Raw genomic sequence first — 67,228 nt, 5'->3', positions numbered from 1 at the left:
GCCCTGCACAGGAAGGACATGGAGCTGTTGGAGTGGGGCCAGAGGAGGCCATAAAGATGCTGGGAGGGCTGGAGCCCCTCTGCTGTGAGGACAGGCTGAGAGAGTTGGGGGGCTGCAGCCTGGAGAAGAGAAGGCTCTGGGGAGACCTTAGAGCCCCTTCCAGTCCCTAAAGGGGGGGGCTCCAGGAAAGCTGGGGAGGGACTCTTGATCAGGGAGGGGAGCCATAGGAGGAGGGGGAAGGGTTTGACACTGAAAGAGGGGAGATTGAGATGAGATCTGGGGAAGAACTTCTTTGCTGTGAGGGTGGTGAGAGCCTGGCCCAGGTTGCCCAGAGAAGCTGTGGCTGCCCCATCCCTGGAGGGGTTCAAGGCCAGGTTGGACGGGGCTTGGAGCAACCTGGTCTGGCGGGAGGTGTCCCTGCCCAGGGCAGGGGGTGGCACTGGGTGGGCTTTAAGGTCCCTTCCAACCATAATGATTCTTTTCTATGAGACCCCTGCTGCTGAGAGCGCCAGGCTGGAGAAGACGCGCTGGAGAGGAGCTGAACGCCTGGAGCCTGCCAGGCTCCACCTGGGCCACGGTACGACTGCGGGGCTTCTCGGCGTGTCTTGCTTTCGCCCTGACCTGCCTCAGCGGGGGGTGGCGAGCGGCAAGGGCAGACCTTTCCCGGGGACGGAAAACACGTGTGGGTGTCTGCCTGACGGCGCGGATCCAGCACGACTGGCATCCGAAACATCCCGGGGGACTCTCCGAGGCCGATGGCGAGTCAGGCCCACAGGAGCACCACGATGCGGGGGTCCACGGCTCATAGGGAGGCTCCTGCTTGGGAAAGCAGCACATGGGATAGTTGAAGAGCGTGTTTTCCGCCCGCTGCCTTCCCAGCGCTGGAATGAGCAGCCAGGTCTGTGCCTGGGGTCCCCGGGGTCCCCAGAGCAGATACTTGCCCGGGAAGAGCAGCGAGGCTGCCTCCATCAGCAAGGTCTGCTGTTTCTCCATGTGCCTAGCTCTGGCAGGGAAAATACAATAATTATCATCTTCCTCCAGAGCCTAAACCAAGGAACACGTCCAGCTGGGGGAAAAGCACTGAAATTGGGGGTGGGGGTGGGGGAGGACACTTGTCACTTGGGGACAACTCCATGGCGAGGGAAAAAAAAACACCAAACAAACTCTGTGTTTGACCCCAAAGAGCGTGAAGCGTCCTGGTGCTGGCGATGTCACAGAGGCTGGAGCCATCAGCCGAAAGCCCCGGGGGGAAAGCGGCCTGGGAAAGGGGCTACCCGCAGCCGTCTGGCACGGGCCGAGTGCGGCGGAGCCAAGCCCCGGCGCTGCACGCGGGAGCCGGCGCGCTTGGCAGCCGCCCTGAGAAACTGCCTGAACATCGCCCTGATAAATCACTTCTGCGCTTGCTTTGAAGATGGGAACCAAAACAAGGGAGAAGCGATTTTCCCCCGGCCTTGCCAATCCTGCCCGCAGAGGGATGATGCTGACCCACTCAAAGGTCAAAGCTCAAAGGGTTGTGTGGTCGATGGTTCAATGTCCAACTGGCAGCCAGTGACGAGTGGAGTTCCTCAGGGGTCGGTACTGGGACCAGTGCTGTTCAGCATCTTTGTTGGAGACATGGACAGTGGCATACAGTGCATCCTCAGCAAGTTTGCCAACGACACCAAGCTCAGTTGCTTGGTCGACACGCTGGAGGGAAGGGATGCCATCCAGAGGGACGTGGACAGGCTGGAGAGATCGGCTTGTGCAAAGCGCATGAAGTTCAACCAGGCCAAGTGCAGGGTCCTGCTCCTGGGACGTGGCAATCCCAGGCACAAATACAGGTTGGGCAGAGAATGGCTGGAGAGCAGCCCTGAGGAGAAGGACTCGGGGGTGTTGGTGGATGAGAAGCTCAACATGAGCCGGCAATGTGCACTGGCAGCCCAGAAAGCCAACCCCATCCTGGGCTGCATCAAGTGTGGCCTGCAGGTCGTGGTAGGTGATTCTACCCTTCTGCTCTGTGCTTGTGAGACCCCACCTGGAATACTGTGTCCAGCTTTGGAGCCCTCAGCACAGGAAGGACATGGACCTGTTGGAACGGGTCCAGGGGAGGGCCATGAAGATGATCAGAGGGCTGGAGCACCTCCCCTATGAAGACAGGCTGAGAGAGCTGGGGTTGTTCAGCCTGGAGAAGAGAAGGCTCCGGGGAGACCTCATAGCAGCCTTCCAATATCTGAAGGGAGCCTACAGGAGAGCCGGAGAGGGACTCTTTGTCAGGAAGTGTAGTGACAGGACAAGGGGTAATGGTTTTAAATTGGAAGAGGGGAGATTTAGATTAGATATTAGGAGGAAATTCTTTCCTGTGAGGGTGGTGAGACACTGGAACAGGTTGCTCGGGGAAGCTGTGGCTGCCCCATCCCTGGAGGGGTTCAAGGCCAGGCTGGATGGGGCTTTGAGCAACCTGCTCTAGTGGAGGTGTCCCTGCCCATGGCAGGGGGTTTGGAACTCGATGATCTTTAAGGTCCCTTCCAACTCTAACCATTCTATGATTCTATGACCCTTGCACCCACCAGGCCCCGCTCTCCCAGGCTTGAGGACGCATGGAGCGGGGAAACATCCTGTGCCGACATTAATCCGGCTCTGGCAAACCATCCGGCTTTGCTTGTCCCCCATCCTACCCCCAGGTATGTCCCCCATTCCTCCCCACGGGGACTCGGCGCGCAATGACCACTCTCCAGCGAGGCGTGTTTGGCTCCAGCGGGTTTTATCTCTAGAGGAGGAGATCAGCGCCGCGAACGGTACAGGGTTTTGGGGGGGTCACAGAGCAGCGGTGAGATGACAGGCACGGCCCCGACAGCGGCACCTGGGGCCGCACGGTGACGGTCACAGCCAAGCGTCATGCAAGGCGGCCAGGGAAGAGGGAGCTTGCCAGAACCCATGCTCTGCGCTGAGCCCTTGAGACACCCCACTGGGCAAACGCCACAGGAGGATGGGGTTTTACTGGGGCTCACGGGGCAGCCGAAAGCCCCCCTGGACCCTACCCGCTCCGTGACGGCACTGCATCCTCCTCAGCTCCCCTCCTGCACGCAGGGCAGGCGACTAAAAGCAGCAGTTGGCTCAGGCGGTCAAGCCGCTAATTAAGAAATCGGGATACCCCATCATTAAATAATAGAAATAAACCATTAAGGGAAGATTAAGGGGGCTCTAGCAACACCTCATGGCTGCATCTGCACGGGGACCAGACCCTGGACAAGCGATTCGGGGCAGGATTGTGCAGTTTTGGGAGCCGGGACCAGGCTCTGCCTGCTTTAAGGGGTCGGTGGCAAAGCTGGGGGGTTACTGAGAACAGGGGGGACCCGGTGCTCCCCGAGCAGCAGGTGGGGATGGAGACGACGCAGAGGAGGGGGCTACGGCTCAGGCTGGTGGGACTAGAAGCCCTTCTCGATGCTGAGGGTGCGGCGGGTGACGTGCTCCATCGTCCCCGAGATGTACTCGGTCAGGCTGATCTGGTAGTTGGCGAGCATCTTCAGCATCAGCCGCAGGTTCAGCCACCACTGCTCCTGGGGCAGCCTGTGCCTGCAAAGTTGGGGACGTGGCTCTCAAGTGACCCGGGAAGGTCCCCTGGGACCTGGTGAACCGTTGGGGCATGGGGATGGGGGCTTACTCGAAATCGGTGACTTTCTTGAGCTCCGTCACGGGGCTGAAGGCCACCACCTTCTTCCTGAGCCCGATCACGCAGGCAGAGTCGCCCGAGTTGGCAAACACACGCCCTGGGAGGGGGACACAGCTGACCATGGCCACCCTGCTGCCCAGTGCCATGCCCAGGGGCTGCCCAGTGCCACCTCCCACCCCACAGGACCCCATGCCTCATCTCACCCTTGCGGTAGACCTCCTGCAGCTTCTCCGACATCCACAGCACTGCCTTCACTCCCAGCTTGGTCCCGTAGTTGCGGTCAAAGGGGGTCGGGGCTCCCCCCTGGGGACAAAGAAATGGCGATGTCAAGCTCGCCTGGCTCTTGGGGACAGCAGTGGCCCATGTTGTCCTATCCATACCTGCTGGAGGTGGCCCAGGACATTAATCCTGCAGTCAAAGATGCCTTTGCCCTCAGAGGAGTAGAGGTTGTAGAGGAACTCGGTGGTGTAGTGCTCGTGGCACTTCTCGTTGCTGGGGGAGCAGAAGGAAGGGGTTGGGGAGCTGCACCTTAAGCTGATGTCCCCAGGAGGTCCCTCCGTGCTCCCCTGAACACCTTTTTTTTGCTGTTTTGTTCTCCCTGGGGATGGGGTGGGGAGGGCAGCGGAGGCACCCAGCGCAGGACTGTCCCCCTGGCCGAGTGTGACATCCTCGGGCAGGACGTCGTGCACCCACCGTGCCCAACCTCACTGTGCCCAGGGACCCTCTCCGGCTGTGGGAAGGGCTCAGCGCTGGCCTCGCTCCCTGCCACCGGGCTGGGTTTTCCAGCGAGTGTCCCCAGGGATCCCCGACTCACCGCAGCACCAGCCCTCTCTGGATATCCGTCTTCATTTTGTCGGTCAAGTGCTCCACATTGGCCTGCAAAACGAACACCAGGATGCCAGCGGCGTCGCATGTCCTCTGCAGCCATCCCAGGTCCTCTCATATGGACTCCAGAGCCACTAACGTCACCCGGTGGCTTCATGGGGCTTGGCTGGAGCCCTCTCTATCCTGGTTTTCCATCTTATTTTACCCAAGCCAGAAAGCAGCGCCCTGCCTCACTCACCTTCAGGTCGTGGATGGTGAAGGGATCTTCGTAGACGTAGGCGGCATCGGCGCCCACCGCGATGCCGGTGACGGTCGACAGGTACCCGCAGTAGCCCCCCATCGTCTCCACGATGAAGACGCGGCGCTTGGTGCCCGAGGCCGACTGCTTGATGCGGTCACAGCTCTGTGCCGGGAAAAAGTGTGTGTGTGTGGGGGCTCACACCAGGAAACCCCATCTTTGCTGCCCGGGATGGGACGCTGGTTCATCCCAAAACACCATGGGACCTGCTGGAGCGGGATGGCCCCATGGGCTTCCCTCCTGCCCTGTCCCTCACCTCCATGGCCGCGTTGACGGCCGTGTCCGAGCCCAGGCTGAAGTCGGTCCCGGGCACGTTGTTGCTGATGGTGGCGGGGATGACGCACATGATGATGCAGAGCTCCTCATACTGCCCACGGGCCTCCACCAGCTGCAGCACCCCCTCGTATGCCTGCAAACAACCGAGGGCTGGGGAGACGGATCTGCACCCCAAAAGGGGTGGCCCAGGGTGCCCACAGCCCACCCCAGCCCCCACCAAACCAGGGCTGAGGGTTCCCCCCGCACCTCGAACCCCCCGATGACCAGCAGCCCCTGGATGTTGAATTTCCGCACGTTCTCCACGATCTTTTCCATGCAGGTCTTGGGCAGCGTCCTGCGGTGGGGAAAGGGAGGAGAGACCGCGGGGTGAGGACAGGTGGGTCCCTGCAATCCCTGGGGACAGCGGTGTCCCCTCCCCTATGTCCCCTGTGCCTCCCGGGGCTGCACTTACCTCTTGGTGCCCAGCATGGACCCTCCGCGTCCCAGCCAGCCCGCCACGTCGTGCCAGCCCACCTCACGGATCTGCAAGCAGCAGTTTTAGGGTGGGGGAGCACCCCAGCACCCCCCTCCGAGCCCAAACCCCCCCCCCCCGGGAAACCCGCTGTCCCCCAGGCTCGCCGTCCCCCTTACCTGCCCCTTGGACAAGCCCTCGAAGCCGTCGCTCACCACGTAGACGGTGTGTCCCTGGCAGATGGCGATCCGCACGGCCGACCTGACGGCCGCGTTCATGCCGGCGGCCGGAGCACCCACGTTCAGGATGGCCATGCTGAAGGGGCTCTGCGGGGACGGGGACAGGGATGGCACGTCGCTACCTGTCCCCAAGGCGGGGAAGGTGTCCCCCACCACTCCCCATCCCTCCTCACCTTCTCCTGCGCCGGCTTCTGGTGCGCCAACAGCTTGTAGATGTTCCAGTTGTTCTCAAAGCTCCTGCAAGGACAGGACGCCGTGGCCCCGAGGCGCGCCTGGACCTCAGGGTGCAAGGGGGGACACCCTCCCCAGCTGGTTCCACCCCGGGGAGAAGCCCCCACCCCAGCACGTCCTTTCGGCCACCCCGTAAGGACATCTCCCCCCATACCAGTCCCCCCGCTCCTCACCTTCCACGGAGCTGGATGGCTTCCTCAAACCTCTTCTCATCCATGGCCTTCTGCACATCCTTTGTCTTGGGGAGGGGGGAGACGCAGCACCGTCACACCCCGGCTTTGTGGGGAGGGGAGCGGGACCCCCACCCAGCGGGTGCCCCCCAGTACTCACCACCTGGACGCACTCCATGAGGGGCAGCCGCACCGACTGGTTCCCCGAGAGGCTCACCACGCAGGCGGGGGTGTCCGGCGTGGCCTCCAGCAGCGCCATCACCGCCTCCATCCCCATCTTGCTGCTCTGCAAAAGGCAAAGGGGCAACCCCCCCCCCCCCCGCAGCTGCTGGCCACCCGTGCCACCCGGGTGGGACATTTCCCCGGCAGCGGAAACCGTGCGGCTGGTTTTATTTAACCCCCCCCAAAAAATTTGCAGGAAATGAGGGGAAACGGGCGCATGGCTCTGCCTGGGGAACCCGTTCGAGCCTCACCCCTCATCTGCCATGGGCAGAGGGAAGGCAGGAGGGGGGGTTCCCCAGCTGCCTGCTCCCTTCTGCGGGGTGACCCCCCCCCAGCTCTGTGTGTCCCCTCCCAAGACCCACCAGCACTCGGTCGAAGGCTGAGGGTGTCCCTCCACGCTGCACGTGGCCCAGGACGGTGACCCGCGTGTCGAAGCCCAAGCGCTGCACCACCAGCTGCGGAGAGGAGAGGAGAGAGGAGAGGGAGAGGGAGAGGGAGAGGGAGAGGAGAGGAGAGGAGAGGAGAGGAGAGGAGAGGAGAGGAGAGGAGAGGAGAGGAGAGGAGAGGAGAGGAGAGGAGAGGGAGAGGGAGAGGGAGAGGAGAGGAGAGGAGAGGAGAGGAGAGGAGAGGAGAGGAGAGGAGAGGAGAGGAGAGGAGAGGAGAGGAGAGGAGAGGAGAGGAGAGGAGAGGAGAGGGAGAGGAGAGGAGAGGGAGAGGGAGAGGGAGAGGGAGAGGGAGAGGAGAGGAGAGGAGAGGAGAGGAGAGGAGAGGAGAGGAGAGGAGAGGAGAGGAGAGGAGAGGAGAGGAGAGGAGAGGAGAGGAGAGGAGAGGAGAGGGAGAGGGAGAGGGAGAGGGAGAGGGAGAGGGAGAGGAGGGGAGGGGAGAGAGGAGAGGGAGAGGGAGAGGGAGAGGAGAGGAGAGGAGAGGAGAGGAGAGGAGAGGAGAGGAGAGGAGAGGAGAGGAGAGGAGAGGAGAGGAGAGGAGAGGAGAGGAGAGGAGAGGAGAGGAGAGGAGAGGAGAGGAGAGGAGAGGAGAGGAGAGGAGAGGAGAGGAGAGGAGAGGAGAGGAGAGGAGAGGAGAGGAGAGGAGAGGAGAGGAGAGGGAGAGAGGAGGGGAGGAGGTCAGGCCAGGGACCCGCCGTGTCACCGCGGGTGCTGGCGCGGGGGCCGGAGCGGGCGCTTACGTCCTTCACATAGTTGGAGGAGATGGGTTTGCCGCTGCGGTCGATGGCGCCCTCGGCGATGATGATGATGTTGAGCCGCGACCCTCTGCTGCGCGTCTGGGGCGAGAGGAGGAAAACGGCTCAGCCAAAGCTCACCGGCGGCCGAGCCCGAGCATCCTTTGTCCCCACCGGCCGTAGCCTGGTGGGGGGGGACACTCAGGTTCTGGGCGTCTGAGCCCCTGGCACAGGAGGGCTGGATTTGCGCTCGGCTGAGTGGCCCGTTTCACAGGGACAATGGCAGGAGCTCCCGAAGCTTCGCAAGGGCCGGGAGCCAGCCATGGGGCTCAGCCCGCGTCCCTGCGGGGACTCTCTGGGGACAAAAGGGGGACGGGACCATAGGAAACATTCCCCCCCGCCCCGGCTCACCTCCCCGAGCCTCTCGCACATGAGGTCCTCCCAGCCGTCCTCTGGAGGGGATTCGGGGATGAAGAGCCAGTCGGCGCCCGAGGCCAAGCCGGACACCAGCGCAAGGTACCTGGGGGGACACGGCGGTGGCAGTGCCGGCACCGGGACCGGCCCCGAAACGTGGTTTCCCCACCCGTGGGGGCTTACCCGCAGTGGCGGCCCATCACCTCCAGCACGAACGTCCGCTGGTGGCTGCAAGGAGACGGGTGGGAGGAGAAGGAGGGTGGGTGGGCTGCCTGGGGTGGCCCAGCCCCCGGCCCCTGGCCCCTGCTCACCTCTGCGCCGTGGTGGTGATGGCGTCGATCACCTCCATGATGCGGTGCAGGGCCGAGTCGGTGCCGATGGTCATGTCGGTGCCGCAGAAGTCGTTGTCGATGGAGCCCACCAGCCCCACGATGTTCAGGCGGCTGTTCACCCGTGCCACCTCCTCGCTGATCTGCCCTGCGGGGGGGGACACGGCCAGGCCACCGGTTATTTTAGGGTGCTCCCGTCCCCCTCCCGGCATCAGGCAGCGGAGGAGCCCAGCCCTCCTTGGGGGTCACGGCGATGGGGTGGAAGCTCTGGACCTCAACCTCTGGTGAATGCTTTCAGCTCTACCCACCCAGGGGTTTTGGGAGGGGGGGGGGTTCACCCACCGTCTCGGACCAGTTCCTCCAGCAGCCCACCCCACTCGGAACGGAAGATGTCGGCCCCCGTCAGGCTGCCGTCCCCACCGATGACGCAGAGGTTGGTGATGCCGTGCTCCACCAGGTTACGGGCGGCCCGCAGCCGGCCCGCCCGGGTGGTGAAGGCTTTGCAGCGGGCGCTGCCGATCACCGTCCCACCCTGGAGAGACGAAGTGGTGGGAGACACACACACACACACACACACAGAGCTCGTCACGCAGATCTGGGGGCGTGGGGTGGGATTTGGAGGTCCCACGGCCCCACCAATGATCCTCACCAGCTGGATGATGTTGGAGACGCTGAGCCAGTTGGCTTGCTTGATGTTGTCCCCCCCTTCCACCAGCCCCTCGTAGCCCTGCGGAGAAGTGGGGGGACGGAGGTGAGGGGTGTCCCGGCATGGGGGGGGGTGTTGGTTGCCCCCTACCCATTGCGGGGAGCCAGGGGGTACCCCAACCTCGTAGATGAGGAAGACCTTGGCTCCCACGTATATCCCCATGCGGGTGACAGCGCGGACGGCAGCGTTCATCCCTGGAAAGGTGAGACATGAACCGGGGTGGCCCCAAGGGACCCCACACCCCATAGGGGACCAGATCCTATAGGTGACCTCGAGGTGTCCCCTCCCGTGCAGGGAGGGGGGGCAGGCAGGCAGAGACCGGGGAAACTCAGTGCATGGGTGGGAGCTGCAGATGAGCAACCACCGGAGAGCGATAGGTGTCAGAAACAGCTGCTCATCCCCGGGCGGGGAGGGGGGCCACACCGTGGGGGGGTTCCACCGTGGGGCCCGTGACCTCCCGTGGAGGGTGCTCCGGGGGGAACGGGGATACGGCGGGTGGGACGCAGCGACCCTCCCCCGGTGGAGGGGATACGGGATGGGGGGATGTCCCCCCCCCCCTCGCCGCTCCCGGGGGAGGAGCGCGGGCCGCCTCCGCGCCGCGCGCCCCGAGGCCCCGCGGACTCTGTCCCCGCCGCGCCCGCGGGGCCGGGCGGACACGGACACGCGGGGCGGGACCGGGGTGTCCCCCCCACTCCAGATCCCCCCCCTTTCCTCCCGCCCGGCCCCACCTTGCGCGTCCCCGCCGCTGGTGAGGACGGCGATGGCCATGCCGGCCCCCGCCATCCGCAGCCGCTCCAGCTCCGCCGCCGCCATCGCTGCGCTCCCGGCACCGGCGCCGCCGGACACGCCCCCGCGGGGACACGCCCCCTCCCCGCCCACCACGGCCACGCCCCCTCCCGCCAGGCCACGCCCCTCCCTGCGGCCGTGGCGCGCCGGACCGCGACATATCGCGACATACGGCGTCATGCAGTGCCGGACCGCCCCATACCGCCCCATACCGCCCTATACTGTCCCATACCATCCCATACTGCCCCACACCGCCCTATACCGTCCCATACCATCCCATACCGCCCTATACCACCCCATATTGCCCCATACCATCCCATACCATCCTGTACTGCCCCATACCACCCCATATTGCCCCATACTCTCCCATACCGCCCCATACCATCCTATACTGCCCCACACCACCCCATATTGCCCCATACCGTCCTATACCGCCCCATATTGCCCCATACCATCCCATACTCTCCCATACCGTCCTATACTGTCCCCTACTGCCCCATACCATCCCATATTGCACCATACCACCCCATACCATCCCATACCGTTCCATGCCATGCCATACCGCCCCATACCACACTATACCATCCCATACCGAACCATACTGTGCCATACCGTGCCATACCGTGCCATACCGTGCAATACCGTGCCATATCGTGCCATACCATGTCATACTGTGCCATACTGTCCCCTATGTCCCCTACCACCCCATACCGAGCTATAGCATGCCATACCATCCCATACTATGCCGTACCATGCCATACTGCACCATACTGTCCCACCCTGTGCCATATCATGCCATGCCATCCCATACCACACCGTACCATACCATCCCTTATTGCGCCATACTGTGCCATTCCTTGCCATATCATGCCACACAGTGCCATACTGCACTATACCATCCCATACCATGCCATACTGCGCCATACTGCACCATACTGTCCCACCCTCTGCCATATCATGCCATGCCACACCATCCCATACCATGCCATACTGTGCCATACCATCCCATATCGTGCCATACTGTACCATACCATCCCTTATTGTGCCATACCTTGCCATATCATGCCATACAGTGCCATGCTGTGCCATACCATGCCATACCATCCCATACTGTCCCATACTGCGCCATACTGTGCCATACTGTGCCATACTGTGTTGTGGCAGGCGGTGTAGTGCCAGTGTATGCTGCCAGGGGATGAGCTGGATATTTTAATATAAATTTTATATTTTCTTCAATTTTAATCTCTGATTATTTTAGGTAGAATTAAAAAAAATGAACATACGGAGCAAGGCCAGCCAGGGGTTTCTCGGTCCCGCCTGCAGCGTCCCCCCCCCGCCACCCAGTCTATCGTGGGGGCTGCGGGAATGCCGCATCCTGAGGGTCACATCCTTCTGGGGATGGGAGTCCCGTCACTCCAGTGCTTGCTGGGGCCACTGGTGCTGGATGTCCAGGAGAAGTGTGGTCCTGCGAGGCTGCTCCCCCCATCCCTCCCTTTTCCTCCTGGAGCAGTCCCCCACCGCTGTGTCCCCGCTGGCCTCACCCGGGGGAGCAGGGACGGGGCCCCTGCCCAGCCAAGGGATGGGGAAACTGAGGCAGGCGCTGGCTTCTTCCCTCCCGGCTGGAGCGGTGCCATGCAGTCCCACGGTGCCATGCAGTCCCACAGTGCCCCGGGCTGAGCTGCACCCCCGGCGTGTCCGGCAGGGAAGGGGTGCGAGTGGCAGGGCTAAGGAAATGGGAGAGACCTGGCTGCACTCCCGCTCTCCTCCTCCTGCAGCCCCACCTCCCCGCTCCCACTTAACTCCCCGCCAGGCCAGCCGTGGGGCCACCATTCCTGTCCCCATCCCCGTCCCCACGCTTAACTCCCCGCCAGGCCAGCCGTGGGGCCACCATTCCTGTCCCCATCCCCGTCCCCACGCTTAACTCCCCGCCAGGCCAGCCGTGGGGCCGCAGTTCCCGTCCCCATCCCTGTCCTGATGATGCTCCGGCTGCTGCTGCTCTGCGGAGCCCTGGGCTGTGGGGCAGACCAGGCGGGTAAGGCGAGGACACGGTGGCGGTGGGGTCAGAGAGACTTGGGGTTGGCGTTGGGGACACCCACGGCTTTAGGGGAGGGGGACAGGGCGGTGGGTGATGTCCGGCATCTCTCGCAGCCCCGCTCACCTTCACCATGCTGCAACGGACCCGTGTCTCCAAAGGCAACTCCATCTTCTGGGGGAACGCCAGCCTGGACGGGCGGCTCAGCCATCTCCTGGAGGGGCATAATGTCACCCAGGTGCTGCCGCTGGAGCCCCCGGACGCCTGGGCCAAGCGGCAGCAGGATGTCACCACCTACCTGCTCCACTTCAGCGAGCTGGTGAAGCTCTTCAGCAAGGAGAGGCCCATCAACTGTGAGTGGTACCCCGGGGTGGGACACAGGGACGCACAGCCTGGTGGGGGGATTGGTCCCACTGGAGAAGGGGAGCCCCCCTGCTCTGCCTGGGCATGGGGACGGCTCGCTGGGGACAGCTGGGAAAAGGGACAGGGACACAGCCATGTGCAAAACCTCGCACTGGGCAAAAAGGAGCCCTTCTGCCGAGCTGGGAATTTCTTACCGGGAGCCAACCCTGGGAACAGGGTGACGCTCAACCTCCCACTGCCCCTCGGGAAAAGGGCTGGGGGCTGCAGCCTGGGGAGACGGTGAGGTGTAGGGACCCTGCCTGCACCCCCTGCCTGCACCCCCTGCCTGCATCCCTCCTGCACCTTGCCTGCATCCCTCCTGCACCTTGCCTGCATCCTGCCTGCATCCCACTTGCACCCTGACTGCATCCCGCCTGCATCCTGCCTGCACCCTGCCTGCTCCCCCTGCCTGCAGCCCCTGCCTGCACCCTGCCTGCACCCTGCCTGCACCCCACCTGCACCCCACAGCCTTCCCGGGAGGCGTGGGATGCTGACAGTGATGGTTTCGGGCTCCTCCTCACGTTGCTCCACAAGCCCCCGTTACCCGCAGTGTTCCCATGCAGGGTGTGCTTCACCTTCATTTTCTTTCTTACCCCCCCAAACCAGTTTTGCCCCAGCTCTGTGTTTCTCTACCCGACCCTTGGAGAGCACTTTCTGACCTCGGGGTCTCCGGTGTGAGCCCCACGCCTCCCCTCGCCCAGTGTCCCTGCGCTCCCTGTGCCGCATCCTTCCACGAGAGCGATGCCTATCTCGCTCTGTGCCGAAAAACCTCCTGCCCCTATAAAAACCGAAGCTGCGCCGGGCGCAGATAAGGAAGGGAAAAATCAGCGCAGCCGCCTGGCCACTGGAAAATACACCGCTGCAGTGAAACCCAACGAAAGCAAAGCTGTGGGTGGGTTGGGCAGAGCACAAACTCAACGCACAGCTCGATGCTGGTGACGGCAACGGGCTGCCGAGGGTGGGAGCGTGCTGAGCCTGACCCCCTCCCTCTGTCCCCGCAGACACCCAGAGCCTGTGCTGCCGCCTGGGCTGCCAGCTCTTCCCCAACGGCACGGCCCACAGCTTCTACGAGGTGACCCTCAACGGGACGGCTTTCCTCTCCTTCCACGTCCCCACCGCCACCTGGGAGCGGCGCTGGCCCCGCAGGGACGCGGTGGCCGCCTTTGCCGAGAGGGAGCTGATGAAGTACCCCGAGACAACCCAGGACCTCCAGTATTTCCTCAACACCACCTGCGTGGGCATCCTGCAGGCTCAGAGCACTGGGATGGGTCCGTGCTGGGACTGGGGAGGTGGGGGGGGACGGACATGGTGGCACGGTGGGGGTGACCCCGGTCATCACCTCTGTCCCTCTTGCCTCTTGCAGGGAAGCAGAGCAGCCGGTCGCACGCCCCACTGGTGCTGGGCCTGATCCTGGGGACCGTCAGCTTGCTGGGCATGGCCATGGGGATCTTCTTGTGCACGGGAGGGAGCTGCTAGCAGAGGTGGCAGCTGTCCCACGTCACCTGGTGGAGGCAGGGGACGGGACCCACCGCCACCCTGCGGAGGCAGGGACTGAACCTGAGCCCTGCAAGGGAGGTGTCTCCCCAGCGCCGCAGGCTTTGCTCCCAAAGGACACCACACCGGTGGCTTCCCTGCCCGGTCCCAGCTGGGTTGACCCCCCCAGCAGCGGCACCCCGCCTTGGGGACGGTCCCCACGCCAGGCTGGCACGGCGCACTGAGACTTAATGCTTGGCACAGATGGAAAAAAATGGGGAAGAGGGGTAGGGGTGGTGGTGGGGAAAGTGGCAGGAGAAACAGCCAAGAAGGCGTAAAAAGGAGGCACTGGAACCCTGTTCGATCCCTGTTGCAGTGGGGAGAAATGCCCAGGAGGGAGGGTGTCACACCTTTGTGGCACGTCTCGGAGATATCGCGTAATAAAACCACCCACCACTTCTCCCACCGGGCTCGGCTGTTCTCATTTCCCAGCAGCAGCGCCGACGTGGGGCTGTGGATCCATCATGGAGCTGTGGATCCATCACGGGGCTGCTGATCCGTTATGGGGCTGCAGATCCAGCGTAGGGCTGCAGATCCAGTGTGGGGCTGTGGATCCACCATGGGGCTGCAGATCCAGCGTAGGGCTGTGGATCCACCATGGGACTGTGGATCCATCATGGGGCTGCAGATCCAGTGTAGGGCTGTGGATCCACCATGGGGCTGCAGATCCAGTGTAGGGCTGTGGATCCATCATGAGGCTGTGGATCCGCCAGGAAGCTGTGGATCCGTCATGGGGCTGCAGATCCAGCATGGGGCTGCAGATCCAGCGTGGGGCTGTGGATCCACCATGGGGCTGCAGATCCGTCATGGGGACAGGCACCCACAGTTGCTGGTGCTGGGATTGCCAGCCCTGGGTCAGACCCTGGGCCATGCATTGAGTTTGCAAGGCCTCAGGAGAGAGGGTTTGCACCTCCTGAGCTCACCCGCGTTCGTGGCTGCTTTATTTTCCTTTTCTGCTGTCAAGAGCGTGGCGAAAAACCGCCCTTTGACCGTTTAGGCCTTGGTTATATTAATAATAAATTCTTGGCTGCTTTCCCTTTCACTCACAGCAAGACTTTGAGCCCAACACCTCCCCTTGTGCTCGGCTCTACTGCCCCCGGGGGCAGGAAGGGCTGGGGGCAAGCCAGGCGCTGGCTTGGGCCACCAAAAAGGGGACAGCAGAGGAGCGAGGAGCTTTCCTGGATGAACTTCCAGCTCCTTCCTTTCTAAATACCCCTCCCTGCGGCTCAAAGGGGGGGGGGGGAGATGGGAAAAGAGCTGCAGGACAGAAAGGGGATGAGAAGATGACATAGCGGTTGTCCGTAAGGAGGGATGGAGGAGGAGGTCTCCAAAGTCCACATCTCATCATCCTGGCCGCCGGCCACCCCCCCAGAGCAGCCCCCGCCTCCCCCAGGCTCCTGGGGCAGGGGCCGGGGTGCTCCCCACCCTTCAGGGGGCTCCTCTGTGAAGGGGAAATGGCAGCCAAGAGGCTGGAGGCTCCAAAACAAGGAGGCTGAGGCACGTGAACGTCATCGCTCGGCCTCTGAAGAAGCGCCCTTGGCAGGAGCTCTGCTGTGCGCCGAGCACTGCCTGTCCCCACCGCAGGCGTCAGGGGATGCCAGGCTGATGCTGGGGGTCAGAGGGTGGTGGGTTTGCTCCCCGCGAAGGGATAAAAACGCTCGTAGCCCTCTTCCAGCGAGGAGGAACTCGGCTGGAAGATGGTGTTTGGACTTGGGGCATCTCTTTCTCCTCCACGTTGGAGGCAGATGTTCCGCCACGGTCCCAAGATTCTCACACCAAATCCTTCACACACACACACACACACACACACCCGGGCGGAGCTGCAGCTCCTTGCTCCGGTTGGGAGGGCAGAGCATGGATCCCACAGGAGAGCGATGCCCCGAGACCGGGAAGGTGCCGGTGGACGGGGGCTGGCAGCGGGGGGAGACCCAGGGGAGGCTGGAGAAACCAGGGAGGTCTGGAACACAGGGCTTGTTTTGCTTTTTGTTTCTGAAATGCGTCATCTTTTGGACAGATAAGGAAGTCTCCGCTTTAAGAAGCTCTGGAAAAGCCTTTTCCCTGCCCCTGGGCCCCCCCCTGTGTCGGTCGCAGCAGGAGAAGGCTCCAGAAAGGGGACGACTTTGCTGCCAACCTCCAGAGACCCCCCCCAGCTCTCATGAGGGGACGCAGGGATCCCCCCCCCCCAAACCGTGGCATCCCCAGGAAACAGCCTCATCCCAAACCCTGCCCACGGGCAACGCACCCACAGATGCCACCCCTCTGTCCCAGGGCCACCTCCCTGGTGGTGACTGGCACCCGATGCGGGCACGGTGGCCAAGAGCCGAGGGGTTACGGCAATAGAACCCGCACCCTGCCCCAAAATTTCTCTTCCTCAGCCCCAAACCACCTCGTCGTGGGGCCACCACCACGTGTCCTGCAGCAGGACGCTGGGGACATGTGGCCCAGCTGCCCCAGTCTGGGGGTCCCTCCCTACCGCCGCCCCATCTCTCCAGCAGCTGAAAGCCACCTCCATGGCTGGTCCCTTCCCAAACCTGGCTGGTCTTCCGCCCTCGATCACGGCTTGGGACCGCATCTCCTGTCAACCCAGGGTTGGTTTTCATTTGCTCCTCACGTTTGTCTCTCTTTCTGCAAGAGGGTGAACGAACCCCACACATGGACCCTGGGGGCTTCAACCACCCCCCCAGAGCAGACCATCCCAAGCAGACTGTCCCTCTCACCTGCACCGACAGCTGCGGGAGGCTTTACTTTCCCTGCGTGGTCTCCACCACTCAGCCCTGCTCCCACCGCCTTGGAGAATCATAGAATCATCTAGGTTGGATGGGACCTTCAAGATCATCTAGTCCAACCACCAACCTAACTCTGACAAAGAAACCATCACTAAACCATGTCCCCCAGCACCATGTCAACCCGTCTTTTGAACACCTCCAGGGATGGTGCCTCAACCACTCCCCTGGGCGGCTTCTTCCAAGGGTTGATAACCCTTTCTGTGTAAAAATTCTTCCTAATATCCAATCTGAACCTCCCCTGGTGCAACTTGAGGCTGTTTCCTCTTGTCCCATCGCCTGTTCCTTGGGAGAAGAGACCGACCCCCCCAGCTACACCCTCCTTTCAGGGAGTTGTAGAGAGCGAGAAGGTCTCCCCTCAGCCTCCTTTTCTCCAGGCTGAGAAGGGTCTAGATAAGACGCCCCCGGCCTTGAAGGATGTTCCGGTGAGTAAGACGATGCCAATGTGTGAGGAAGAGCCTCTCCCCTTCTCCAGCTGCTCCCGCAGCATCCTTGGCCCCCTGCCCTGCCCATCCCAGGGGACAAGGGGCCGGATGGCTCCAGGAGCCACCCGAAAATGCAGCGAGGGGCTCCCGTGGGGATGGGGTGGGGATGTCCCAGCAGCTGGGAAAAACTTTGGACCGAGGGTATCAGGGCTTGTCACGAAAAGGGGTAGCACCAGGTTTAAGCCCCCGGGGACGGGAAGAAGGGATTATCTTTATAAACACCCCTTACGCACTCGGTGCCGGCGCTGGGGTCATCATCGCTCTCCTGCACTAAACAAGCTCCCTTCTTCCAAATTCCCCGGAGGTCACGCTGTCACAGCCCCAGATGTTCTGGCTTCTGGCATCGCCAGTTTGCAAACATCCTTTTTAACCTGGGGTGAGCGGATCCGCAGCCTCCGGGCAGCTCTCCCTGGGCAAGGGATGCTTTTTCGGGGGGGGGGGGGGGGGGGGCGCAACGTGGTTTTGGGGGCAGAGGGTGGTGGGGACCTGCTGCCTCTCAGCCAAGAAGGGGCAGGTCCCTGGAAATACCAAATGGCAGAGGAAAGGGCTGTGCTGGTGAGTCCTGGTAGGGCGTGTGGGTGCCCAGGCCCCATGGCTGCCCTCTTCCCTTTCCTCCCACCTCCCAGGTCAGCACTCCTGACCGAGCCAGAGGAAACGGGAGGAGAAAGCTGGCCCCTGGCCACCGTCAACAGGGCTACGTGGCATTTGGGATGAAGGGAGGCTTTCCGGGCAGCGGGATGCCACCAGTGCCACCGCACCTCCCACCCCGCCCCAGCCAGGCTGTCCCCTCCCAAGCATGACGCTCCACTGCGGTTCATCAGCCCCACGGGGGCTGCCACCTCCAAACCACCCCAGGGAGGAACCATCGCTTCCACCTCCCCTTCCCGGCCAGAGGCCACCAGGGTCTCCAGCCATTTAAAGAGATCTACTCAGGAACATTGCAAAGCTGTATCCCAGAGTAATCTTCTCCTGGTACCAGTCACTCCTCCCCTCCTAATCTCCACAGAAAAGTTTAGATATAGATAAGTACTTTAAAATAACAAGCTCTTTGGGGAAAAAAAAACCCAACCCTGAGCGTGCCTGGATTGCACTTGCAGAGAAGTTTCCATGGAGAAGAATCCGCTGTTTGGGAACACTTTGAGCCCCTGCCCAGGCTCGGGGAGGAAGGGATGCTCTGGGAGAGCAAGTGCCACAAACAGGACAGGGGTGACCCTCTGCGGGGCTGAAGCCACCAGGAAGAAGCCACCCCCTTGGGCCAGGCCATTCCCACGTACCTGAAGCTCCCATGCGCAGCCCCAAAACTGGCCAGTATCTGGTCTGGGGTGGCCAAACATGGCTCTGGCTGCAGGAAGCCCCGGAGGAGGGGACCAGGGCACGATGCTTTGGGGGAAAGCAGATCAGAAGCCCATTTTTCACCCCCATCATCCACCCGCCCTGGAGTCCTTGCCCTCATCCACGCCTCCACCTCTGCTGGGGTGGGAGGCATCCAGCCCAAAGGGTGGTCACACCGCGCTGCCAGATGCCCCGGAGGAACACCCACAGCTTCTGGAGGGGATCAAAACCATTCAGAGATAAACCAGGATCCCATTTTAGCTCAGGCAAGGACCACGCGGTGCTGGTTTAAACACCCCCCTTCTCAAAACAGCAAGAAATATATTCAAGGACAAGCATTTTGCTGGAAGGGAACAACACGCCCATCTCTAAACCCTCAACAATCCTTGACTCGTACAAGGATTTAGGGTAAAAGGGGACCAAGAAATTGGGAGGTGTTTTTTTTTTTTTTTATTTTATCCAATTTGGTTGCGTAGGAGGGGCTGGAAACGAAGACTGTGCAGGACAGGATTCCCAGCTCAGGGGCGGTCACCCTCAGGATGCTTCCCTGGTCCCAAACCAAGAAGAAGAGGTGATGTGAACACCTAAGCCTCCTAAGAAGCGCTTATATGGGATTAAAGAGTCCATGCAGGTTATAACTCCTTCACGCTCGGCGAAATGTCACTGAAATAGGGGACATGGGATCTCACAGCCACCAAAATGTTTCTACATCCCCCTGGAAGCTTTGCCTGGAGGTGGGAAAGGGCGAGAACCTCAGCTCACACCCACAGCAGGGGGAGGAAGACAGCAGGAAGCAGGGCTGCTTGCTATGATTTTGGTCTGTCTTTTCTGTTTTTCTTCTCACCCTGGTGAAAGCCGGGGCTTTGCAGCTATTGTAGCTGTTGTATGGGCCTCTCAGAGGAGCCCAGACCCACAATGAAAAGGAAAAACAAAAACCAAAAACCACAACCCAAACCACAGGAAGGAAAAGAATTAGCAGGGAAAGGAAAAAGCAGCAGCAGGAAGAAGCACTGGCGCCTGAAATAAATTCACCATCTGCTGCCGGGGGTGCAGGTAAAGGCTACACCACCTTCTCCCCCAGGGAAGTTGAGAATTTGGGGTGAAGTCCTGTTTTTTTGGCTTTACTTCTACAGGGGAGCACTGCCAGCATGGTCCTGCGCCAGTGGAAGAGGAAGGCAGAAAGGCAACCATGAAATGGGCCCTGGAGGGGCTGAGAGAACAGGAACCAGCCCCACGCACAGGGATATCGGAAGGAGTTTCTTTGAAATCTGAGGTTTCTTCGAAATCTAAGCTTGGGGGGGGGGGGAGGGGGGAGGAGAGCAGCTGGGGCAGAGCTTCCTACAGACACCTGGAAAGAGCAGGTCATCAAGTGGGCACACTGGAGGCCTCACCTGGGATTAACGCTTATGGCTTTTGAGGAAGATGAGCCTTGACACCAAGGGTCTGGCATCCCAGGTTTGTCTCACTCCCCTCTCTCAGCTGTTCCCGAAGTCCCCCCCTTGGCTCTGCCAAGGCAAACCTACAAAGGATCCAACAGGAAACCTTCCCGGCGCTGCTGCTTCCGCTGCGTCAGCTCCCGCTGGAGCTCAAGGCTTGGGTGGGACATTGCTAGACCAAGGGCAGCAGGACACAAGGTCTGGGCCAGAGCTGCTCTCCACCTCTCCGAGCTCAGATCCGAGCTACTTAAAAAAAAATCCACAATGAAGAAAACCAACAAAAACCAAACCCCCCAAAACTACCTTGAGTCTCCTGCAGCAATTATTTCCATGTAGAAACACCAGATTCCATCCATTTCCCCGGCAGGGGAGGAGGTAAAAGGCAGGAGCTGTAAAGATCCCACTTTATATCCCTCAAGAGCCCGGAGGGAAGGAACAGAACACCGTCCTACACGAACAACCGCCTCATTCCTCTCCCTGCCTACATCCTGTCACAGAGAAGCACGAGTCTGACACAGGCTCCTCTGAGACACTGTTCAGCTGCCGTTCCTGAAGAACACGTGGAGACGAGAGTCCCCGATGGGGATGCTTAAAGCAGGGCGGGGGGGGGGGTCTTCAAGAGAGACTGCAGCAGCACGGGAAACCCCCTGCCAGGTTACCAGGCCCTTGCTTCAAATAAAGCGGCTACAGAGCTTTTGCTGGTGTTTTCAGCTGTGGTTTCACCCTTTACAGCAGCTCACAGCTCGGATCGCTGAAGGGACCACTCCTTGTTCATCCCAAGGACTCGCAGCTGAGCCAGGGTGAGGGCTGCTGAAAGACATCACCAGGTAGTTTTTGCCATTCCAACTCAAACGTCTTTATTTCTGTGCTGTTCAGCGTCACCCGTCCTCACAGAGGACAGAGCGCAGGAGGTAAGTGAACTTTTCCAGACAAGCTGTTGGTTACATTCGGGGGCAACGAGGAAGAACCAAGGCCACGAGGAGCCATTCCCGTTTATTTTCCAAAAGTCCTCACCGTGGAAGTCTGAGGAGTCTTTGCTAAGCTGTTGTGACTTCAAATTGAAAACCAAATTTTTGGGACATGAGGACTACTTGGTAGTTAAGAGAGTCCACAGGAGCCTTAAGAGACTCTTTTTCTCCTGCTTTCCCAACCATTTATCCATTTATGGGGCCTAATGTAGCCCTTAGAGGCTCTCCTGCCAGTCCACTCCCAACAGTACCCGAACTCCTGCCCCAGAAACACGGACTCTGAAGCAACACCGCGCTCTGGACTCAGAGGGGAAGAGCAGGAAGGACTGGGATTTAAAAAAAAAAAAAAAAAAAAAAAGGAACAACCCCAAAACAACAGAAACTTGGAAGAGACTGACACAAAGGACATAAAAAGCAGGAGAAGCTATGAAAATATGTTGAGATGGTCGAGAAAAGTCACATCAAAATATATTTAAAAACCAGAAATTCCAATCTGGGTGGAATTTAAAACTCCTTCCCCCAATTTTTTTTTTTTTTTTTCTTTTTCCTGCTCAAGGAGTCTCTTTGTTGTTCCAGGACGCGGAACGTGATAGGCAGCACCAGGTATGTCCTGAAAAGGGTAGTATTTCCCCCCAACTCATCTGAGCACTTCCACAATTGACAAAGAAAAAAAATATTATATATACCTCAACAAATGCCCCACCCCTCCCTCTTTTCCATTCTCCAGCGGGCAGGAGAAAAGACTGCAAACAAATCTGACTTTTCCTTTTCGGTTAAGTCCCTTTTTTTTTTTCCCACACATCAATATCCCTGCAATCCATTGTACACCTTCTGCACCGATCCTTGTTTCAACAGCTGTTTGAGACCTGTAAGAGAAAGGAGAGCGCGTTACGGCACGGCATGAACGGGAGGAGGACTCTGCGTTTGGATGTTCCTGCTGCACTTACACATCTGGCTCACAGGTCCCGTGAGCCAGCCTTTCCACGCTGAGCCCGCGGATCTAAGTAATGCAAATACTAAGAGCGTCATTAAGAAAAGAAAAAGAAGGAAACATTCCCCCCCCCCAAACCCAGGGGGGCAACAGCTTTGCTCCTGCTATTTTTACTATTTCAAGGAGAAATAGTGCCCAGGTGCTTTCATGCGCTCTCGGGACCACACGAGGCCAGTGGATCCAGGGAGGAAAAAAGGATCTCTGCTACAAACTCACAGCCTAGAGCACCACCTTGAGATCCTCACAGGGATAAATCTGGCTCCCACAGCTGCTTTGCTATGGAAGTTGAGAATAGTTTTATCATCTTAAGTAAAACTGCCACAACAAACAGCTTTCTGAGTATTTCCAGAGTCTAATTCATCCAGCTCATGTCCCCAGGCTCCCTCTACAGCCCAAGAGGAATCTTAGAAGATCGGGAAGGCTGCATTTGAATCCTTCTGGACTAATGAGTAATTAGAAAGCAGAGGTTTTCACACCGGTATGTGGTGCCTGGGGACACTACTGTCCACTAGAAGTAGCCCCTGAAGTAAGTAAAAGTAAGCAAACTTGTCGTCTGTGGGCTTAAATATCCTACTGAAGGTTGAAAACCTGGAGTTTTTTTGAAGCCCACTGTTTCACAGAGGAGTCTAGGTGGCTACAAATACCATCCTCCCCACCCCTGAAAGCCCATTCATAAAATATTTCAAAGACCTGACTGCTCTGAGGTCCCGTCAGTACCAAATTCTTACCAGAGCAGAGGAAGAGAAGAGTGAGTCAGCCCTTAAAATCATAATAGCTCATCTACTGGGGTCAGCACGTTCAGGGAAAGGCTGGCAGGTCTTCCCTGCTACTTAAAGGGCAAGTCCGCGCACAGCAGAGGAAGCAGACTGGCAAGAATGGACGTGCCACACTGTTTTTCCAGAGATAATCAGAGGGGACTCCCTCTTTAAAGTCAGCCTGGTGACACGCTGCCAGGCCTCCTACTGCCCTCAGGGCACGGCAGCATCTCTGCTCTGACCAGCACCAGAAACCACTGAGCCGGAGCAGGGGCTGTCAGGACCCAAAATAGAGACCCAACCCATAGATAACTTTCAAATAATAATAATAAAAAAATCAAGCTAAACTGTCACAATACTGCTGTTGGAAGGGGGGCTGGATGCTTTACGTGTTTGTACAACAGGTCAGATTAGGCTGCCTAGAAAACACTGCAGTAGCTGTTAGCTTTAAGTGAGAGAGAGAGAGAGAGGATCAGTAATTAAAATCAGCCAATTTATTTCTATAGGGAAAAAAAACAACCCACCCAAGCTTTCAGGCATGCAACCCTTCTTCAGGACTAATCCAGCTAAAAGAGAGTATGTCTCCCTGCAAACCTGTTCCTGTTTGCCTGCCCTTCAATCACCCTGGCTACAAATACTCTCCTTTCAGAGCTGCCGATTTGATGTGTGAGGGTCACGGTAGCTCTTCTTAAAATACTGGGAAACTGTCCTGGAAGTGATAACTGGAACCAAGATGGTGCCCTGCCAAGCAATTCATGCCTCTTGCTTGCTTCCCAGAGAATCCTGAACTTTTTCTACGTTCAGAAACATCCCCAAGAGCAGGGCAAAGCGAGCCCCTCGACGGGAGCTGCTCATCATTAAGATGGAGTCATTCTCCAGGGCAGTGCGAGGCAAGTTCACTTCCCTTCCACAGCCAAAGGAGGCTCAGAGGCACTTCCTGGCTGATAGGCAAGAGGATATGCCTCCTGGATGTGTGGTTCTTCGAAAGGAAGGACACTGCTGGAGCAAGGTATGCTCCCGTAACCCTGACAAAAGCAGGATTAGCACCATTCTCGTACCTCGTTTCCTGCTAGCTAGCTCTAGGCAGCTGCCTGCTGGCCTAAAGGATACCCTCATTAGTGCACAGGATATTTCAACATGTATCTGATGTTCAATCAGGAATTCCAGCCAGGAATCCTGACATTTGGTGCTGCTGCACCTCAGGCATTTTTAAAATTTTTTTTTTTTTTTTTTTTTTTAATAGAGCCAACTTCGAGATTTTTCTGACACCACCAGCAGGTGAGAGGCTACAACACAACCCGGGCACTTTGCTGCCAGCCATCACTCTCTGAGCACTCGAGTTAAAGCATGGGATCCAAAACTCCAAAAAACCACAACAAACAAGCATCAGGAGAGATGAATGAGAGATGTGTCAAAGAGAAAGTCAGCTCTTATCAACAAGCAATAAATTTCCTGATGTCACACTGGCAGGAAAGCAAGCATATTATTTCTCTGACCCTAAAGCTTACACTGACCAGTGGTGCTCTTGGAGACACAGTATCTTCTGATTGCCCCAGGAGCTGGACATATGGTTATGAGATAAGAAATTAGGACCACTGCCAACAATAAGAAAAAAAGGGATGTTTTGAATTCTGAAGCCTACAGTCTTCCTTTGAATGTGTACGCTGAACTGCTGCCACACAACACGAAGAGACCTATTCCCTCAAAAAACTCCCTGAATCACTGGATGTTTGGAGATATCGTAGCACATAGAAAGGCATCTGACTGCCTACCCAGTCACCTTCCCCTGGGAAGTGTGGAATTGCTTTAGGAGGGAGGTGAAACACCCAAAGGCCCCGTGCCTGAACACACTCATGCCAGTACCATCACCTCTCTGTTCCCAGGATATCCGTAAACATGTGCAAGCAATTTTGATAAACACGCAGGCTTCTGTCGCTGCTCTTTGCCCAGTCTCTTCACAAACTGCCAAGAGCAACAGCTGGAAAAACCTCATGTCTGTTCGAGAGGTGTTGTCACCTTACAAAACTTCGAGAAGGGCAGCAGAGCCTGGAATGAGACTTCACTGCTCCATCGTGCTCGCAACAAACAGGAAAGCAAAGGGTCAAAACACAAACCAGCTTCACTCAAAATACAGCCCTCGCAGCCCAAACAGCTCCAGGAAGAGCCACAGAACATCAGTCAGGAGCTGAAGCTACCAGCTGGGCTCCAACTGGTAGCCAGCACAGTGTCACCGATGCAGCAGTAAGTGCTGCAGAGCTGAGAGGAGCCCACCCAGGGCTTGGCTTCCCTCTACTAACTTGAGGAGTCCAGGAAAGCTGCGCGTTTGCCCCATTCTACCAGGACAGCTGCCAGAATCCACTAAAAGGGCACCTTCAGAAGAAGAAAGTATGACACCCTGAGCAGCAGGAAGAAGTTCTGGGGATGGGAATTTTCTGAAGAGCTGCACTGGTATGTGTCAAGAACTTTTTTGCCCCGTAGCAGAGGAAGTGGCCCTTGATGCCTACTCTGATGCTTTGCACAGAGTGGCAGAACCTACTGCAGAGGCTGTTAAAGCAAAGAGGAATTTCCAGCTAGGAGTGTAGTACTTGCCCTCCTAGGACTTCTACATGGTTCATCAAGTTTCCATTTGAGCACTGAAGCTGAAAAGCAGATCCCTCCTACCAGACATCCGCATTGCACCCTTCTTCCCTATAAAAACAAAGCACTTGGGGTAGTAGGAGATGTAGAGATGAACAGTTCTTCTCCTGATGCTGCCTGACGCTCTTTACCCTTCACAGCAGAGGGATTTTCACCAGTCTTGCCTCCAAGAAAGTAGAAACAAGGGTTTGAAAACAGCTTTGTGATCCCATTCCAGCGAAGGCAAAGCAGACAGAGGCTAAGCCCAGGAAGTCTCTCAGCTCAGACAGATGGCCAGCTACGAAACAAAGCCCCTGCCAACTTGCCAAGCGCTACATCCCAGCAGTGGCACATCCCAGCACCTAATCTGGCTCCCTACAACTGCAGCAGCCACTTCAAAGGGAAATGGCAGTTAATCACAGGGCATCGGCCAACTGTGTTATGTTGTACAAGGGGCACAGGGAGAGGAGAGCCCCTCCTGACCGCCACAGGCCACTGCTGTGGTTGTGCCAAGTTCTTATCAGTGCTGGGGAGAGGTCTGCGCAGGCCACTGCCGTGACAAGAGCTTTAAAACACGCACCTTCCCGCTGCTCGTTTGTCAGTTGCTCTTTGGGGAACTCCACATCAAATGTTATTATTAGTGAGCCTTTGATATTATTGTTATCAAAATTTGGAAGACCTTCTCCTTTCTTCCAGAGTTTGGCCCCGGGTTTTGTAATTTTATCCCGAGCAACATGAACCTAGAGACAAGAGAAATTTCAGAATGTTGTTAGTGTTCTGTGTGTGTACCCCAATACCCTTTCCAACCCACCGAAAAGCTTCAACTGATATTGATTCCTTGCCAAAATCAGTGATATTGAGGGGGTCCAAGAAGCATTACTGCCAGGACACATGCCAGAACTACCACCACCCAAGGCTCCACATGCAATAAACTGCTGTGACAACCTGGAACCCAGACCCACACTGTGAACGCCTTGCACAGAGCTTGTTTTGGCCACAGGAATCCGTCTGGAAGTCTCCAGCAGAGGGGATACCGTACACAACCAGCAGCTGCACAGACCCCAAGCAAGGTAATCCTCAGCACAGGAGACCTACAGTTAAATTCTGTTTCCACACAGCAAGAAAGCAAACTGTCGCCTCACCTTGTGCCCATCCAAGTGGGCGATATCCATTTCAAAGCCTGTAAGTGCCTCGACCAGCGAGATTGTCACATTTGTATACAAGTCATCTCCTCTCCTTTCAAAGACTGGGTGCCTACAGAAATAAAAGACACGGAACTTTTCTCCTTCCCCATAGCAGAAATAGGTCCTTTACCTTCCCCCCAACTTCTATGTGCGAGTTTGGAGCATTCACAAATCCGAGAGGAAGTGAAGAATGAATGAAATTAAGCTTTGCTTTCCTGTGCGAGATATGTTCTACTAATAACCTTTCTATTTCTAGGGCAATGAGTGGTGAGGCGTGTCAAGAAGTTGTGACTCACGCCAATGATTTTCTTAGCAGTGCATTTCCTTACAATAGGAAGATAGTATGTTTATGGAAAAGCGGAGATATTTCAAGTGAATCACCCAGGAGCTACTAATGCATGCCAGAATTCAAGCCAAACAAAATAAAAGTGGAATTATCGTAGCATCTTAACAGTGGTGAATCCAGTTACTCTGGCATCACCGTGGTTGAACATCACAGAATTCTATGATGCCATCCTCCACAGCCAGATACCCAGCTGCACCAACTGGGCTGAAGGGTAAGCTACATGCTAGCCAAGCTGGCAATGCTGGCCAGGCAGTTGTGTGCAAGCTTTCTTTAGATGAACCAGAAAGAGCGGTCTAACTAGGGCCAGCTACTTACTTAAGAACTTTTATTCGGAAGCGCAAATCACCTGGCTCCCCATCAACATGGGGTTCACCTGCGGAAAAGAAAGAAAAGCTCTGTTTAAAGGAGCTAGTTAAGAACAACTGAAGAAACAAGCAGCATATTAAACAATAGAGATTTGCAGCTCACGCATTAAAGGAAAAAAAACCAACTAGTTGATCTTTACATGACCAAAAACCCTGCTTACATACATCTGTTATTGAAGAGCCTAGGACTTTCTGATTATTGCCTCAATGAGCTCCTCCCTCTCTTTCTGAAAGGCTTGCCTGCATGCTAATGATGGCCTTTGCTCATTGAAGGACTTTTTCCTTGGGCAGAGGGGATTCCCTCACATACTCAAGCCTGAAACAGATGCTCCTACTCAAAAGTTATCCAAAACATCAGATTTAGAGCTTTTTTTGTGTGTGTGTGTGTGTGTGTGTGCGCGCGCGCGCATGCCCCCAGTAGCAACAAAGGGAGCAGGAACTCAGAGCGTTAATCAAACTTAAGAGAGCATGCTCCTGGATTTCAGCAGCCTGCAGAGGACACAGCACTCAAACCACACGTGCTGATCAGTCACCAAAGCAGGGCTTGAACACTTTCACTGCCAGGAAGACCAGTCTTGCATCACAAAAAAGGAGCAAGTCAAAGCTGAGCAGCCGGGCACATACGTACCTTCACCAATGAAGGGATACTCCATACTATCCCTCACGCCTGGCTCTATCTCCACTTCCAGTGTTCGCTCCTCATTCACAAGCCTGCGAAACGGGAAGAGCAAGCACTAAGTTTTCAACACCTACTTATGTTACTGGGGTAATGAGAAGACTCCCACAAGTTACCACTCTCTCCTTGCTCACATCTAAAACTGGAGGGCGAGTGCTGCCTTTTCTTGAGTGCTGATACTCAGCTAGCAGAGAAGGCAAAGTTAGGCTCCTAAATGCACAGTCAGTATCTGGATGTGTGACTACGCCACAGTATTCCACGTCCAATTCTTCCCAGCTGGAAACCATGGCCTTCCCTCGCTTTATTCTGATTTAGTTGTGGGATTTCAACTCTGAATGAGTATGACCGATTATTCAAGGAATAAGAGGCTGAAAGAGCAAACTGGGGAGCTCTACATCTAATAGAGCTGATCATCTCTACTGTAAGAATAAAGACTGGCTCCTTGAAACGAGAAACCTGTGCTAAGTTTCTCCAAATTCCCCAGGTCTTGCTGGTAGTACAGATGCTTCCCTCCATCTAGTGGCAGGTTTTGAATAAACATCCATAGAGCAGCAAAGAGCTTAAAACTCACTTGACGTTGGGACATTCATCACAAACCACCTCTTGAGTCATCTGGAAACGTCCAGGACCCAACTGGGTGGTCCTCATCTCCTGCCGGCAATTGCATTTCCGTTTGCCAGGTGCCTGTCTTGCCACTGGCTTGTTCCTGACAACCTGCACAAGAGAGGAAGAGGTTGACACCAGCACTGGTGGCACTCCTGGGTCTCCACAAGGGTCTGGATCTCTCAAACAGCCTGAACATAGTTTGGGTTTTTCTTTTTAATGCACTCTCTGCTGCCTCCACAATAGCTCCACATGGTCTTGGCAAAATATGCCTGGTAATTTTTCACCTTACACTTCCTGCTGACCAAACATTAAATACCAAAATATCAGAAAAAAAACCCCTGTCTGACACCACTATTACCATTTTCTTTCTTTTTCTGGCACATCTTTCTAAATAGGGAAGGTAACACCAGGATGAAACATCTGACACCACCGGTTACAATAGCTTCCTCATTCCACACAATAGAAAAAACTATTTGGAGCTCCCCATTTAGCCAGATACAACACAAACTCAATCAATGCAAATTCTAACATGCAGAATAGCAGGGATTGTCAGCACCAGAAGCCTAGCTTGCTTAAAAAAAAACCTAAAAAAATAATAAAAAATAAAAGGCCACCATACATTTGCCAAGCATGTATTGAAAAATTTGCAGTGACGTGTTTGGCCACATAAAGAGTCTATGAAAAATCCTCAAGAAGGTTCTGCAAGAATAACAAAATGAATTTGAGACTTATGAATGGGCCCTCAAATATCACTAAATTCTAGAGACCACTCACGTGTTTTTCCAACTGGGCTACTGCAATAAAAAGAAGCTACAACTAGTTACCAACGGCCAATAAATAAGCTATTATCACAACAAGCATCCTTTATTCATCGTTGCCATTGGGCAATTTCTCTATAAATGTATCGTGTCTTCAGGTAACTGCTAGCAAATAGCATCACAACATCCTCCACTGCCAGATACTGAGCAAATGAGCATCTATTTCAGTTCTGTTCTTTGGGAGAAGATATTACTCTGAGCAGTGACCAGGCCAGACCTCTCAAACCTGAGAAGACCTGGAAAGACCAACAGGCAAATGGTCAAACTTACTTCTACGAAGTTTCCTGAATACACCTCCTCCAGAGTAACCTCCAGGTCCACGATGATGTCGCTTCCTCGGGGAATGTTCCTGTCTTGTTGGCGAGGGTTACCTCCAAACATGAATCCGAAGTCCCCAAAGAAGCTGGAGTAAAGCACATCGATTAGTTCAGGAAGGGATTCTGATCAAATGAGGCTTTGATGAAGAGTCACCCAAGGCAGCACCAACTTGGTCTGCTGAGCACATTTGAGGGGTAATGGTTTTAAACTGAAAGAGGGGAGAGTTAGATTAGATACTAGAAAGAAATTCTTTGCTGTGAGGGTGGTGAGAGCCTGGCCCAGGTTGCCCAGAGAAGCTGTGGCTGCCCCATCCCTGGAGGGGTTCAAGGCCAGGTTGGACGGGGCTTGGAGCAACCTGGTCTGGTGGGAGGTGTCCCTGCCCAGGGCAGAGGGGTGGGACTGGATGGTCTTCAAAGTCCCTTCCAACTCTGATCATTCTATGATTCTATGCCTCCAGCCCCCTAGAGAACCACCTCCTCACAGTACAAAAACACCATAACAAATCCAGATACCTCTTTTCGCTCCTCCAGGACTCCAGTTTGAAAGCTAATGCCTTCAGACAAAGCAGTCGCTTTGGAAGAGTTTTCTGTACTAAAGAAAACAAGTTTTGGAGCAGGAGTTGAATGCCAACAGCTCAAAATCTGACCACTGCCTAAGGGAAGGCCTCTCCGTACCGCACTGGTGCTCAGCTACCATCGCCACGAGGTGCAAACTCTGAGCACCACTGCATCTCCGGCACCGCAAGTCAGTGCTAGCAGGTTTTCAGCAGTTTGAGGAGAAGAGGCATGAGGAAAAAAACCCACCTTCCTAGCAAGTCTGCCTATTTTTCCTCAAAACAGACCAGCAGACAGTGTGAATTCTCACCCAAAAGGATTACACGAGATAAGCAGCTTCAGGAATTGTTTTAGTCAATTTGTGCTAAGCAGAACCAAAGGGGGCTTAAACAAAGAGAAAATCAGATTCTGCCTGAGCAACACGCAAGCGCCTTCAGATTTGGATGATCCAAATTCTACAGTTGCTCTGCAACGGAGTGCAAGTCACTACAGCATTATTGTGCAAAAGTGATCCCCAAAGTGCGCACATGATCCGTGCCAACTGGTTAAACATCAATCACATACCAGATAAACGTGTAAGAACTTTCTTGAGTTAATGCAGCTGCAGCACCTGACAAACCACCCACACCGGCGACGCAGCTTGCCAAGTGAGCAAGAGCTGCCCACGTGAGAAGACACCACTAGGTCCTACTTACTGCTCTTGAAGCAAGGACTGATGCAACACAACTGAAAGCTGCAGGTGGGATATCCACTCTAATCTTAATTTCTTCAAATTCTCAATTGTCACTTCAGATCAGTGCCTCCCGACTGGGTAAAGGGCTTTAACAGAGGATTTGCCCACATCAAACGTGCGTGACCACCACAAAATTAGAGCTCCAACTACAGAATAGCCTCAAGTGGCAAAATCTCCTTACTGAGAGAAGATGTCTCCATGGGAGCTCTGGTGCCCATCCTTCAGTCCCTCCTCACCGTACGCGTCATACTGCTTCCTCTTCTCCTCATCCGACAGCACCTGGCAAAGGGATGCAAGACAAGACATTCACCCCCAGCTGAACTGGGAGCACAGCTCTGAGAGGAAGCTCCCCAGTTCTCCTCACTGGGGGATGAGCAGCAGTGCTTTACATTACAGAAGCACTGGCTAGGACTTGCTGGCTACTCTGGACCAGAAAAGTTAAACGTTTATCAGTTAACCCCATAAAAAGTAAGGTTAGTTTATTAAAACATCAGAAGCAACATGGAAAATATAAACAATACTGAGTTTATCTTAAGGATTAAAAAAGAATCAGAAGGAATAACTGAAATCAGTTCCTACAAAGCAGGACACGGGAAAAAAATCAGTTTGGTCTTCAAGCACACAGAATGTGTATTTCTCTGACTGCTATTTCGTAATAATTAGCAATGATGGCAACTTTGCCTGACAAGCTGAAATCTGCCAAACACAGCCACTCCGCACCAGTTTGAATGCTGGCCCTCATTTCTAAAAGCAGGAAAAGTTAGAAGTAACTTTGGTACTGAGGCAGAATAACACATCCCAACACACATGACTTTCAAGTCTGAATAGCTTCAGTTTTAGTTCCTAAGTATTGATCTTTGCTCTTTCGTCCTCCAGAGATCCAGAAGTTTCCAGTCACATTTAGCCTTCCATCCCCTGTTGATCCTAAACACCCAGGTCAGCTTTCAGAGGGCTAGATAGGAGTGGAAACAGGTGGAGATGGAACTAAAAGAGCAGAGAAGCTGGTTAAACCATGAAAACCAGTCTGAAATTGTAACCAGTGACAAATGCTAGCAACAGGGGGAAAAAAACCCCACCAAACAGCAGTAACTTTACTAACTTCAGTCTGCAGGTAAGGGTTCAATTCTCTCTTTCCCACTTCAGATTTTGCATTAAAACACACATTTCCTAAAACTGGGATAAGCTTTCCGTTTTGTGACCTGTTGGAGTCAGAGCAAAGCTCCTCTGTTAGAGCACCACACAGTACTGAGGATATCACCAGCAATAAGAAAGGAATTAAGAACATATTTGCCTTTCCATTTTTCCGCAGGCTGTTGGAGAACACAACTCCCAGCACACAATTTCAAGCACCGTGAAGAAGAGTTCTTGTTTGTTAGGTTGCCTTGAAAGCAAAGCAACTACCACGGGTAAACTGAGGAAAAAAAACACAAACCTGGAAACTCCACCCTCAAACCATCCTGAGACTAATGAGTATGGTTCCCTCATATGGGATCACTCTCCTGGAAACAGCTGTGTTCAGACCACACAGCTGCAGGGTGGAAATCACTTAGGCTGCTAAAATGGAGACCCAGTAGTTTAATTAACCTACTTTCCCCACAATTTATTATTTTTTTTTTTTTTTTTTTAAGACTTTGCTGTGGATAGTCAGCTGGCCAAACCCCGAGCAGCGGTACTACTAACAGAGGCTGTCGCTTTGGGGCAAAAAGCATCCTGGTTTAGGTTATAAGGGAAACCTAACTCTAGCTCCCTTTTGCCCTAATCAAATCCACACATTGCATCTTGTGGCTCGTTTAGCAGGAGGATTTGCAAGCTGTACTGGCTAAACAAAGAGACAACACCAAACCTTGCAGGACATCAAAATGTTACTTCTTCCAAACCTATTGCAAAAACCATATCCATCAATACTGGGTTTCAATATTCTGACGCATCTCTCTTCAACAAGCAGCATTCAAACAAAGACTCTGAAGGGAGGTTTCCAAGTTTAATTCTCACTAGCACCCAGCGAGAGCTCGTTGTATTCCTACTGTGTTAGCACTAGAGCTTCACACTTTATGTCAAACAACTCCGATGCTGTTGTGCTTCAATAATACCCTGGTTAGGAAGAGGGACACCCAGTCACTGCCCACAAAAGCTAATATTCAACTACTCCTGCCACCATATCCCCTGATGATTTGATTTTATAACCATTTTTAACGGAAAAGTACTCTCAACAGTTACTATACTAAAGACTTAAGTACCCTGGGACTTGGGGAAGAAATAGAGAAACGCTTCCCGTGCACAAAGTACAGTCAAATATGACAAGATCCCAACTCACAGAAATGACAAACTCAAAGAGTAAACCGCCTGCATCAACCTGCAGATGCTGCAAATGATGGGTAACAAATACTTTTTTCCATAAAAAAAGAACTTCTTTACGGTCACTGGTTTCCCTGTGATGGTTCAGCCAATTTATTTAGGAGTAGATGAGTCTGAACTAAAAAGAGGTCCCACCTCTGATACAAAAATAAAGTTAATGTGTTTTCTTTTTGACCAAAGAGGAATGCATCCAAGCTGCTTCTCTCACTTCCTCATTCATTTGATATTTGCATATCTAAAGAGCAGAGGAGCATCAGGGATGGAAGCAGGAGCCACAGCTGCAGGCTGAGCAGCACCACCACCCTACAGCAGGAACTCAAACTTTTTCCTTCCGAAGCTCAGCTCCTCAGAGGCCACAAACCTCCCACCCAAACAACCCACTGGTGGAGGCAAGATCCCGGTGGACCTGCCTCTACAAATTCTGGCTGGTCAGCACCATCTTCCCCAGGGGCCCTCTGCTCCATGGGGGACAGCAGGAGCAGATGGAAACCAACTGTGGCAGAAGGGAGACAAAAAGGACAGAGAACGTGGAAGAAACAGATCCTATCACCCTGCTTAAATTGCATTAACATGTATGTACGTGGCAGAGAAAGTAGGCTTTGACTTAAAACGTTTGGCTAATAGAATAAGCTATATGGGATTTATATAATGCACTGTACTATTAGTGTCAGGTGTCATTTGTAGGCTACTGTATTATCATGGAAACAACAGGGACCCTCATGCGCGTGTGACCCACCATTATTCTTCTCACTGTAACGTCTTCTAAAAAGCCAGGCCAACCACCTTTTGTCTCCCGTCACCTCAGACTTACTGGTAGCCAGGCCCTATACAGACACACACTTGCTCCTGGGCCAATGCTTATAACTGATGCAACTGTATTTCTTCCTCAAAGAGCTATTAATAAATACCAAGTAACTTTAACTTGCTGCCTTCACTTTCTCCTGGCTAAGTGAGTCAAGATCATTTACTTCCCTCCAACAGAAGGAGCTCTGTAATCAACCTGGCAGCCTCTCTACCATTGTTTTTTATTTAACAGAATATCTGAAATTCAATATAGTAATCGGGGGAGGATGGATTGCACTGTGCCCTATAGAAGGAAGAGCCTTTACATTTCCTAGAAGACCTCCCAAGTGGGCTCTTTCTCATTCTCCCAAGTGTTATAGGATGAAGCCTATAGACCTGGAGAAGAGAAGACTTTGAGGAGACCCCAGAGGCCCTTCCAGTCCCTAAAGGGGCTCCAGGAAAGCTGGGGAGGGACTCTTGGTCAGGGAGGGGAGCCATAGGACAAGGGAGGAATGGTTTTAAACTGAAAGAGGGGAGATTGAGATTAGACACTAGAAAGAACTTCTTTGCTGTGAGGGTGGTGAGAGCCTGGCCCAGGTTGCCCAGAGAAGCTGTGGCTGCCCCATCCCTGGAGGGGTTCAAGGCCACGTTGGAGGGGGCTTGGAGCAACCTGGTCTGGTGGGAGGTGTCCCTGCCCAGGGCAGGGGGTGGAAATGGATGGTCTTCAAAGTCTCTTCCAACTCTGATCATTCTATGAGTTTACTCTTCATGGGACTACTTGCAGACCAAGCTCAGCTTCATGCTCCCAGCGTGTTTTACCATGAACCCTATCCACCTTTCACAGCCTGGGAAAGGCTGAAGGTTCTCTGAGTTCCTTACAACAGGGTGCACACCTGCACCCCTCTCCTTCCCCAGACCTCATACACCGTACCCTACGCCACAGGGTGTGTGTGTGTGGGGGAGTAACCCCCGGCCTCACCTCATAGGCTGCTCCCAGGTCCTGGAACTTCTCCTGCGCCCGGGGGTCGTCGGGATTCCTGTCGGGATGGAGCTGCAGCGCCAGTTTCCGGTAGGCCTTCTTGATGTCCTTGATGGAGGCGCCGCGGGACACCCCCAGGATCTTGTAGAAGTCCCTCCTGCCGGGGGGGAAGGAGAGAGAGGGTGGGGAAGCCCCCTCAGCGCCGAGCCCGAGACGGGGGGGGCGGGGGGGGGCAGGCCCGGCGCTGAGGCGGCGGGGAGGGGGTAAGCCCGGTGTGTGTGTGAGGCCCGGTGGGGGGTGCGGGCCCGGCGGGGCACTCACCCGGCGGCGGCCTCCCCGCAGAGGCAGAGCAGCAGGAAGCAGAGGCGGCCGAGCCAGCCGGGGGCCATGGTGGGGGGGCGGCGGTCTCCGGGCGGGTCCGTAGCGCCGCAGCCGCCCGCCCCGGCCCGGCCACCATTAGACGTTGTAAGCGGAGGAGCCCGGCGACCAGACCACCAGCCAATAGGAGAGCGCCGCAGCCCCGCGCGCCGCCCGCCTCCAGCCTATCGGCTGCGAACACTTCACCGCCAGCGGCCAATCGCCTGGCAGGGCGTCGGCTCGCAGCCCGCCGGCCCAATCACGGCTCAGCGCGTCTTGCCGCGCCCTGCCCTATCGCCGCGCGGGAGGGCGAGTTCTCTCCAATCAGAGGGAGCGGCACTTATTCCCGCCTCCGCGCGGGCTGTAGCAGCCAATGGCAAGCCGGCTCTTCGGCGAGGGGGCGGGTCTGGCCGGAGTCCTCCACGGTGTGAGGGAAGGGCCGTCTCGTTGCTCTGTGCTGCGGCCGCTCTGCGCGGCACCGGAAGCGGGTGTGCGGCGGCGGCGGTCGCCATGGAGGCCCCGGTGCGGCTGTGGGTGAAGACCGAGCCGTTCCTGGTGGGGGCCCTGCCTGCCCCGCCACCCGCCCGCCTCAGCCCTCACTACCTGCGGAAGATGGCGGCCTACGCCCGGGCGCGGGCGGCTGAGGGCTGCTTCCCGCGGCTGTCGTGGCCCCGCTGGCGGCACATCGCCTGCGGAAAGCTGCAGCTGGGCCGCGGCTTGGCCTGGCTCTACTTCGAGCTCTTCCGCAGTCTCCTTCGGCCGGACCCGCCGCGCCGCCTCGAGTGGGCCGAGGCCGAAGCGGCCTGTGCCGGCCCCGACGAGCTGGAGCAGGAGCGGAGCAAGGCAGGAGCCCCATCCCGGGCCGGGCGGCATGGGGAGAGCCCTGCCCATCCTAACGCCCCTTTTTCTCCCCTCTTGGCTAGCTGTCGGTGGACACCCTGCAGTTCCTGCTCTTCCTGTACGTCCAGCAAGTGAACAAGGTCTCTCTGCGAAGGTCTCTGATCGGGGAGGAATGGCCCAGCCCACGGACCAAGTCTCCCAGCCTGACTGGAAAATCCGCCAGCGAGAATAAGGTGTGTGCGGCTGTGGGGTTGCCCTTGCGGGGCTGCGTGGGAAACTGCAAAGTCCTGCCTTGAGGTGGGTTGAAAAGTGCTTGGGTTTGTTCCTGAGCAGGTGGAACTCTGCCCGCAGTAAAGTCTAAGCAAGAGTCAAATTGGAGATACTTTGCTAAACGCTAAACAAAATGAGGCTGGTGTATTCTCTGCAGCAAAAGTTGCCCATGGGAATTTACTAGAATCAGACTAACTCTGAAAGCTCTCTCAGAGCACTGGCAATTCTCCTGTTAAGGAGCAAGGCCAACAGCATCCTGACTTGTACTAGGAATAGTGTGGCTGGCAGGACTGGGGCAGTGATTGTCCCCCTGTACTTGGCATTGGTAAGACCCTACCTCGAGGGCTGTGTCCAGTTTTGGGCCCCTAACAACAGGAAAGACATTGAGGTGCTGGAGCGTGTCCAGAGAAGGGCAATGGAGCTGGTGAGGGTCTGGAGCACAAGTCTTGTGAGGAGTAGCTGAGGGAGCTGGGGATGTTCAGCCTGGAGAAAAGGAGGCTGAGGGGAGACCTTCTCGTTCTCTACAACTCCCTGAAAGGAGGGTGTAGCCGGGGGGGTGGGTCTCTTCTACCAAGTCACAGGTGATGGGACAAGAGGAAACAGCCTCAAGTTGCTCCAGGGGAGGTTTAGGATGGATATTAGGAAAAATTTCTTCACCGAAAGGGTTATCAAGCCTTGGAAGAGGCTGCCCAGGGCAGTGGTGGAGTCGCCATCCCTGGAGGTATTTAACAGCCGGGCAGATATGGTGCTGAGGGACATGGATTAGTGGTGGTTTGGGCAGTGTGAGGTGGATGGTTGGGCTTGATGATCTTAAAGTTCTCTTCCAACCCAGACTATTCTAGGATTGTGACTGCTTCTTTGCTTTTTTCTGTTAACCAAATGGGAAGGAAGCTTTTCTTACACTGGAGGTTTCTTTCCCCTAATTCGCTCTAGAGTATTAAGATCCCAGGGGCTTTTCTGACAAAATTACATTAAGCTGTATTTTGGAGGGGGGAGTTAGTTGCTCAGCTGTAGACCGACCACATGAAAATGTTAATGTCCCCTATAAAGTATTTTGAAAGAAGAGAAGTGAGCTGGGTGTATCGGGTGCAGCTTGTGGGCAGCTCTGTATTTGAGAGTGAATTACAGATTGACAGCATCGTTAGGAAGGTGGGCTGCAAACCTGAGCAGATTTCTGTCATTACTATGGTGTTACAAGCTACTGAAATGTAATTTGGGACAAGTTGAAATGATTAAAATGATTAAAAATAGGGACTGGGTGACTTTATACTGAAAGATTGAACTCATGGGAAAAGAAATCATAGAATCATAGAATGATCAGAGTTGGAGGGGACTTTGAAGACCATCCATTTCCACCCCCTGCCCTGGGCAGGGACACCTCCCACCAGACCAGGTTGCTCCAAGCCCCGTCCAACCTGGCCTTGAACCCCTCCAGGGATGGGGCAGCCACAGCTTCTCTGGGCAACCTGGGCCAGGCTCTCACCACCCTCACAGCAAAGAAGTTCTTCCCCCGATCTCATCTCAATCTCCCCTCTTTCAGTGTCAAACCCTTCCCCCTCCTCCTATGGCTCCCCTCCCTGACCAAGAGTCCCTCCCCAGCTTTCCTGGAGCCCCTTTAGGGACTGGAAGGGGCTCTAAGGTCTCCCCGGAGCCTTCTTTTCTCCAGGCTGCAGCCCCCCAACTCTCTCAGCCTGTCCTCACAGCAGAGGGGCTCCAGCCCTTAGAGCATCTCCGTGGCCTCCTCTGGCCCCGCTCCAACTGGTCCATGTCCTTCTGCTGTTGGTGGCCCCAGAGCTGGAGGCAGCACGCGGGGGGGGTGTCCCCAGAGCGGAGCAGAGGGGCAGAATTCCCCCCCTCGCCCTGCTGGCCACGCTGCTGGGGATGCAGCCCAGGGTGTGGGGGGCTTTCTGGGCTGTCAGTGCACGTTGCTGGGGTGTGTTGAGCTTCTCATCCACCAACACCCCCAAGTCCTGCTGAGATGAGAGGAACTGATTCAGGGCTGTGTCTTGGGTGGTCATGGAGCATCCAGTGTTATTTAAAAGTAGATGTTTTCTTTTAAGTGCTCATCAGGTGTAGTCATTACATAAAACTGGACAGGAAGGAGGTGCATTTTGGCTGCCATTGTATCCCTCCCAGAGGTTTTGTTCCTGATGAGGTTGGGGCTGTCTCACCTGCTGTTGCTTTTCTCTGTGCGATTGGGTGGGATGCCCCCAGCTTCAGCGATACCCAGTATGAACCGTGCCCCCTTTTGAAATGGTGTAGTGAGTCTCGTGCAGTGCAAGAGGGTCTCTGTCACAGTGCAGGGATCTCCAGCCGCTGGACAAGACACTCGCAGCTGCTTTTTACACCCTTTGGGCTACAGCCCTCGCGGATGGTGAGGGGAACGTGTAATCACAGCCGTATGTTGCTTGTACTGCAGTTCACAGGCCAGCAAAGGTTGTCTTTATTAATGTCTGCCATCATTCTGGTTTCCTGCTTTTTTTTGGGTCTGAAGCCCTTTAGAATTCGAACTAATGGTTCTTTCAGAGGTCGTTTGGTTTGTTGGTCTGCTCGCCTGTGAAGAAATGACCCTCGGCTTTTTTCCCTGCAGTGCCTCGGGAGGCGGCACTGAATCAAATCTGAAGGTCTGGAACAGATGCAGTGATTTTCCAATAGAGCAGTTGCGAGACCTTGACTGTCAGTTATTGATTTGTTTCCTACCTTCAATTGCCAGCAGCAGCTGGCTGAATTTGTGTGGGAAGGATTGTAGGAGAGTCTGTGTCTGCTTTCTAGAATGAAATATTTGCTACTTGGAGTTAGAATTAAATGTTTTCTTCTTGGGGGGAGATTGCTTTCTGTGTTTTGGAAGAAGCAGAAGCAGTGAGCAGGCGAGAGCACCACCTTTGACTTACTTTCCCTCTTTTAGAAGGGTGAAAGCAAGGATGCGTTGTATAAAGTCGATGGAGCTTGCTCAGCTCTGTGAGAACTCACCTCCTCCTTGTGTGTTTTTCTGCCCGCTAAGAACTGGAACGATCAGGACCACCATGCCTTCGTGCTGAGCCACCTCTCGGATATGCTGGAACTGCTGCTGGAGCCGGAGCAGCTCACTGCCTCCTCCCATTCCACCCATAGTAGCTCGGTGTCCTACGAAGCCATCTGTGCCCTCAGCTTTCTTATTGAAGGGACGGTGAGCAAATCCAGAATGGTCCATCCCCTGCACGAGCTTGCCCTCTGGCAGCCCTGTCACGGGCAGAATGGCTACTCAAAGGTCTCCAGAGCCTTCTCATTCCCCAAACTAGAGAGCTGGCTGCGGTCTTGCCTGACGACAAACCCTTTTGGAATGACTGCCTGCCTCAAGTCCGGGAAGAAACTCGCCTGGGCACAGCAAGGTAGCTACAGGTCTTGCCTTGATTTTTAGAAATAACTTCCCAGTCTTGTCCTCTCTTGCTGTCTGGGGATCTGGCACTGGTGTGGGGGCTTGCCTGCTTTTCCTCCTACTGTCAATGGAGATGGGGAAAGTGGCAGCTTAGAGGTGAGTCTGGGGGACCAGAGGGTGCTGCATGACATCTGTGTGTATTTTTCCAGTCCTTGGAGCACTTCGGTGAGCAAGCATTAATGACTTTATTTTCCAAGTCCCCTGTGAGTGAGGCCAGCATCGCTATCCTCGTTATCCAAGTACAGCTGGACACAGAGAATAGATAACATGATGTGTTTGTGGCAAAGCTGTTACTGATCTAGGCTTCCTTGCCTTAAATTTCATTCCTTGACCTGCAAGGACATGGCAGTGGAGCCGAGGCACTTTCCACCTTAGGAGAAAAAAATTCAGGTTAATATTTTGTTTCCTCTGACTGCACAGTCGGAAGAGTGGCAGTGCATTAGGTAGGACTGTGAGGTTGCTCGAGGGTTGTACAGTAGAGGGAGCATTTCACTGTTTTAAAACATAATAGTTTCTGCTTTCAACAGAAAAATTACCCTACAGATCTTCCTGTCAAGCTAAATCTTGTGTTCGGGAGCAAACTTCTGGAAATGGAGATGCCTAGGTCAGGGCTGTCTGTAGCTTATGGGAGGCTTTACCTACCTCTGAATAATCTTGAAGTGGTTTTCATCTTTTAACATGCCCTGAATTCTGGAGCTTCTTTCTGCTACGTGCTGCTGACCTGCCCAGTACGCACTGGTGGATGGTATGACTGGTGCGTGAACTGACTCGGTTTGATGGTACCGTCCTTGAAGTTTTGGGCTGATTATTTTCTTGAGGGATTGCTGAGTGATGTGGACAGTGAACCAGCATATCTGTGTCTCTGTAGGAATCGGGTATAGCCTTTTTTGTGCCTTTTTTTTTTTTTTTCCTCATTCTAAATGTGTTGGTTAACTTTATTTTGCAGTTGAAGGAACAACCAGGAGAGCAAAGATTGCCTGCAATACTCGTGTGGTGCCTGAGGTGTTCCCCATGGTGATCATGAGCCAGGTCTACAAGCAGACGCTGGCCAAGAGCTCGGACACCCTGGTGGGGGCTCACATAAGAATTCATCGCTGCAACGAGTCCTTCATTTATCTCCTCTCTCCTCTCCGGTGAGTTTTTGTTCTCTTGAGGCACAGCTAGATGTCTTTTCAGCAAGTTTATTCAAGCGCTAAGTTCTTTTTAGATGGACTAAGCAGTGAAAAAGTTCTGGTTTCGGTCTTTCCTGCTCACTGTGTCCTCACTCTTGTTCCTTGGCAGATCCGTGACCATTGAGAAGTGCCGGAATAGCACTTTTGTCCTCGGCCCTGTGCAAGCATCTGTTCATGTCCACAGCTGTGACAACGTCAAGGTCATTGTGGTTTGCCATCGTTTGTGCCTTTCTTCCACTTCTGGCTGTACCTTTTACATTCTCACGCCTACCCAACCTCTCATCCTCTTGGGGAATGAAGCAATCAGCTTTGCCCCTTTCCACACCCATTATCCCATGCTTGAAGACCACATGGCTCAGGTGGGTTTGGCCACTCTGCCAAACTACTGGGACAGCCCCATGCTGGTGTGCAAGGAGAGCGGTGACACAAGCGTCTTCCGCCTCCTGCCGCCCTTGGACTTCTACACCTTCGTGATTCCTTTTGAGATGGAAGGAGACACCACGGAGACGCCGGGTGGGCTTCCCCACGCGTATCAGAAGGCGCTGAGTCAGCGAGAGCAGAAGGTACAGATCTGGCAGAAAACCGTGAAGGAGACAGGACTGACCAAGTGAGTGCTGCATCCGAACAGGACCCGGTGAGCTGCATGGCAGCTCAGCTCAGCCATACAATTGGAAGATTCATTTAATGTGGTTCAACAAAAATGCTTTAATAACGGGTTACTTTGTGTGAGCCTTGTCTTGCATGCCATTTCTAGAGTATTAGTGGTTAGCAATCTTGGGATCCTGGTCTTTGCTCTTAATGTATGTTCACAGTCGTAACTCTGAAGGAGGTGCTTTGTCGTGATTGGGTTTTCCTAGCTTATGAAGCTCAAGGAAAAGCATTCCTAGATACTGCTTAGGTGAGGGGTCCACCCTGTCAGTCAGAGTTGACAGCTTACCTCTCGCTGGGTACTGTCTGCTGTCTCTGTTCCGCTTCCAGTCTGGCGTGCTGCCCTGCGTACCCTGAACAACAGCTCCACTAATTACTGGCCTGCAGCCGATGGATGGTCACTCTTGGCCCAAGCTTTACATTGAGGTTGAAGCTTTAAAATACTGTCCCGTCTGTTGCTGAGATGAGCTGATGATGTGCGTGTGAACTGTTCCAACAGGTCACCTCATGGACAGTAGCTTTTATATCAGATTGCATTGAATCCTCTGCCCAGCTCTTCCTGTGCTGGCTAGGCCTGTCCTAGCCCATCTCATGTGCTGATGCGCCTCTCTGCTTTCTTCTGCAGCCAGCTGGATCGGGCAAATCTCTGCCGACTTCAGTTTAGCTGCTTTTATCTTTTTGTGAACCTTTTTGGGGCAGCAACCTGAAGGACCTGGCTTCCTTCGCAAATGCAGAATGGGGATAGAAATTCAGATATTCAATTGTAAAGGCTTGAAGAGATGAGAACAAGTGTTTTTCCCTAAGCTGCGCTTGAACTGTGTAGATTTTCTTTCTGTTCCGTGCTCAGTCGAAGACTTGTGATGGGCATGTAACTGGGTGCTGATAAGCAGTGATCTCGGAGGGGTTTATCCTCTGGGGAAACACAGAACATGAAAACCTCCTCTTGGGTCAAACTGTGAGCACTGTCCATCACACCAAGCTGAGGACTTCTGGTCCATTGGATGGTTCCTTGTTTTGGAGGAGCTCCCTCCGCTTCCCTTGTTCCTTTCTGAAACCCAGGCACCTCTGTGCTGAGCGTGGAGGAGCCTCCAGTTTGAAAGAGCTCTAGATTGGGAGAGAGAAAGGGTTCTGGGGCAGGATTTTGCTGCAAGTGGGAGGGTGGTTGAGCAGTAGTGACCCAGTAGCGGTGACAGAAGTGTAAAAACCTTCAAAACTCTCAGTCTTAAAGAGCAGCAGGAAGGAAAGTGGTGATTTCAGCCCTTGTGCTAGAGTCTTCCCTTGTATCTACCAACCTTATCCTAAGGTGCTTCTTCCTCCTCCAGCCATTGTCCTCCCAGGGCTGCTGCTTCTCACCCCAGGAATTTGTGAAGGTGTTTCACCTGTCAAAAATCCTACTGTTAAAGAAATGGGAGGTAATACGGATGATGTGCTTAGATGTAACATCCTCTACAGCAGTCACAGGAGGCAAGAGCTCGGTATTGGAGTGACTTATTTCATAAAAGAGAGAAAACTGTGCCAGGTTTAGAAGCTTGCTGAAGGAAACTGCGCAGCTGACAGTGTAAAATGTCTCTGTCTCCTACAGGCAAGGAAACAACTAGGGAGACAACTAGGAAGCTTAGAGCAAACAGGATATCAGAGATGTAGAAAGAAAAAAGGTGCCGTGCTTGAACTGGGAGGTGAGAGAGACTGTGAGAAATAAGACGATGTCTTTCAAGAAGTTGGAGTTGTCAGAATGAGGAAAGTGGGACAAAAAAAGAATGTAAATCCTGCCAGGCTGAAAGTAAAAACCCCGTAAGACAGGACCAGTAAGACAGCTTGAGGAACAACTTGAAAAAGCATAAAATCCTGTTTATTCATTTTCCGAGCATATCAGACACAAAGTCTTTCAGGGTCAGTAGCAGATCAAGGTATATAAAAAGCACTTGGAGAAGATAAAACCATAAGGGAAGAAAGAAGTGGCTGCCTTTGTGTTCACGTTCACTGGGGAGGAATTTAGGTTAGTTTTTCTGTCCTAGAACCCTGCTTTCTGGGGGATGTCTCAGATGGAAGTGATAGTACAAAGGAAAGCCTTTAACTTGAAAAAAGGGTCTGGGTACACCGAGCCTCTCTGAAACGGAGCGGCACAAAAACGCACAGGGCTTTTCCCAGTCCAGGGTGGGATCAGCACATCGAATTAGGGATGGGTTCAAAGCAAAACCACATAAACTCTCCACAGGGTATTGAAAATGTTCATGTTTTACGTGAGTTCAGAAAGGAATTGCATAAGCTCACAGGGGAAAAAAAAAGTGCAGCAGGAGTTACTCAACGCTTGTGCCACCTTTGGCTTAAGAAGTTGTGGAGCTGAGGTGGTGCCAGATGGCTGGGATGCTGTTCCGGAGAAATACTGCCGTGAGCCCACACTGCTCGTGGGCATCCAGCAGTGGCAGAGACAGAGAGCCTGAGCTGAATGGTGTACCCTGTTATTGCTGGGCTTACAAAACACATCCCAAAAATTATTTCCCAGTAATGGGAATGATTTGAGGAGTGTTGTTTCTATGCACGTTTTTTGTTCCTGATCTCCATCCTCTCTCTCTCAGACGCTGTCAGAACACAATTTTGTGTCTTCAGTGCTTAAGCGCTGGTTACTAATCTTCTTTTTCTCCCTTTTCAGACAGATTTAATCTGTGCTCTCTAAGTAAAGCAGAGGCAGCCCTGTGGAGCAGGGGTGCTGTGGTAGTGGGACGGTGGAGTTAGAGGAGTCATGCCACCTTCCCCAAGTTCTGCACTTAGGGTTCATTATAGTAAAATTCCCTTGGTAAAAACCTCTTCCTGGACGGGCAGTTCATGAACCAAGCCCAGCTCTTAGCTGATACACATGGAGACTTGTTTTGGTAGCGAAGGTGAGGTTTAGAAGTGTAATACTATAAATAAATGTGACGTTTGCATACTTCCCTGCTGATCTTCTTTTGGTTTCAGGGATCAGAGGAAACGGTTTCAGATGTTGGTAGAAAATAAATTCTACGAATGGCTGGTTGAGACAGGGAACCGTCAGCAGCTGGATAGCCTTGTTCCTCCTGCGGTATGCTCCAAGCAGGCAGCGGGATAGCATCGTGTTCCTGTGCAGCAGAAGGAATGGTAAGTAGAGGGCATGTTTCTGCAGCAAAAAAAGTGTGGCCAGCAGCCAAGGGAGATGATTCTCCCTCTCTGCTCTAGTGAGACACCATCTGGAGTACTGTGTCCAGCTTTGAGTCCTCAGCACAGGAAGGGGCATGGACCTGTTGGAGCAGGTCCAGAGGAGGCCACAAAGATGCTCTAAGGGCTGGAGCCCCTCTGCTGTGAGGACAGGCTGAGAGAGTTGGGGGGCTGCAGCCTGGAGAAGAGAAGGCTCTGGGGAGACCTTAGAGCCCCTTCCAGTCCCTAAAGGGGCTCCAGGAAAGCTGGGGAGGGACTCTTGGTCAGGGAGGGGAGCCATAGGAGGAGGGGGAAGGGTTTGACACTGAAAGAGGGGAGATTGAGATGAGATCGGGGGAAGAACTTCTTTGCTGTGAGGGTGGTGAGAGCCTGGCCCAGGTTGCCCAGAGAAGCTGTGGCTGCCCCATCCCTGGAGGGGTTCAAGGCCAGGTTGGACGGGGCTTTGAGCGACCTGGTCTGGTGGGAGGTGTCCCTGCCCAGGGCAAGGGGTGGCACTGGATGATCTTTAAGGTCCCTTCCAGCCCAAACCATTCTATGATTCTATGATTGTCTTGATTCTTCTCTATCTAGAAGAGTTGCCCTGTGTTTCTGTGCACAGCCTGGGCAGAGGTGGAAAACATAGGAGGCTGTTCAGTGGACATTCTCCCAAGAGCCTTATATTTGGTTTTTAGTAATTATTTTGCAGTCAAAACTGCTTTTGAATTTGAACCTATTCCCTGTGCGCTCAGCACCTCCCTTGTGCTCTGCAGGTGTTCTGTTTGATTTGTCAGGGATGTGTGTCTGTCTGTAAAGGCAGATAGGCATATTGTACAGAATCTGATGTAAAAACTTATTTGAACAGCTGCTCTTTCTGCTGCGTGCATTAATGTCTGTACTTATCTGTCTCATTTTTTGCTTAAGAGAATTGAGAACTTCAAATAATTCTTATTTTGTAGTGTCTTTCTTTTCCCAAGTAGAAGTAGTTTAGGAGCTGAAGACAAGCCCCTGATGAATTTTTGTGCCATTGCATGTTTCAAACCATTAGAAAGTTGTGTTTGTTTTTTTTTCTTTAGACTTTGAGTTGCTTTTTAAAGAACTATTGGGAGTAAAATTTCCTCTTCTTATTTTGTTACAGAGCTGTGGGACCGGGCAGCGATGCACTGAGAACAGTTCTCACTCGGACTTTGCAGCCATCCTGCCCAAACACACTCGATGTGGACCCGACGCCCAGCCTCGGCGCAGATGGGGACTCTCTGTTCTGCTTTAGGATTTCTCCCGCTTTCCAGGGAGCGCGCTGTAACTAGTCTGTTGGCAACTGAGAAAGCGCATGAGGGTGATGAAGGATCCTTTAGTGGGAAGGCCATCATCACGGTTAGTGGCCGTGGTGGGCGAGTATCCAGCCAAGCAGCCCTTTCCCGGTGCAGAGGTGGACGCAGGGCCCTGGCGTCGCGGGCGTCGTTATGGTACGAGCCAGCCGCACTGCTTTTATAAATGCAAAAATGAAATATTTCATTTTTTTTTTTTTTTTAAAATGAATGAAATTCAGTGAAATTTTTTTATATGAAGATGGCACTTGAGCAGTGTGACGTTATGGTATTAACTTTCTTAACACGTTTGAATTGTTTTGACAAATGTCAATAAAAACAGAGTTCTTAGATGAGCCTGGCACGTGTCGTAGGGAAGGGGTTTTACCTGCACGGTGGGTGTTAGAGGGACACGACATCTTCACTGCTTAATGAAACGTGAACCCACCAGCTGAGAGAAAAGCGCTAATTTATTAACAGCCATGGAATTGAAGGTTTTGAAGGCTGCACAGCATTTTAATACAAACATAATTTAATACTTTCTTAATATTTCTTGTAAAGGTTATCAGCTTGGCTGAGTACCGTTCTCCTGTGCTAGCGGAACCTGTCCTGGGGAGATGTGCTCGTCGCTGAGCACCTGAACAGGCTGGGCAGAACAGGCCAAGGCGTTGCGTGGGTGACCAAGCCGGCAGCTGTACGTGCCTTCTGAAGAGCTGTCAGACCCGAGAGCGAGAGGAAGGCGGGGACGCTTAGTGCTCTGGTGTACACGGCAGTTTGTGATGCTGGAATTACTCTGAAAGTCTCTCTTGGCTGCTGGGGAGGCAGGTGATGCAATACAAGGCGAGTTTATGATATTTAGCCAACTAAAGGAGGGATGTTCAAAGTGACTGCTTTGAACACGTGAAAGTGGAGCTTTGAGATGTTCTAGTGAACCTACTGACTTGCCTTTCGATAGGACGTGGATTGTGGTTGGACTCTGGTCTTCCAAAGACGGCATTTGGTTAAAAAAAAAAATAAATCTGTAAGTGGCCTCGCAGCCTTTCTAGCAGCAAGAGCTGTAAGCAGCAGCGCTGGGCGATTCGAGGCACCCGAAATGGCAAGAGGACGAGATGTCGCTGCGCACGTCTGTCTCAGACTGTCATATCTGACGGCGTTTAGCGGAGCTGTGGCAGTGCACATGGGGTGGCAGGCAGAGCCGCTGCTGCCAGACTGCTTGTCCTGACAGATTTGAGAATAGGGGCTGTGTGTTCCAGGCGCTGCTGTGCCAAATTCGTTTCCCTTTGTCTCGCTAAGCCTTCGGGCTGGTGCAGTGAATAGCTGCAGAGGTGTTTTTTCATAATGGGCTGGCGGGGGGGTGGGGTGGGTGTACATAAGCCAGAAATCCTCGCCCTCCCTGCTCAGTGGGCCGGAGTGTGGCTAAAAGAAATATTTTTGCTCAAAGTGCAGGTGGTGGTGTAAGAGTTTTGAGTTGAATGTGTGACGCTGGCAGATTTTATCAGAAATCTGGGCACTGTTCGCTACTATTTAATGTTGTGAAATCACTGATTTTTGGGGGTGTGTGGCCAGACCTCCTCCTTTTCCTCGATGTCAGGCGCCGTTTGGAGTGATGCAGCTCAAGCTGAGGGTGTGCTGTGAAAATGTGCAGCCTCTTTGCCACACAGATGTTTCCATTGGGAGCTTTTGGAGCAGAACCTCTGTGCAGAGGCTGTTCTTCCCGTGGTGTCTGCCCTGGGCACGTGCTCGCCCTTTCCTAACTGAATTCTTTGCTCCATAGGAACGTTCTCACATTAAATATCGGGTCTCTTCCTTACAGACGGGGATGGGCTTTTTAGAGCTGAGGAGGATACCTTCTTGTTGAACGTGCTTGAAAAGGAGGGAGCAGCCAAATCGCCCCCTGTCCTCCAGGACTTGGCAGGGGGCTGCGTGTTTTGAGTGCGTTTGGCAGAGTTTTGGTGTTCTGACTCAGCAAATTGTAACAAAGGGAGGATGGCGAAGCCTTCCTTTATTCCATAATCCTGTTTGCTTTTCTGGAAACCGTCTATAGCCTCAGAATCACTGACTCAATTTTTGGATCCTATTCTCATGACAAAGCGGCTGTCTGGTTTAAAACGAGCCCGTTATAAAAAGGGCGCCTGGGATCCTGGCTGTTTGTAACAGCTTCTGACATTCCTCCAGCACCGGGGAGCTTGGCTGGAACGGAAAATGTCCAGAGCTGGAACCAAGGTAAGTTTATTTGCAGCCTACGCGTGATTGTGGTGAGGAGTACAGAATTTATCAAGGGTAAGTTGTGGAGAAAGTTTGGTTTCTTCTGCTGACGGCTTCTCCCTCTGTCAGTCTGTCGGCAAGAGGAGGTGCTTGGAATCCCTCCCCAGATGGAGGGAAGCTGGAGCTGAGCCCTCCCTAGTCTTTTCCCAGGTATTGGCTGTTCCCTCTAGGTCTGGCTCTGCGAGAGGATGGAGTCGAACACAGTGAGTGGTGAGGGGGTGTTTTAAAATACACCAAAACGTGACGCCTTGTAAATTGGCGGTGGAGGCTGCTGTGCCAGCAGCGAACGTGACGAGCCATGTTTGCAGAGCCAGGTCTCGTGGAAGGCTGTCTTGGGAGCAGCTGAGCCCCAGCACCAGCAGCGGCCACCACGTCCCCCTTCCATGGCGGAGCAAAGGAAAGACTCCTGGAGGATGGCCAGAGCTCCGAAGGCAATAGCATTCCCTGAGAGATGCGAACCAGCCGTGTGGAATTTGGTGGAATCGGCAGAGATGAATTTAAACCGGAGGAGGAGGTAGATCAGAAAGCCCAACTTCAGCTAGAGTGACCGTGCATCAGATGCGGGGGGGGACCCAGCTCTAGCGCTGTGGTCTTCGGTCCCAGAGGTAGCCCAGCTGAGCTGGCCGGTCGCGCAGACCGTGCTGCGGGGTTGGGACTGGGCAGGGATAAACAGCTGGGAAAGGAAGGCGAGAACATTGGGCTAGTGGCTACTTTCTCCTGTGAGACGTTAAACAACTGTTGGGAGGCTGTGGACAGACCTACATCTTTCCACGGTATCGGTTTTGCTTTTGGGTTACGTTCCTCTGAAACTGTGGAGACTGTAGGACCCAAGGGGGCGCAGAAGGCTGGGAAGCAGAGCGTTTTTGTGGGCGCTGGCTGGTGCTGTGGGAGATCTGGATTCGGTCCCTGCTTCTCTGCGCTTTTTGTCTGTGATCGGGGCTGGAAGTGCTTTGGCTGTTTCTGAGCAGCCTTTAGGGAGCGGAGGGTGGTGCGTGGCTTCCTTCTCACCTCTCGGATGGCAGCGGTACAAGTCGTGATGTACCCGTGCCTAAAGAACATGCTGGGGAGATGTGACTGATTGATGCTCGAGTCTCCTGTCCGCATAAAGAGATTTAAAACACATACTGCCTTTACCCCTGCTGAAACCCACCTCCCCGCGAGCAGGGAATTTGTTGGTTACGTGCTGCCGCGGCGCAGCAAAGTGTCCAAGAGGAGTTGAGGTAGCGACAGAGAGCAAATCTCATCTTTCCTCCGTGCCGTGCTCTCGCTTACCGTGTTCCAGGGAGAAGAGAAGGGCAAAAAGGGGCAAAACTGAACACTATTTTTCCCCCCCGAAGCAAGCCATCTGCCCTAAAAAGGGGTCACTGCCCCCAGGCTACTTGCTTAGAAAGTAGCACTTTCTGATTATTGCTTTCAGGTATTGTTTGTGAGTTTCCTTCTAACAGAGCTGCCGTTGGGAAGAAACGGGATAGCTGCTCTGAGGTGGCCAAGGGAGTAGGAATTTTACAGTCCCGTACACCAGGTTTGCCATAGCAGATCTTCCGTCTGCCGGGTAGAGCCCCCAAAAAAGCAAAGTTTGGGCAACGACCAGGTTAGTGCAACTCGATGGCTTCACTGAAGGAAGGCGATTTGCGTGGGTGTAAGATGCCGGTGAAACGAACCGATGACCTGGAATTGGAATCTGTAATTCACCTGTCATTGTCCTGCGGGTGAAAAATGTCAGTCTGGGCTGATTGTGCCTGAATTGTTAGAGGGAAGCGGAGGAGTGGTGAGTGGGAAGGTCTGAAACAGCTTGAGGGTATGTGCGAATGGAGAATGGGTGAGCAGGAGCCCTCTCCTTAAGCCTTCCTATAAATGGTCTCGGAGTAAAGCAACGAACGCTTTTGGATGGTTGCTGTTCTGTGGGAATGGCCGGACCCTTCATGTGCTCTGGGATTTCTTTGGCTTTGTGGCTTTGTAAGCGCAGGGAAAACGCCCTCTGAGGAACACGGGGGCAGCTTTGCCAAATTGAAGTTCAGCTGCGTTAGGCTGGGTGGGGAAGGAACACCAAATGAGCTTTTTCTTTTCTGTTACAAAACTGAAGGCAAATTTAACCAGCTTCAGGCAGAGTTGTGTGATGGAGCATCGTGTTTTCCAGGCAATGCCTCTAGGGATGAAGATCCAAAAGCAGGAGCTGTAGAACAACAGCAGGGCTGTGGCTGGCGAGGGCAGACCAGCGTGGTTAAATACCCTATAGCAGCAGTGTTGGGGAAAAGGAATTGGGCGTTTTAGTGCGCTTTTACAACTTTTATTCTCTTGCTGGAAAGATGGTGGTGATCTCCCAGCTCCCCATTGCACTGAAGACGGGAAAAGCTTGTCCAGGAGGGAGGGAGGTGGGGCCCGGTTGCTTTGTGTGTGCCGACTGCTTTGTAATGGGAGATCAGTCCCTTGAAAGTAAGAGGAAAATAACATTGTCCTAATAAAGGTCTATTAACAGGCAACAAGACCAAGGACATAAATCCTCTGGCATGATTAGTCCAGCTCCCAGTGTGCCTGATGAGGCTGGTGGGACACGCCGACCAACTGGCTCTAGGAAAACCACAGCTAACTCTTTTTTTTTTTTTTTTTTTTTTTTTTTTTTTTAACAAAAAGTGAACGGGGAAAAAAAGCAAGTGGGTTGTCCTAGATTTGAATCTGTCTCCTGGGTTGAAATTGTGACAATGAACAGCATTTTTTAACATCACTGACGTTAGATCAATACCAGTAGCCAGAACACCGCGGGTGCTAGGAGCAAAAGGGGATAGTGTATCTTGATACTCAAGCTATGGAAAAAACTATGGGAAAACTGGATTATGGGGATGTTGGGTGTTTAAATCACTGTGGCCAGAAAAATTCTCTCCAGAGCATATGGAGATTTTGGCCGAGGCAATCTCGGATGCTACCAAATAACCCGGCAGCAGGTATGGGGCTGATGCCATGCTGGAAAGCTGGAAAAGGTGAAATGTTGCCGTGAGTGTGCACCACATTGGATCAACCAATTTGGACATCTGTGGGTTCCGTGCCAGGCCTTAGAAGACACTGGAGTAAGTTATCAGACTCCTATTAAGGTGGAAGATGGTGGTTGGGTGCAGCCGTAGGGATCTGCCGATACTGATTCACGTCACACTAATGGAATTTTTTGGCATGGTCTGACTTCCCAGTACCGTAAGCAAGCAAGGGGTGCAGTCAAAATAGACGTGATGGCTCGGGAACCCTTATTGCAAAGAGCAGCTCTTGATGAATAATTGTCTTCTGGGAGGATCTAATAAACGGGGCTGGGTTTTTCTTGGTGCCGATAAAGCTCACGTGGTGCCCAGCTTTTGGCATTGACTTTTGAGAAGGCAAACTGTGGACCTGGTAGAGTTGGGATAAGGAGAATGATCTCAGGGCTAGAAGACGTGGCCCAGGAGGAGAGAGACCACACCACCCCCTTATCAGTAAAGGTCTAACTGCAAGAATTCCACAAACCAATATAAATTAAACGCTGCTTAGCACAGTCCGTTGACTACTTGTGTCTCCCTTGGCCATAATTGAGTAACTACTGACGTAGAGAAGGTGGGAGGGAAACGTATTAATAGCGTTTCGCTGCAAAGAGGACAGGGACTTCACCAAGGGAACTTTGGGTTGGATTGGGACAGAAGTAGATGCTGGGAAGGGCAAGACATTGGTGGCAGCTGGAGGCGTTGGGGCCAGACTGGTGAACTGGCTGCCTGGGATATAGTTGATCCTGCTCAGTGGTTGGGCTTGATGACTTTTTGACACCTTGAGGGCTCTTTTTTCATGTATCTCACACTCTGATGTGGCTAGAATATGGATGCTGGAGGACGAGGAACCTCCCTCCTTTCCTTTCTCTGCTTGTGTTTCAGGTCACCTTCTACGAAGACAAGAATTTCCTAGGCCGTTACTACGAGTGCAACAGCGACTGCCCCGATTTTCACACCTACCTGAGCCGCTGCAACTCCATTCGCGTGGATGGAGGCACCTGGGTGGCCTACGAGAGACCCAACTTCTCCGGGAACATGTACGTTCTGACGCGTGGCGAGTATCCCGACTACCACCACTGGATGGGCCTCAACGACCGCCTTGGCTCCTGCAAAGCCGTCCAGATAGTAAGTGTCACCTCTTCCCAAGGGACGTTTTAATTTACAGACCTATCATTAAAGGGTTTCAGCGTGTTTGTGGGTGGGCCCCATCTTCCAGGGGACTCATGAGAGCTCCTTCGGAGGGGTCGGCTCCGGGAACAGCAAGGTGTTTGGTGGGTGGAGGTGTAAATCTCTTCCACCCTTGATTGCAATGGGAAGAAGCAGATCCCTTTTGAGAGCTTTGTAGGTGAGTTTCCGTATCTGCGTGTTCCTCCAAGGACTTTGGTGTCTGGGCAGGTCGCTCCGAGGTTTGCCTCTTGCCTTCCCCTCTCACATGCTCCGAACGGATCCAAATCTGATGGTGGCCACAAGGCTTGTAACAGTGGGATGTAGATTTTGCAGGAGCACCTAGAGCCTCTCTAGCAAGGCAGGGCTCCCTTCTGATACAGGGAGCCGAGTCTCAGTATCACCAAGCCCCTCTGGGCATGGGGAGAACAGCCCCAGGAGCAGACCTGGAGTGACCAGGAGTGGGAGGGGATGCCTGGAGCCCTCCTTGGGTGTGCTTGGAGCAGCTCCGGTGTCTCTTGGTCTTAGGAGAGCACAGGGCAATGCATGTCTCCCCGCTGCAGCGCGGGAACTGTGCTCATCCCCTCCTCACTGATGGTGGGGAGATGCTTCTGCAGCCTCCGCAGCACCTTTCTTTCCACCAGCAGGAGATGGGATAAATGTAGGTTGACGGGGGGCGGTGTGGAAGTGCTGGGGGGGAGAAATGATCCCTTTGGGAAGCCTGTGGGGAGCAGCACCCTTTAAAACTGGCAGGGGTGGGCGTGTGGGTTGGGGCTGAGATGCTAAATGCTGCCGCTGTGTCTTTGCCAGCAATGGGGCAGAGGGTGGTGGGGATCTGTGCGTCGCTGACTCGAGTAGAGTAGCACAGTCGTGGTCTCCCACTGCGCGGAGCAGGTCTCACAGCCGAGGGGAGGTTTTGCTTTTAGGTCTGGAGGTTTAACACCCCCTTTGAGGCTGTTCTGGGACTGCGAGGTCTTTGCATGGGGCAGGGAGAGTTTCCAGCCGGTTCAGGAGACTGAGCTGGCATAAGGGATGGAGCCAAAACAGATATAGCAGCAACACAGCTTTCTCCATCAGGATGGCTTTATCCTGCATGTCCACCTGGTGCCTGGCTTCCCCTCCTGCGCTTGGGGGGCTTTCAGGGGGACCTGCAGTGAAGGTGTTGGGTCGGGGTGCCCCAGAGAAGCTGCAGTGGCAGCGCACGGATCCGTGAGACCCTGGGGAGCCGGGCTGGGGCTGGCAACGTGAGCAGACTCGGGGAGGCAGGGGGGGGGAGATGGTGGCCGGGCAGCTGCAGATTAAAACTGCCGCAAAGCACCCTCAGGCAACGCGGTGCTTCAAATCACAGTGGAAAATACCCGCGCTGTGTCTGCCTGTAATACAACCCAGCTGGGGTCACCAGCTCATTAAACTCCTCGTTGCCCGGAGGAGCGGGGAGCGGAGGGGGGTCCGTCTCTCCTCCTGATGCTCACGTGGGGTGGCTGAAGGGTTTGAGCCAGTGTTGGAACGGGCAGGCTGCCTGGGAGAGAGCGCCCAGCGCCTGCTGGACTGGTCTCATCCCTCTCTGCACCCCTTCCTCCCTGCAAAACTGGGGCTGCAGTTTGGGCTGGAAGTGCCCTGCTCCGGCTCGGTGCTTTTATGCTGCCTTTGCACGTGATGTTCAGACAAGAGTTACCCCAGCGGCGCTTTTGGGGGCTGACGTGAGCCCTTCAGCCCTGCCCTGGTGGTTTGTACCTGCTCCGAGCGTGACCGTGCCTCAGTGCTGGTCACAGCCAGGGACGTGTTGGTGCCTCCTTCCAGCCCATTTTCTCTCCCTTTTTTTATTTTTTCTAGCCAAGTGGAGGCCGGGGCCACATCCAGGTATTCGAGAAGGGAGATTTTGGCGGGCAGATGTTCGAAGCCACCGAAGACTGCCCTTCCGTCATGGATGAGTGGCACATGCGCGAGGTCCATGCCTGCAGAGTGCTGGAGGGCACCTGGGTTTTCTACGAGCACCCCAACTACCGCGGCAGGCAGTACCTGCTGCCCAAGGGGGAGTATCGCAAACCCGTGGAGTGGGGGGCCTCCAGCCCTGCCGTCCAGTCCTTCCGCAGCATCACCCAGTGAGGCAGCCCGCTGACTGGGGTGCCGGAGGCCACCAATAAAGCAACTGAGTCGCTCAGCTCGCCCTGTCCTGCTTTTGTTCCCGGGGTCCGTGTGCGAGTCATCCTGCCCTGGCAGAGCTGGTGGTGGAGCTGAGCCTCCTCCAAGCACAACGCCCTCTTCCAGTCCCTGTTGCCTCTATCTTTGCTGTCTCCTTCCTCCTGGCTGGCCCCATCCCCTCCCTTCCATCCCGCTGCTCCTCTCCAGGAAAGAGCCGTCCCCAAGACGGAGCGTGTGCTCCCGTGTTTGACCAGTCCAGTGGAGCAGTGGGACCACCCCTCCCCAGGACTCCAATTTCTTGGTGCTGGCTGTGGGTGGCTCAGTCCCTCATGACGCTGGGGAGTCCCCTCTTGCTGCGTTGCTGCTGTGTGGCAGCTTGGGAGAAGGGGCTGCTGGTGGCTGGGGAGAAGGGATGAGGTTTCCACCCATGCCGCGTGCATGGAGACCCTCCTGGGGGAGCACACAGGCAGCAGATGTCCTGTTGCTGGAGGAGCATGTCCCTCCCGTGATGCACGGGGCAACGGGACGGGGAGGAAAGTGGAGGTGAGAGGCAGGGGTCTCAGAGTGGGCAGGAGGGAGGTGGCTCCATGGCGGTGGGGGGGGGATGCTGGGGACCAGTGTACCAGGTACAGGATGCCCGTTGTAGGAGTCAGACAGGGGGTCCGGCTGCTTAAAACGGGGCTAAGCACCGCCTCAAGCTGGGGCAGCTGGAAGGGGAAGAAGAGGCTGGACCTGGACAGAGGTGGTGAGAGCCTCCGTAAGCTGCCCTGTGACGGGAGGTTGCTGCTGAAGGAATCCTGAAGGGCGGGAAGAGGCGCAGGGAGCAGTGGGGACCCTCGGGCTCCCAGTCATCCCAGTTTGCCGCCAGCTGGAGCACCCCGTTTTGCCCAGTGCCGCTAGATGTCAGGCTGGGCCCACGCCGTGGCCAGGCTCAGGAATAACTGATGTCCGCCGTGCAGGGCACTCTCCTCCCGGGCACCCCGGGGACCTCCAGCCCGTTTGCATATCGAGCCGAGGGGCCTCGGGATAATGACGCTGGATGTAGAAGCAGAGCCCTTCCAGCCATGCTCCGCCGTCTCTTCCCGCTTGATGTATGAGGTTATTACGGAGCAGGGAGGCAGGTTAAGTGATGCTTGTCAAAGCCGCAGCGCTGTGACCCCCCCCCCCACCCCGGAACGCGGCCGCTGGCAGGGAGTGGGAAGGGGCTGCCGAGAGGGGCAGCTCTGGCCCCACGGGCTTCCCCTGGCACAAAGGTGGGCTGAAGAGAGTTGCCTTCCTCTTCCTCCTCCTCCTGCCATGTCCCTGCAGTTCAGCCCCCCCGTCCCGTCCGTCCCCCCCCGACCTTAGCCCCCTTCCCTGTTTCAGCCCTTTGCTGCAAAGGGTGATGCCTCTTCTTGGCCAGCTTTAGTCCTTTCTCCTCCAGCACGGGTCAGCAGGATGTGGACATATTGGCATTACAGTTGGGTCTCGGTGCATTTTTTCCCCCAAAATATTTCTCCAGGACCAACCAGCCCTCCCAGCACCCGGATCCAGCTCCCCTTTTCCCCCTGGCTCCTGGCAAAGCTCTCTGAGGGCTGTCAGCCAGCAAGGAGCCGCCTCCAGCATGATCCGGCCCCCCGATTTTTGCAGGGAGCCTGTTGCTGTCCCTGTTTTGGAAGGAAAATTTCCCGCAGGTAGGTGTCCTCTGGCTGGTGGGTTTCCAGCCATCCGCCACCCTGATTTTGGGGAATGTCTGCCTGGGCAATGCGCTTCTCCATCCTCCATCCCCTGCAGTGGGATGTGTCTGTAGCCCCCCGGAGCTGTAGGGGGGCAGATTTGGGGTGCCGCAGCCCCGTGGCTGCTGGTGTACATCCACCCCGGAGCCTGGGAGAGACCAGACGTGTCCTTTCTTTCCCTTCCACCTCTTGGTCTACCCACAAAAATGCAATTATCCCAACTATTCCCCCCCCTCCTCCGGCTGGCTCTTGCCCTCTGCTGAATTTTGCATTGTGCCCTGATTGTTGGCAACACAACGCGCATAATAATAAAATATGCTAGTTGGGTGCGGGGTTTGACTTTTTAAAATTATTATTATTTTTTTATTATTATTCGAGATGACTTTTTCCATCGGGGGCTCCCCGGCTGCGCGGGGTGCAGAGCCCGTATGGATCTGAGGGCGCGGGGAGCGCAGGCAATCCAAACCCAGCCCGCCGCTGCCCTGTTCCGCTTGACAGCTAATTTCCATTCCTCAGTATCAGGGGGTCTGCTGCGGTAATTGGCATGCAGATTGTGTCTGATGGGCCTGTTAGACACGAGAAAAAGACTCTGCTAGTTAGAATAAGCCAACCCCAGGCTGATGGATGGGGCGTAAGGAGGTCATTGCGAGAGAGAATATACCGATGCCCGCACGCACACACCTACGAAATTTCCCATTTCGTGCCCTCCCCCCACTCCTACTTCCTTTATCCGGCAAACTCTAATCTTTCATATTTCATTGAGACAAATCCTGCTCCATTTCTCTCTCTCTCTTTCCTTTTTCCCTTTAAGGGAAATGTGATGGAACCTACTCCTGGATTTAATAAGAAGATGGTGCGGCGTAGCAGGAATTAAAGCGGTGCCATGCTTCATTAGCAGCTGGGGATCACATGGAGCTGGCCCAGATGTTAATTACACTTTGGGAATTAATTGCTGTAAGGCGTTCCTCTCCTCCATCATCTATAATCCGGTGGGTGTGCAAGGACGTATGGAAGCAGAGACCACGGGTGGGTGCCTGCGTCCCCTCCTTGGCCTGTGACTGAGGGACACAGGCTGGCTTTGAAATCTTGAAGCCACCTTCTTTTCTCTCCCCACAGTGCCCAAAGACTTGCTGCTGGTTTCTCCCTCTTTTCTTCCCTGTGCTGCCGTCCTCCAAACTTTTATCCAGCTGCTGGGGAGAAGCAGGTCCAGGTGGGACTGGGGAACAGTGGGAGGTGACACTGCTTTGAAGAAGGAAAGACCATCCCCCTCGAAGCTGGCTGTCCCCAGGGGACCCCAGGACACGCTCTATGAGGGCTGGTGGGATGGTGGCTTCCCTTCCTCCATCCTTGCTGGCCCATCCAGCTCTGGGTGCAGACCCAGGCTGCTCCCCACGCCGCACGGGAGAGCCTCACCCTGCCCCTGCAGCACCTCTCCGCTGCTGAAATCCCGCCAGTTCTCCAAGGAAACTGGTCCCCGGTTTCTTCCCTCCCATTTTTCCACCTTGTATTCAACTCAATGAAATGCAAAAGCTGCTAAAAAGCTGGGCGGGGGGGTGGGCAGGGGGGGGCTTTTTGCCAGAGGACAGAAATGATACGCTTGGAAATGAAGAATATTCCTCTGAATGCTGCCAATTTGTTCCTTTTCTGAGCTGGCTGGTGGCAGCCCAGCGTGGGGCACGGTTATCTCTGCGACGGAGCATCCTATCTTCGGGTTTCTGCCTGGGCTGGCAGAGATTGCTGCGCGGCCCCAGTGGGACACTCGCGCTCAGCTTTGACACCCCCCACCCCCAAAAAATTGCTCCCAGGCTCTGATGGTGTGAGCTTGGCCCAGCAGCCGCAGCAAGGGCTTGGCCGGAGCTGTCACCGTGGCAGGTGTGACAGGATCAGCCCGTGCTCCTGTGTTTGCCTTCCTCTTTTGGGGCTTTCCAGTGGCGATGCTCCCAGGTTCCAGCAGAAATTCTCCTTGCTGCTTACTGCGGGCATGGCCTGAGCTTTTGTGTGGCTCACAGCGGTCCTCAGGGCTTTGTGGGTCTTCTCTCGGTGCTGTTGATGCTCTTCAGTTTTGAGGCATCAGCCACCTAGGTGCAGGCCCCCCAAAGGTCATTAATGTCACTTCAGTGCAACACTTCATTGCCGTTTGGTTCCCTTGGAACCCTTCTCGCTGAAACCAAAGACCCTGTAGGTGCAGCAGCTTCCTTGGACCATACCTGGGCAGTCTCTGAAGGTCCTCTCTGGGGATTATGGCACATACTTTGGTTCTGTCAGTGCAGCCCTTCCAGACATCCTCCTTTCTTCTGCTTTATGTGCGAACTACCCTATGCATCCCCTGTTGGCAGGGGCTGAAATGCGAAGGTTGCAAGGAGCAAAGAGTTTCAGGAGGAGATGGTCAAGACTGGCTTTGTCCGTCCTGGTCTGAGCTTTTCGGTGAAGTCCATCCCAGCCCAGGGTGCACAGAGCTTTTGAGCTGTGCACGAGCAGATGCAATAGCAGAGCCGAGCTGCTTCCTCTCTCACATGAACTACCCATATGTACACCCCGGAGACCCCTCTGGTGTCTGCTCGTGGTCACACGTGTCCTCTTGGCCAGATGTGCTGGCCACATGCTGGGTTGGCCGTGCCCATGAGTGTGGTGTCATGGGTGAGAGCTGCCTCTCTGGGACACGCAAGGGGTCACGGGGGGGACATTGACACCCTGACCTGGGACTCTGCGGCTCCCCTGAAATCGCAGAGGCAGACGGAGAGGAGAAGCCACTGACTGGGGGACCAGCCTTCCCTTTGACAGTCCCCAGCAGAGGGCAATAGAAGCAAATGGAAGAGACAAGACCTTGCCAGCGATGTGCCAGAGGAGCAGTTCCCGTGCAATCGCTGTGGGAACCACGTTTGAGGGGGGGGGCTCGAGAAGGAGGTCAAAGCAAAACAGAGCAATTCAAGGATATTTGGGTAGGGGGTTAGAGCAAATCTGCACTTTAGTAAGTCCAAAATGAATTGCTTTGGGTTTGGATGGAGAAGGAAGGGGGGGGTATTTAACCCTTTTGTTCAAACTTTCTTGATTTTAGGGCAGTTTTTAAGTGAAAAGTGCTGCCGTGACGGGCACAGCTGAACACCTCCATCAAAAGGTGCTGGGAGGAAAAGCTCTGAGAGTTCCCAACACCCGTTATATTCCACCCGGTCAACTTGTGCAACCGAGCTGAGCTCAGTTTCTGGGTCTCTTTCTGGATACTGTGGTCTTTTGGAAATCAAATTCTACCAATGTGCCTGGACACCTTGGCTGCTGATCTCCTCCCTGGCTGGATGGATGCGCTGGGCTGGGGCTGCTGCTGCCCACAGGTTCCCTTCTGTCCTGCAAAGGGGAAACCACCATGGGATTCAGGGTGAATGAGCAGGGAAGAGGTGGGCAGAGCATCCCTTCCACCTCCCCGCTGCTGGACCAGCTCAGGCGAGAGCCTCTGCTCCCTGCAGGATGCTGCCTGGCTTGGCAGGGATTCACATCCCGCTTGCAGGATTCCTATAGGTGGTTTTCAGCTTTTTTTATTTGGGTCCCAACTAGTTTGGAATTATCCAGGGATAAAGAAGGGGCATGGGGATACAGGAAGGGATACAGGGAAGCTTTCCATGGCAGGAGTGTGATCCTAGAGATGCTCTCCCAGCCAGCACAAGACACCTGGCACGAGGCACAAGGACGAGGCGCTTGTCCACCAGGACAAGACACTGCAGGGAAGTCTTTCCTGGCACTATTCCCACCTGGATGCAGAACCGAGACCTGGTCTTTTTTTTGGGGAAAAAATGCAATTATTTGAAAAGGAAGAGGAAAATCCCCATGGCAGGGAGCTGTGGGTGCTGGGGAGCAGCACCCTGGCTGGATGTGGGGTGCTCAGGATGGCCGGCCACCTCAGCAAGCAGCTGGGGGGGTTGTTCGGGCAGAGACCCACACCGTGGTGCGGCCACTGTGGTACAGGGCCGGGGCCAAAGCCTTGGGATAGAGGACATTTTTGGGGGAGGTTGAGATAGACCTTTTGTTGAGATGCTGCTGCTTGGAGAGGGCGCAACCGGACTCCAGAGAAGAACGAAGGGGCTCCACCACCTTTGCTTCATGGAGACCCCAACCTGCTTCATTAACCGCCCCCCCCTTCCTGAGACGAGCAAGATGCAATCTCCCCATCTCGGCGTTATCTCCCCATCTGCATCCTCTGCTGCCAGGCTTCCAGATGCTCCTTATCTCCTCTCACCTTCCCCAGGATCCTGTCATGCTCCTCCCTCTTGCCCCTGGCTGGAGGCAGAGCTGGCCGCCCCCACCGAGGCTCCCTACCTGTGATCTTCCCCGACTCTTATCTGCCGCCGGGAGTTTTGATTCAGCCCCCGTCTCAAAGTCAAACGGATTTCTGGCAGGGCGACCGTGGAGAAGGTCGATGACGGGGAGACAGGCAGGGACCGTGGCTCTCCCCCTCCACCCCGCTCCAGCCAATTCTCCAGGTAGTGCCTATCCCCATTTATTCTCCAACATTATCAATTACATTTGGATTATTATTACTCATTCAAGCCGAAGTAAGTCGCAGACAGCTATTTCCTAATGGGGAAATGTTACAGGCAACTTATTAACGAACAATGCATCATTAAGGGGGGAGAGCTTCAAAGGCTGGTAAATGCATTTCAAAGGACACAATGCGAGCGGAGCCTGCAATCGCATATCTGGGGGACATGGGCAAAATTTGTAACAAGGAATATACTGGGCCCAATGTAATTAACTAATTCTCGATCAAAGGGGTTTTAGAACTGAATGGTCAGGGAATTCAATTATGGGTTTCCTAATGAACCACTGTGTGCCAAGGCAGGGGGATGCTTTCTCCTGGAAAGGCAGGGATGAGGATCAGGACTGGGATTTCCAGGGAGGTTTGGGGAGAGAAGCACCAGAAAAGCTCATCCCGGGTGGGTTTGGCGCAGGGGAACAGAGTGATGCTCTGTGGAGGGAGGCTCCGTCCAGGTCCCCCGTGACAACTGTGTCTCCCAGAGATGGCCCACGTGGTGGGACATGTTCACCCCGCATCCGAATTTTGGCAGACTGACAGCTTTTTTGGAGCTCAGGCTGGTGGATAGGGCTGTGGGACGCAGGTCCCTGGCCCCCAGGAGGGCAGGACGGCTGTCTTGGGGCTGGCACCGCCTGATCCCCTCCCTGGAAAACCTGGGCGAGGGAGATTTCCCCCTCTGCCGCCTGAATCCAGCCTCCGATAAAAATAACATCGTTCTCCATTTATGAAAGGAGCATCTTCTAGTCCTCCACTAGTTTCTCTTATTATAGAAAGTTGGTTTGCTCACTTTACAAAGGGAAATGTATTATGAATTTTCTCTTCATTCCCCTCCTTTTTTTTTTTTCCCACGTTTAACAACCGATTTGTGTGTTGCATGAAAGTTACACAGTTCTTTAGATGCATTTGCTATTTTATTTTCTTTCATTCAAAAATATGTCAGTAATCTTTTTGTTAACATGAAAGATAAAGGATTAGTAATGCAAGATGCAGTTTTCTTGTAACCTTCTTGAAAGCAGACTATAGTTTCTTATCTGGCTCTAACATTCATTTTCCTGAAAAAAAAAAAAAAAAAAAGACTTCTTAAAATGAAATAAACCATATTCGATTCACACAAGCAGCACTAGCAAAGAAATTTATTGCAGCTGGCAGAATGGAGCAGCTGCACAGAAGCCCCTCTGTCGCAGCAGTGAGAACCCTTCCAAGAAAACAGCATCCACATGCGGCCGTACCCGCCTGGTCTGCACGGAAAATGCTGCCGTGAAGAGAGAGCTCCATCGCCCAGCCTGGCGTCGATACCACAAAATATCCCAAAATGTGCCTGTCTGGTTGACTCCAGCGTCTGTGGCGCTTGTCTCAGGGACATCCAGGAGCAGGACTCTGCAGGTGGAGGGAGGTCATCCTCCCCCTCTGCTCTGCCCTGGGGAGGCCCCATCTGCAGCACTGGGTCCAGTTCTGGGCTCCGCAGTTCCAGAAGGACAGGGAACTGCTGGAGAGGGGACAGCAGAGGGCTACAGAGATGATGAGGGGCCTGGAGCATCTCTCTGATGAGGAGAGGCTGAGGGACTTGGGTCTTTTTAGTCTGGAGAAGAGAAGACTGAGGGGGGATCTGATCAACGCCTATAAATACTTAAAGGGTGGGTGTCAGGAGGATGGGGCCAGTCTTTTTTCAGTGGTGCCCAGTGACAGGACAAGAGGAAATGGGCACACACTGGAACAGAAGAAGTTCCATCTAAACATGAGGAGGAACTTCTTTCCTGTGAGGGTGGCAGAGCCCTGGAAGAGAGGTGGTTGGAGTCCCAGAGAGGTGGTGGAGTCTCCTCTGGTTGGAGTCCCAGAGCCCACCTGGCTGCCCCAAGAGGTGGTGGAGTCTCCTTCTCTGGAGACAATCCAAACCCACCTGGACACGTTCCTGTGGGACCTGCTCTGTGTGGACCTGCTCTGGCAGGGGGTTGGACTAGATGATCTCCAGAGGTCCCTTCCAACCCCATATCATTCTGTGATTCTGTGCTGGCATGTCCCGATTGGAGATGGGCCACCCCTTTCCCGGCCTCGCTGGCCATTGCAGATGTGCAGCAGCTTGCCCGCTGTGTGCACCACCACATCCCTTCTGGGTTTGGCCCGGGAGTGCTTGTCAGCTGGGGTGTCTTTTGGGGCCACAACGGTGCTGTGTCCTGCAAGCCCTGGAGACTACAGAGGCCAAGGAGGAGGAAATTGGCGTGTTTTTATATGCTGATGGCCCCTTGAGAAAAGTTTTGAGCCATACATTTGAAGGAAGGTTTTCTCTGCCAGGGGTTCATGAGTCTGGGAGGTCACTGTGGTGATGACAAGCACAACCCGAAACCATCCAGTAGGCTGTGAAGCATCGCAGGGTGGGGGACGTGCGGGCAGTACCCATCACAGCCTCCTCCGGCTGATGATCCAAGGCACAGCACTCCAGCTAGAGTCACCCTTTGGCCTCTTCTGAGCCGTCTCTGCCATCCCAGCAATTCCCATCTCAGCACCTTCTGCTCATGGCTCATGAGCAAACAGGGGTTTTACAGCACTGCTGGCTCCTGATTACTTGTTTGAAGGATGTTGGGTCTCCAGGAGGTCCCACGTTGTGATACCCCACATGTCTTGGTGAAGAGCTGCTCTCCTGCCCACCAGCTGGGGACAGGAGCTCCTGCTTTGGGCTGGACAAATGGGGAGGAAAGGATGCAGAGAAATGCCAGAGAGGGGAAAAGAAAGAAGGGGCAGGAGGAGGAAGTGTGGGAGCAGCAGGGGATGGTGCGAGGGGTTACCAAGGACCAGAAGGTCTTTGAGCATCGTCTGCTAAAGCAAAGAATTTAAATTTGGTGGGGTCAATTTCTTTGTGGGCACAGAGAACGGAAGCAAACACAGGGGCTGGTTTTCACAGCACGGAAATCCTCCTGTCAAAAAAATCCCCGTTGCCTTCTTCCACCAGCCTCACAGCGCCGCAAGGGTTAAATCATTATATAAAATACCAGATTTCTATGGCAATTAGCTAATGGGTCCTCGGCAGGTAAAACAAAGTACTTTTCTCCCGTCAGGTGGATTTGGTTAATATTGAGTTAGCATAATAAGGAGCCGGTGTTTACAACTTTGTTTATAACCTCATTTGCAGGGACTACTTTGTTTTGCTCCAGAGAAACTTGATATTTTCTATTGCTGAGGGAAATAACAATTTCTGTCGCGCACAACATGGATTGCATTCTGCTCCCTTTGCAGGGCTTAACAATTAAAAAAAAAAGGCAAAAAAAAAAAGCAAAAAAAAGCAAAAAAAAAAAAGCAAAAAAAAAGAGCATCCTCTTTCGGGCTGAAATCTTCGCCTTTAGAGTTTAATGGGTCTCTTGTCCTGTGCTAACTGATCCGTGGTTTCATTTGAGGAAAAGTGTGTTTTCATATCAAAGGAGCACTCCCCCCCCCCTCCACTGACCCAGCCTTCCCTTCCCCCCGTCTCTGCCCCAGCACACACGCTATTTTAATATTTCATATATTTCATAAGCTTTTATGCCTCTAAAAGAGAAGTGAATTTGTGGAGAGTTGAGCTCTCCAGAGCTGTACTTCAGAGCTGGGAAGTAATTCAGGGTGAAGCCTGTATTAATCTCAGGTGAGAGAGATATTTAAATTCAGGCTACCAGTGTGAATATAAAATGGGGATCTCTTTACAAAAATTTCAAATTGTAATATGCAAAGCTTAAAGAAAAGAAACCCCAAGGGAACAGCTTTCTTCTAGAACATTTTGTTCCAACCATCATCTCTTTACCTTTATTTTTTTATTTAAAAACCCTCCCTTTGCCATTTTGTATTTTTAAATTAAATCTTTCAGTTTTTAAAATGAAATTCTTTATTGCTGGGAGATGGTGGGGGAGGTGGGGGATGTAACTGCCTGGCTGTGAAAAATGGTGCATGGCCCCAAATTTTAGCTGGAGCAGAAGGAATAGTGACCAGTGGGGAAATAAAGCCCCTGCCTGCTTGGCCCCGTGTCCCCCCCAGGAAGGTGGGACCACCTGCCGCCTCCCCACTTGGGGGGGTGCTGCCTGCACCCCGCTTTTGGGGCAGCTGCCAGGCAGGAGAGGAGTTGAAATTCCTGCTTGGAGGAAGGGGAGAGGCAGCCATCCAAGATCCAGATGTCCATGCTGTCCTCCTCTGACAGCCCTCTGGGCTGAGCTGGTCCTTCACCATCGGCGCCTGGCACACGTTCAGCCTTCTCCCTCTAAGCAGATGAAATTTTAATATCGATTCAGGATCCTAGGCAGCGGGCAATTAATTGGCGAGTGTTTTAGGTAGGGGTGGGGATGAGCTTGCAGATGCCGGTGCCCGGCGTGTTGAGCAGCACAAGGCAAAGCCCACTCCTGGGAGAGCCCCCCATTTGCATCCGTGGCGAAATCCTCAGGCTGCAACCAGCTCCCAGGTCAGGAGAAATGGTGACAGATGACATGCTATTATCAGCTCTGTCAATTAATTAAATTATACATTATGCTTATGAGGGTGATATACTGACCCACTCTAGATTAAGTGTCTCAATTAAGTCTTTAATTTAGATTTAATACGTAAGTTATTATATGTTAATAAAAGATCAATTAGTTGTTAAAAGAGCATTGATCCAGGTACAGTAAGTGTGTCAGGGAGACATCAAGCTGACACTGAAGAGACTGGGAGATCGCGTGCACAACACGTGTACAATTAGGTTTTTAATGTAGTCAAACTGGAACGGACACAGAGGCATCTAGCCGGTGTTCAGCCATGGGTTTGGGGTATTGCACCATGCTGTGAAACCTGGCTCTCCCCAGGCTGTAAGGGCTGGGATGGTCAGCTCAGATCCAATCCTTTGGTCTCGGTGTGAGCAAGCCTTTCTCCTCTGAGGGATGGCCCCAAGGAAGGCTCTGGCGAGATCTTAGAGCCCCTTCCAGTCCCTAACAAGGCTCCAGGAAAGCTGGGGAGGGACTCTGGATCAGGGAGGGGAGCCATAGGAGGAGGGGGAAGGGTTTGACACTGAAAGAGGGGAGATTGAGCTGCGATCTGGGGAAGAACTTCTTTGCTGTGAGGGTGGTGAGAGCCTGGCCCAGGTTGCCCAGAGAAGCTGTGGCTGCCCCATCCCTGGAGGGGTTCAAGGCCAGGTTGGAGGGGGCTTGGAGCAACCTGGTCTGGTGGGAGGTGTCCCTGCCCAGGGCAGGGGGTTGGAACTCAATGATCTTTAAGGTCTCTTCCAACCCAAACCATCCTGTGGTTCTATGATTCTATAAGGACCTTCCACCAGCATCACAGAATCATAGAATCGTCTGTGTTGGAAGAGACCTTTAAGAACATCGAGTCCAACCATCAACCAGACACTACCCAAACCACCACTAAACCCAGAAAGGAGATGGCTCCGAAAGAGCCAGTTTTATTCCCTGCTCCTATATAAAATGTGCATCATGGTGCCTTCCCATGAGCCCGACGCACCTCCCGCCAGGACCCTCTTCCTCCCCGGTCCTCGGCCGAGCCTCCTCAATCCCACTGGAAAATTTGGGGTGAGCATAGAGGGGTGGGGAGCCGGCAGCTGGGCTTCCAGGGGGAGGGGAGGGAAGCGCCGGGCTCCAGCGGAGCTGAGATTTCAGCTGAATATGGATGACATCATTATACGGGTGATCCTTTCAGCAACAGCGAGCCGGGTTTTAAAGTAGCGACCTACAGCATACAAATGATGGGTTTAAAGGAAATAAAAAAAGAGATGATTTGAATAGCATACATTTATAGAAGAAAAGCCTTCTCTTCCCCCCCCCCCCCCCCCTTCCATTTCTAATATCTTTCTACGGGGCAGGCGCCGTGCCTTCGAAAAGAAATTAAAACACTCCTCCTAAATACACTCCAGGCAGTAACAATGGCAAAGTTAAGAAGGTTACGAGACTTAGTTGTCCCAGCAACATGTCATCAAGTTGAAATGAGCAGGAAACATAGATAACGTAAGAAAGAGGAGGGGGGAGGAGAAGAATAAAACCGCAGGAGGAAAAATGCCAAGAGATTGAGAAAGAAAAGGGAAAACCCTTTTTATTTGCTGTTTCATTAGGATGAATCTGATTTTATAGTCTCTAAAAGAGGCTAAAATATAATCTCCTTTTGTGTAATGCGCGTGTTAGGAAAATGTGTCATCAGCAATTCTTCTGTACACTACAGCAATACTCAAAAAATTAGCAGAGATATTCAAGTCGAGCCACAAAGAAAAACAAACAGAAGACTCACATTTCAAGCCCGAGCTGTCATTTAAGAACGTTTTCAACTTTTTATTAACCTTTTCGATTGTCCCTTATGGTTTCTCTCCGCCGCCGCAGAAGGGCTCTGAGTCTCCCAACGGAAGACAAAGCAGGAGAGAGATGGAGGGTTGAAATGCAGCTCCTGCTGCCTGCCCAGCCCGGGGCTCTCCCGACGCGTCCGGCACGGCGGGGCTCTCTGCTTGGTG

The 67,228-nt window shown here is 54.0% G+C and overlaps 5 protein-coding genes across 5 annotated transcripts; 3 read left to right on the top strand and 2 right to left on the bottom strand.

Moving 5' to 3' along the window:
* Window positions 1-2,726: 2,726 nt before the first annotated feature.
* On the bottom strand, window positions 2,727-9,815 carry PFKL (phosphofructokinase, liver type). Its single transcript, XM_074153911.1, has 22 exons — window positions 9,716-9,815; window positions 9,108-9,181; window positions 8,931-9,008; window positions 8,624-8,813; window positions 8,264-8,429; window positions 8,136-8,180; window positions 7,950-8,058; window positions 7,545-7,640; window positions 6,724-6,816; window positions 6,300-6,425; window positions 6,143-6,207; window positions 5,912-5,975; window positions 5,679-5,825; window positions 5,500-5,570; window positions 5,295-5,382; window positions 5,029-5,181; window positions 4,713-4,877; window positions 4,464-4,525; window positions 4,030-4,141; window positions 3,853-3,952; window positions 3,641-3,746; window positions 2,727-3,552 (listed from the first exon to the last, which is right to left on the bottom strand). The coding sequence occupies exons 1-22, from the start codon at window positions 9,798-9,800 to the stop codon at window positions 3,405-3,407; spliced, it is 2,343 nt and encodes a 780-aa protein (XP_074010012.1). The 5' UTR covers window positions 9,801-9,815; the 3' UTR covers window positions 2,727-3,404.
* Window positions 7,862-13,683, top strand: PROCR (protein C receptor). Its single transcript, XM_074153912.1, has 6 exons — window positions 7,862-7,886; window positions 11,618-11,668; window positions 11,725-11,805; window positions 11,922-12,158; window positions 13,209-13,475; window positions 13,571-13,683. Exons 3-6 carry the CDS (start codon window positions 11,748-11,750, stop codon window positions 13,681-13,683), a joined length of 675 nt encoding a protein of 224 aa, XP_074010013.1. The 5' UTR covers window positions 7,862-7,886; window positions 11,618-11,668; window positions 11,725-11,747.
* Window positions 13,684-20,613: 6,930 nt separating this feature from the next.
* DNAJB11 (DnaJ heat shock protein family (Hsp40) member B11) lies at window positions 20,614-35,310 on the bottom strand. The gene is made up of 10 exons (XM_074153247.1): window positions 35,145-35,310; window positions 34,824-34,980; window positions 30,888-30,985; window positions 29,372-29,504; window positions 28,249-28,391; window positions 27,630-27,712; window positions 26,952-27,009; window positions 26,249-26,360; window positions 25,687-25,846; window positions 20,614-21,610 (listed from the first exon to the last, which is right to left on the bottom strand). The coding sequence occupies exons 1-10, from the start codon at window positions 35,210-35,212 to the stop codon at window positions 21,546-21,548; spliced, it is 1,077 nt and encodes a 358-aa protein (XP_074009348.1). The 5' UTR covers window positions 35,213-35,310; the 3' UTR covers window positions 20,614-21,545.
* A 278-nt stretch (window positions 35,311-35,588) lies between these two features.
* TBCCD1 (TBCC domain containing 1) lies at window positions 35,589-46,329 on the top strand. The gene is made up of 7 exons (XM_074153367.1): window positions 35,589-36,023; window positions 36,104-36,253; window positions 39,292-39,658; window positions 40,652-40,838; window positions 40,987-41,484; window positions 44,481-44,639; window positions 45,811-46,329. The coding sequence occupies exons 1-6, from the start codon at window positions 35,691-35,693 to the stop codon at window positions 44,608-44,610; spliced, it is 1,665 nt and encodes a 554-aa protein (XP_074009468.1). The 5' UTR covers window positions 35,589-35,690; the 3' UTR covers window positions 44,611-44,639; window positions 45,811-46,329.
* Window positions 46,330-48,181: 1,852 nt separating this feature from the next.
* CRYGS (crystallin gamma S) lies at window positions 48,182-54,570 on the top strand. The gene is made up of 3 exons (XM_074153368.1): window positions 48,182-48,202; window positions 52,129-52,371; window positions 54,244-54,570. Exons 1-3 carry the CDS (start codon window positions 48,182-48,184, stop codon window positions 54,514-54,516), a joined length of 537 nt encoding a protein of 178 aa, XP_074009469.1. The 3' UTR covers window positions 54,517-54,570.
* The last annotated feature ends 12,658 nt before the right edge of the window (window positions 54,571-67,228 follow it).

Source organism: Numenius arquata, chromosome 9, assembly GCF_964106895.1.
Source record: "Numenius arquata chromosome 9, bNumArq3.hap1.1, whole genome shotgun sequence".
NCBI classification, from domain to species: domain Eukaryota; kingdom Metazoa; phylum Chordata; class Aves; order Charadriiformes; family Scolopacidae; genus Numenius; species Numenius arquata.
The sequence above is the reverse complement of the archived record's forward strand: the minus strand, read 5'-3'. Positions and strand labels throughout refer to the sequence as shown.

What these genes read in the sequence shown, in the direction of transcription:
- PFKL (XM_074153911.1), bottom strand. Translation starts at nt 9,800, where the DNA reads ATGGCGGCGGCGGAGCTGGAGCGGCTGCGGATGGCGGGGGCCGGCATG. An exon ending in TCTCCAACATCATCCAGCTG is followed by an intron (nt 8,814 to 8,930) that starts GTGAGGATCATT and finishes TCGTCTCTCCAG; the next exon opens with GGTGGGACGGTGATCGGCAG. An exon ending in CCTCCAACTATGTGAAGGAC is followed by an intron (nt 6,817 to 7,544) that starts GTAAGCGCCCGC and finishes TCCTCTCCGCAG; the next exon opens with CTGGTGGTGCAGCGCTTGGG.
- PROCR (XM_074153912.1), top strand. Translation starts at nt 11,748, where the DNA reads ATGATGCTCCGGCTGCTGCTGCTCTGCGGAGCCCTGGGCTGTGGGGCA. An exon ending in CTGTGGGGCAGACCAGGCGG is followed by an intron (nt 11,806 to 11,921) that starts GTAAGGCGAGGA and finishes CATCTCTCGCAG; the next exon opens with CCCCGCTCACCTTCACCATG. An exon ending in CAAGGAGAGGCCCATCAACT is followed by an intron (nt 12,159 to 13,208) that starts GTGAGTGGTACC and finishes CTGTCCCCGCAG; the next exon opens with ACACCCAGAGCCTGTGCTGC.
- DNAJB11 (XM_074153247.1), bottom strand. Translation starts at nt 35,212, where the DNA reads ATGGCCCCCGGCTGGCTCGGCCGCCTCTGCTTCCTGCTGCTCTGCCTC. An exon ending in CATGGAGACATCTTCTCTCA is followed by an intron (nt 29,505 to 30,887) that starts GTAAGGAGATTT and finishes GCTTTACTCCAG; the next exon opens with CTTCTTTGGGGACTTCGGAT. An exon ending in GACAAACGAGCAGCGGGAAG is followed by an intron (nt 21,611 to 25,686) that starts GTGCGTGTTTTA and finishes TTTCTCTTACAG; the next exon opens with GTCTCAAACAGCTGTTGAAA.
- TBCCD1 (XM_074153367.1), top strand. Translation starts at nt 35,691, where the DNA reads ATGGAGGCCCCGGTGCGGCTGTGGGTGAAGACCGAGCCGTTCCTGGTG. An exon ending in ACTCGCCTGGGCACAGCAAG is followed by an intron (nt 39,659 to 40,651) that starts GTAGCTACAGGT and finishes TTTATTTTGCAG; the next exon opens with TTGAAGGAACAACCAGGAGA. An exon ending in TATCTCCTCTCTCCTCTCCG is followed by an intron (nt 40,839 to 40,986) that starts GTGAGTTTTTGT and finishes GTTCCTTGGCAG; the next exon opens with ATCCGTGACCATTGAGAAGT.
- CRYGS (XM_074153368.1), top strand. Translation starts at nt 48,182, where the DNA reads ATGTCCAGAGCTGGAACCAAG. An exon ending in TGTCCAGAGCTGGAACCAAG is followed by an intron (nt 48,203 to 52,128) that starts GTAAGTTTATTT and finishes CTTGTGTTTCAG; the next exon opens with GTCACCTTCTACGAAGACAA. An exon ending in CCTGCAAAGCCGTCCAGATA is followed by an intron (nt 52,372 to 54,243) that starts GTAAGTGTCACC and finishes TATTTTTTCTAG; the next exon opens with CCAAGTGGAGGCCGGGGCCA.